Consider the following 60948-nt stretch of genomic DNA (forward strand, 5'->3'; position numbering starts at 1 on the left):
CCCAGGCTTGTGAGAAGTCCTCTCGTAGTAGTAACCTGGAAGACATGGCCGCATCTGCACCATCACTCCACCACTGCAGCTTCTGGAGCAAGCTGACCAAGGTCCCCAGCTGCCCCAAGCCCCGGGGATTCCTCCGCTCTCTTCTTCTGGGGCAACATTCCCGTCTTTTATCCTTTGGGGTACCTGCAAGGGAAATCAGAGGAGATGAGTTAGTGGGGCAACGTCATATTTTCAAAGTAGGCTAGGTCAAGATAATAGAATTTATTTTACACCATGTGTAATTCAAATTTGGAATTCTCTACCACAATGGTTCTCAACCTATTTTCCAAAGCACCTGAAGGCAGGACAAGAAGCAACGGATGGTAACTTATCCAAGAGAGAAGCAACCTAGAACTAAGGAGGAATTTCCTGACAGTCAGAACAATCAACCAGTAGAACTTCTGCCTTGCCTCCAGAAGTTGTAGATGCTCCAACACTGGAGGTTTTTAAGAAGAGACCGGACAGCCATTTGTTTGAAATGGTAGAGGGTCTCCTACTTGAGCAGGGGGTTGCACTAGAAGACCTCCAAGGTCCCTCCCAGCTGTATTCTGCTTGAATTGAATGGATCTTCCACAGGGAGGTTGGATTGGCTGAAACACTAGAAGGTCTAGCCAACCACATCTATAGAGAAGAACCTGGGGGTGGGATTTCCTGGTCTCACAGATGCTGCTAATTTTATGGAGTCACTTTGTGACCCAATTAATCAACTGCATCAGTTAAAGGAATTTTCTGAGCTTTAGTTTCAAAGCTGGGAGAGATTCAGAAATTAGGAGAATGAATCACTTTAAAATCCAGAGGGAAAAGCTTGAACTCTGCTTGCCAGCAACGAGCAACAGGTCCACAGCAGCAGTACACAATGCAAACACACAAAAACACACAGAGCCCTCGCTCTGGCATCACAGATTCCCACAAACCACACCTCCCAAGTTGTTCTCAAGGGGAACTACTGAGCATGTTTAAATGACTCTTGACAAGAGGGGAGGATTTGTCAAAAACGTATTAACAACATAACCTAATTCAGTGTCATCTTTATTTGTTACATGCATACCCAGATTCTTCTGTCAATGCAATCCAGATGTTTCTCCATTTTGAAATGCGCCTGCACATTTATTAGTCATGACATCAAGTGAGGGGGGGACAAAGAGCCTGGGTGACTTTAGCACGTGTCCTGTTTGAAATCTGCCTTGTTCTCCTTCCCCATCAGTTAAAATTTTGGCACAAAAATAAAGCAACTTTGGCCAGAAACGCTAGCAAGGACAAAATAGAAGTATTCACAATGGACGAAGGCGGTGTACTGCTTCTAACTGGTTCACAAAAAGGTGCTTCAGACCATCATCACTCCACATACTTCATTCCAATCTGCATCTCTTTAAACCAGGATGCCCAGCACTGGCAATGTTGAGACATGTGGACTTCACCTCCCAGAATTCCCCAGCTGGCAGAATATTTGGAATTGGCCAACCCAGATGGCCAATAACTCTTCCCCTGCTCACCCAACATCGTTTCCCCAACACAGAAGGAGGCTCTAAGCGTCACATACTGTATCTAGGGAGGTAAATGTCTATGGAGATTCTCAATCATCCAGTCCTGGTTGTCCTGAAGATGCTTTTCCAAAAGGCAACTGGAGTTCTTTAGGTTTTTTCCCCTTGAAAATGCTTCACTTCTCATCCCAGAAGCTTCTTTAGAATGGAAGAAGCTTCTTGGATGAGAAGTGAAATGTTTTCAAGGAAAACCCCAAGAAAGTCCAGTTGCCTTTTGGAAAAGCATCTTTGGGACATCTAGGCAGGTAGTACCAGATATTTTGGGTTTTCAAGCTGAAAGCACGGTCTGAGAAGCATCAGCTCCAAAGGTAGACTTTGGTGATCACCAAAGGGCTTTGTACAGACCTGAGGGACTCTTCTTTTGGGGACAGGGAAGAGGCAGCTGGGCCTTTTTTGTGCTAAAAGATCATCGGTGGTACTTAGAGGAGCAAAAGGCCACACATACACAGCAACCTGCTGATGCCTACAGGCCAATTTGGATGGGGGCCAGTCAGAATAACTAATCTGTATGACGTTGCGCCCTTCAGCAGCTATTTTCCGTGACTGCTTCTGGACTACCCAGCCTCTGAATTATGAGATTCACAATTAAAGGGTGATGAAAGGAACCAGGAAAGGGAGGTTAAATGTTAAGCAGACCTACAAAACTAGAATCCATTTTTCACATTTTGAATCAACGCCTATTAATTCAGCTTGGGCTATTTATCTGCCAGCGCTGGAGATTTCCCATTAAAAACAAAATAAGAGCCACCCCAAAATGTAATAGTTAAAAGTGATATTAACTGCCACCCAATAGACTCTCCCTTAACTATTTGTGTCTACATTTCTGAATTATGCCTTCACCGAGTCAACTTCACGTATATGCTAAGAAGGAAATAATGCTGAGATAATTGCTCAAGACATTCATCCATTTTCCTAAACGTGTGTTCTAGCTCTGGCTTTTATTCAAATATTCTATTCGAAGACAGCCATCAACAAGCATTTTACTTTCCAAAGCCATTTCCGTTAGACTTTGAAGAAACAAGATTGAGATCTCAAAACATGACCCAGAGTTGTTGAAACTGTGTGTGAGCCCTTGAAGAGAGAATATTTATGGGATTAGAAGCCACAATAATTCCAAGAATCCAAATAGGAAATGAGACCCCAACAGTGGTGGTTATCTAACTAAAAGTTATTCTTGACCAAGCTAGACTCAAAGATTCTAATATATTTTACTCAAAAGATAGAGCTAACCATATGTATGTTTGTCTTTGGATGATGATCCAGAGAATGGTTGGAGAGATACGAGTCCTTCTTACATCTGAAAACAAGGGTGTCCTTTTTATCAACTGCTGAGGTTGTTTTGTCCAAACTATATGACAACTATCAACAAGACATAATCACACATGGGCAAATGAGGCAGAAGAGACCATGAAACTGAGCAATGTCTGGAAAAAATCACCAGCCCTACCACATCTGAAGGGTCTTAAAGGACGTTGAGAGGACAAACAGCTCTGGACTAATGTCACCCAGATTTGCATGCGTGTGTAACCTTGAATCACCTCCCAAACTCATTCTTTTGGAGCACGCAGAGAAGGCTGGAGTCAAACCAGATGTAGAAAGTGGACAAAGATTTCTTTCCCCCCCCCCAAACATGAACCCCTCTGAACCTTAAGAATTTCCATGAGTGGGTTTATGAGAAAGCACACGGGTCGGGAGCAGGAGAAGAACTTGGTTTATCACAATCCATTTTTGGCTGAAGACACGTTGATATCTCTGCGGATCAAGTTCAGTCCTGGCCAAAACCCAGCCTGGCATGTGTTCTTCCAGAGTGGCTGACTGATTTTAAAACTGTTTCATTGCTGTGAATGTAAGAAATCTCATTGTAAAACATACTTGTCCTGTCACTTCTCTTTTGTAGATGATGCCACTCTTGGATAGAATTACCAGCAAGGGTTGCCAATATTAAGCAATTTGAGCAGGCAGGAAGATAATCTTGATCCAATTCCAAAACATGGGGTGGAGTTAATGGCTTCATCTTTTTGAGAAGAACTTGGGAAACTCTCTGTCTGAAGGAATTCAAAGCAGAGGTAGAACTTTAGTCGAAGCTACTAAAGAAGTGAGAACCTTCTCAAAATGTTACATTTTGCAAAGCTTGAGACAGGACCACGTTTTCTTTCTTTGCTGTTGGTTGTTTAATGGCAGAGATAGGAGCTTCAAAACTAGGTTCTCTCATCATGGTTGGTGGCACACGGAGAAGACCGGATAAATAACCACCCCAGTTGGTCATCAAAAGAAAAACACTTTCCACCAAAGAATGACTCGATTTAAACCATGATCTGCTGTGGGGAACTGAGATCAGCCTGGTTGAGCAACAGGAAGCAAGTCAGAACTCTACACATTTTGAAAATCAAAGTTGCTCCAGTGCTGGTGACCTTGCTTAACCCGTGCAAAAAACCGCCAAACAGTGGAAACAAAGGCTAAAGCCTTGGCGTGGCGCTCCAATTCTTCCAGAACAATGGAGCTGACAAGGCTCGGCAACCTCTGAAGGAAAGGCTACGTTTCCCAGAGCCTGGCCGTGGCTTCCTCTCCTTTCCTCTCCTCCCCATCCCACCCCACCCAAGATGAAAGCCAACATGGGTGTTGATGTGCCTTCAGGAGATAAATGCCTTTTGCTCACCCACAAAAGGTGGATTCTGAAGGATGAGGGAGAGAGAAAAAGTTACATTCAAATGAGGATTAAGCAGCCAGATCAGCCAATTGTAGAAAAGCTGAGCTTCTTGCTCCAACTGAAATGGAATTTCAAGTCAGGATCAGATTTTGCACTTAAGAGGCTGCCTGGAGACAGGACAAAAAAAAAAAAGATGCTGGCTTTGCTTCTCCCAAAGATGCCACCAGCTCGATTGACACACCATCTGAAGCCTGGGCTCGGTTTAATCTGGGCACTATATCCTAAACACACTCAATCCAGTTCACAACAGTGTGGTTTGCTTAATGACTGTAGTAAAATGGTCACAAAATCATACATGGCTCAGTTAAGGACCACATCACTAGGTGATGGGAGTTCCGGTTGCGGTCATACGTCAAGGACTGTTTGTCAGGACAATGGATGAAAATCCATCAAGGACAAGGTTTGAAGCAATGCACACCCAAAAGTGAAGCTATAGAGCATGGGTCTTCAAACTTGACCAATTTAAGACCTGTGGACTTCAACTCCCAGAATTCCTCAGCCAGCCAAGTTTGAAGACCCCTGCTGTAAAGCAAACTTTACTGACATTTCAGCATTTTAAATGCTACTGAATGGACCATTGCTAGCTGCTCAAACTGTCTTAGGAAGACCTTAAAGCACACAGAGCTGCAAAACTCTCCCATACAGTACATGCCGGGTCCTTGCGTGACACGCAGCACTCACCTTTCTGTGTTCAATGGAAGGCTGTGGAATGACCAGCTGAAATCCCAACACGACTAGGGAACTCAGAATCCTGCAGGGCAAAAGAGTTCATCATTGACTTTCCTGCTTCACGAGGGAGAAAACCCAACAGCAACTTTCTGGTTAAATGTGTAGATGGCCCATCCTTGAGGTTTGCCGACCACCACCACCCAAAGGCCACAGGGTGCGCACTCATAGCATGGAGGGTGTTACCTAGTTGGGTCATGAAAACAGCTAAGTACAGGCAGCATCAAGGAGACCCCAGATTAAATGTTTTCATTCCAAAGCTAAAAGTTCTTCAAATATCTAACAATCTGATTGATGGTTGTCCCAAAGATGCTTTTTTCCCCCAAAAAAGGCAACTGGACTTTCTTGGGGTTTTTTTCTTTGAAAACATTTCAGTTCTCATCCATGAAATTTCTTCAGAAGTCTCTTGGATGAGAAGCGAAACATTTTCAAGGAAAAAATCAAGACTGTGCAGTTGCCTTTTGGGGGGGAGCGGTGGGGGTGGGTGGGAAAGAAAGCAAGCACCTCTGGGACAACCATGACCTGGATGATTGAGGAACTCCATAGACCAATCTGATTGACTCTGACAATTTTTCAAAGAAAACACAATCATCCTGGCTTGGGTGTGTGATGCAAATGTTTATATGCAAAGCCCAGATGGAAAACTATGCTTATGTTTTGCATGTCAAACAGACTCAACTTACAAAACTGCTATCGGTTTTCTGTTTTGAGCAAAGAGACAGGCACTTTGTATTCTATCTCCTTTAAATCTTCCCTTTGCCATACCGAGCAATTATTTCTCTTATTTGCTGTTTGGGGGGAAAAAAGCATTATTATTATTTTCCGCCAGGTCAAATTATGTTTTGCATCCTTTGCGTTTATGGCTCCTTGCTTGGTTTGCTGTGTCTGAATTTTTACCTTCTTCCTATGTTTTTTTTCCTTTCTTTTTCTGTTCCCCATCTTTGCAAAAAATAGATTCTATCTATTCTACAGGGGGTTTGCTGCAAGCTGGCAATGTTAGAATACAGGAAGCCCAAACAGCCAAATGAAACTGGGGGAAAAATAAATAAATAAAACCGGCAGGATATTTTGGAACAGACTATGAATGGGTTTCACTGCCAAGATTTTTGTAGAAGTGACATCAAGGATGGCTTTCCATCTGGGAGGCGTCAATCCCTGCCAAATGTTTGTGAATAAAAGCTGGACGTAATCAAGAGCAATGCTATTAAAAAAATGCATTCATTTCTAGCCAGTGTAGTTTTGCAATCAGATTAAAGTTTTGGAGCATGTCCTTCTCGCCCTGCATCCAAAAGTAAATCTGATTTTGCTGTGTCCTTAAGAAATTGGGTGAGTAAGCAGTGAGGTCAAGGTCTCCTTCGATTTTGGCTGGTGGCTGCGTGGGCCTGGATGTACAGTATTGTTTTCTGGAAATAATACGGAAATGAATTGCCATGGGTTTCTTCCGGGTGTGGTTCTAACTTCCCACTCTTATCTTCCATCTAGAAATCTCCCTTTCAAGTGTTAATCACATCTGAACACATCAACCAGGTTGGAGAAAACTGGTGTCAAAACGTGGGTCAAAGCAAGAGCATTAGCCAATTTGTCCTACGCTGAAAGGTGTTGGCCAATTTAAGTTCACAGTTAAATAAGCGAGGACCGAATGCACCAACAGCCTCTATAAGGAGATCTCTGAAACAGTTATAATATTCAAAACCAGTCCGACCAGCCCATCAACATTGTCCTTACCCACCCAGACAGTGAAATGAATTTTTAGTGAGTCACACATTCCTTATAAAGGTTTGAAAACCCCTTGGCTATCTTTGCTCTACTTTAACAAGCCCAGGAAGAGAACCAGGTCTCAAGAAAAAAAGATTTATTCCTTGCGATCAATATCCCAGAAAATGGGGGCAAAACTCACTTAACAAATGTCTCACTTAACAGGAAGAAACTTTGGGCTCAATGGTGGTCGTGGGTCGAGGACCACCCGCACACACTAAGTTGTCTTGGGAAAGTTGGGGGACAGGGTGGGTGGGTGGGTGGGAGGAGGCCAATACTCACCTCAAAGACCCTTTAAAATTGTCTAGCATAGTTCTTGACTCCGAAAATGGCGTGCAGGAGAGCCAAAGGTCGTTTGCCAATTTGTTGAAATGGGGGTGGGGGGAGGAATTACAGAAAAATCCTGAGGAAAGTAAAACAAATAAAAAAGAGACAGGGAGAAACAAAGAATAGGTTTCATTACTCATCGGCATTTTTAACCAAAGCTTTTCAGAATTTTTGTGAGGATGAAAGAAGGTTGAAATACTACTCCGATATTCATTGGGGACTGTGATATGTAATTAACAGAAGAAGAAAAAAATGATATAAAATGCAATAATAATAATAAAGTTGGAAATATGTTCATACCCCCCCCAATCTTCAAATGCAGATTTCAAAAAGTCATAAAATTAGGAGACCCAAATTTCCCATTATCACCCACTTTTTTTTACTGTAAACTGTAGACCCACTGAACGGAAATTTGGTTTATACAATTAGTGGCCCATGGGCAGTTCTTAATAAGGTGAAGTTTTGCTCATTTTCCCAAAACAACAAACTATGTTTGTATGCTATTTTTTCCAAAATTACCTACTTTTTTATCCCAATTTCCCCAAATTGACCTAATCTTTATCCCAATTTCCCCAAATTAGCTAACTTTAAACTAAGTTCAGCTAATGCTATGCTACGGTAATTTCCCCAAATTTAGCTAATTTTATCCCATGTTTCCAAACAATTAGTTCACTTTAAGCTACTTTTAGTTAAAGTTTAGCTAATGCTATGCTACGTTTCCCAAAATTAATTAAAACTCTTCCCAAACCATGTAATAAAAGCTAAAGAATCCCAGCTCGGTTCCTCAGCGGTCATTTTCCAAACTTCATTCAGTCCTCTCCGATGGAGAAAAGCAATTTTTAAAAGGCAGTCCCAGTTGCAAAAACCAGCCTTCCCATCCTAGCAATAGATTGGAGAAAAGCATTTCAAAATTCCCAAAGAGCAACGCCGCAGACAAATGTGGGGAAAAAAAATCTGTCTCATTTCATGCCAGGACACAACCCAATCTTTTACAGATTATCCGCCTTGGTTGCCTTACGCTTTACAACCAGCAATTTGTTCTAACTGGGAGGCATTTTGCTGGAGCAGCATCCCTTTGAGATAAACCTTGATCCCTGTCTGTCAACCAATCAGATAACTTGAAAGATGCCGGGCAAAACGAGAGCCTTATCTCTTAAGCCACCCTGCCCACTGCTCCACAGAGCCTCCAGCCTGTTTATTGTACAGACTTGACATTATCGGCTACAGAAGTTGGATTTTGTGACCTGGCCAAGACTAACATGGTTTGTAAGGGACTAAAAACAACCAAGCAGTGTTTGAAGCCCCTCCGAACTCAAGAGGGGGGGGTGGGGGTGGCGTCAGAACGATGCCAGGAATACAGAGTCCAAATCTGGATCCGGATTTCTCCATAGGCCTGGGACCCCTTTCTCATTGAAGTCTTCTGAATGTTTACTTGGACGTTGGGCAGCGTCCCAATGGCCGAGGATCAAAGATGCAGACAGGCTGACCTGGGGGAGGAAGGAACCGTGGTATTTTTCAGCCCATTCTGCTAAATTGTAACTTGGAAGCCAAATAAGCTTGAAATTGCAAAAAGAGAGAACATGGAAAGGCTGGGTGCATCGAACTGGAACCTGGTTTAACTGCAATGTATTGAATAAGCCACGATTGTATATTTAGCCTACCCACCTCCTGCAGGAGTCTAAAACTCCCCCCCTTTTATCAATTCCAAAGACCTATCAAGATCGTTGCATTAAGATATTCATCTACTACAGGATGTGATTTTTTTTTACTATTTCATATGTTTAGCAATGATTTGAAATTTCAACCGCACTGGAAAACGTTACTTAGAACCAGTCCTCACACTTATGACCATTGCAGTCAGCCTCACAGTCATGCAACCAACATTCAAGTGCTTGGGAACTGGTGTGTGCATTTACAACAGTTGCAACGTCCCAGAGTCGTGACAAAAAAGGTGATAAAATCGGACACAATTCATTTAACCATCACTTTGCTTAGCAATGGAAATGTTGATTGTGGTCGTATGTTGAGGAGTACCTGCAAATATCAAGGAAAAGGGCCTCAGTTACAAATTTTTAACCTGAAGCCATTGCACTTCATTGAGATTTATATCCGAAACTCATTCAAGTGCAGATCGGTCTGTGCTGTGTAATTTATTTTATTTTGCCTTGTTGACTTAAATCTATGGCAAGCCAAGACTAAATTTTCTTGGTATTTATCTTTCTGCTTAGTGTGTGCGCTTTGCCAGCTGCTACTGACAATTCTAGTAGAGGCAGCTAAGAAATGTCAGGTTTGTTTTGTTTTTTGAAACTGACTAATTTTCCCCCAATGATTTACGACCCAAATTCTTTTGTGTAGCCAAAAAGGCCCACCCAGTACCTTTCTGGGAAAAATAAGTTGCATCTCTTTCAAGATGAGGGCCTGTGTGGCAATGCCTGGATGTTCTGCCATGAAGGTTCAAAAAAGGTAGACAGCTACGTAGATAGCGATAGCTAGATAGCTAGATAGCTAGGTAGCTAGGTAGATAGATAGATAGATGATAGATAGATAGATAGATAGATAGATAGATAGATAGATAGATAGATAGATAGATAGATAGATAGATAGATAGATAGATAGATAGATAGATAGATAGATAGATAGATAGATAGATAGATAGATAGATAGATAGATAGATAGATAGACAGACAGACAGACAGACAGATAGACAGATAGACAGATAGACAGACAGACGGGTGGGTGGGTGGGTGGGTGGATGGATGGATTGGTGGGTGGGTGGGTGGACCGATAAGTGGATAGGAAGATAGGAAGGCAGGCAGGCAGGCAGAGAGAGAAGCAGACAGACAGACAGGACAGTGGACCTGTCTATGAAAGAGATGGGATATTTTTTGACACACACACCCACCCAGCCAACGCTGCTGCCCCAAATCTAGAATTATGTCTGCAAGTTTGAAAAATTGATCCCTACATTCCGGTGGGGGCGGGGAGGGGAGAATTGAGGAAAGAAATGCTATGCTCCTGCCAGGGATTAAAGCAATCTCTGAGATGCAAGAAGATGACATCTCAATGAGAATTCAAACTAAAACTCAATGCTGCCTCGAGGCTGCACGAAAGAAAGGCAGGATATACATCTAATAAATAAATAACAACCCTCCATTCTCTTTCCCTCGCTGGATAATTGCTTCCTTCCTCCTTCCTGAAAGTTGGAACTCAACTTTCCCTAACCTTCCACTCGGGCCAATTCGGAGCTCCAGACTCATAAAAGATAGGCACACGGTGGCATCGCGCAACCGTTCATGCAAAACCAGTTTCCTCCTGTCCCTCCAACATCCTTCCACCCTCTGGATCAAAACTTAGCTCCATGAAGACTGGGGGGCAGGGTTCACCCAGCTGATTAACTCCCATGGAGCCAGACTCACAACAGAGAACGCAACTACACCCAGCAATCAAAATTCTGTTTCTTTTCAAAGAGTTCCGATGAGGGTTTTTGGTTGTTGTTTTTTTTAAAAAAAGGTCCGATCACCCATATAACAGGAGCCAGGTTTTTAATGGCTTGTGTGATGGTTGGGTGGGGTACAAAGGCTGGGTGTGTCGTTTTGAAGCAGAATGGATGGTGTGCTTCACAACGATATTTGCTAGGGTGTTTCACACACACAAACGCATCCTTTTATGTTGTTGTTCTTCCATGGAGACGGGGTAAGTGGATATCTACATATAGCCAAGATGATGGCTCAATCACTGCTCTAGGAAGGTTGAGTTAAAGCCAACTATGGTAACTTGACCACCCATGGACTTCAACTCCCAGAATTCCTGAGCATGTGGACTTCAACTCCCAGAATTCCTGAGCATGTCCTTGGCTGCATTAACAGGGGGATAGAATCAAAATCACATGAAGTGTTAATACCACTTTATAGTGCCTTGGTAAGACCACACTTGGAATACTGCACCCAGTTTTGGTCACCACGATATAAATATATATATATTGAGACTCTAGAAAGAGGGCAGAGAAGAGCAACAAAGGTGATTTAGGGCAGACATGTCAAACTCGCAACGTCACATGACATTGCGCAACATATCGGGACGGTTTTGCCATTGCCAGCAATGGGATGGGTGCGGCTTCCGGATGACACATCCAGCCTGCGGGCCAGCAGTTTGACACCCCTGATTTAGGGAGGTGGAGGCGAAAACATACAAAGAGTGGTTGCAGAAATTGGGCATGTCTAGTTTAATGAAGAGAAGGGTGAGGGGTGACATGATAGCAGCCTTCCAATATCTGAGGGGCTGCCCCAAAGAAGAGGGGGTCAAGCTATTCTCCAAAGCACCTGAAGGCAGGGCAAGAAACAACGGATGGAAACTAATCAAGGAGAGAACCAACCTGGAACTATTTCCTGACAGTGAGGACCATTAATCAGTGGAAGGACTTGCCTCCAGAAGTTGTGAGTGCTCCATCCCCGGTGGCCTTTAAGAAGAGATAGTCTAACCAAGATCTCTTCCAACTCTGTCATTTTGTTATTCTGTTATGTAGACTTCAACTCCCAGAATTCCTGAGCCAGCCAGGTGGCGAATGGCTCATCCTTCCCTAGAGTTGCCCCAGCCCTGAGGTGGTGAGCCAAAGGGACTTCCTCCCAGTTTCAAAAAACTTGCCATGGACCTCTGAAAGCTCAAGCCCATGTGGAGATGAGGCCGTTCCTTCCTTCATCTTCGTTGCAACTCTTTGCTCTCTCCTGCCTCCTCGGGAAGAGTAAGAATCTGCTGCGTTTGGGTTGTGGAGAACATTGAGGACAAGAGTCCCAATCTCCATCTCTGCTCTCCTCCGTCTCCAGCTCTACCTGAAGAGATCAGAGCAAGCAAGATGTGGACAGGTGTGGGTTGCCTGCTCGATCTGGGAGGCCCCTGCTGAGAGGAAAGAGGTCACAGGATCCCCTCAGTCCTTCCAACGGTTGTGCAGCTAAAGGAAAAGGACCACACACACAGGGAGTGGTTATCACACTTACCCAGAAGTCACACTTGTGATGCAAAGGAGATTATAAACATTAGCGATAGTTATAAACATTGGTTTATAATCTGGTTCCTCTCAGGTTTTGGAGCACAGTGGAGCCCCTGACTTTACCAGCCATTCGTTTAGCAACTGTGTGAACTTCCAACGACACTGAGAAAAGTTGCCTCACAACCAATCCTCACCCTTACGACGGTCACAGCAAGAAAATGGGGCAAAGCTCACTTCTCGCTTAGCCACAAATTTTGGGCTCAGCTGTGTGTCAGAGAGAATATCGGGGGGGGGATTCAGTTATTGAGCCAATCAGGAAAAAATAATAGCGTTAAATGGGTTCTCCTCACAATTTCACACACACACACACACACACACACACACACACACACACACACACACACACACAAACTGTCCAGTTCAGAACCCTGTGAGCTTTCTCCAGACTCCTTAAAACCCTCCGGATCATCGGCCTCATGTGACAGGTGAGGCTCCAGGTGTGGCACAGGTGAGGTGAACCTCAGGTGCCGGCAGGTGAAGGAAACAATGGAAAGTACAGGTGGCAGAAGGAGAATGGAAAAGGGAGGTTGAGAAACAAAGCAGAGGGGAAGGAGAGAGTCCGTGAGGAGAACCCATTTAAGGCTATTATTGTTCCTGATCGGCTCAGTAGCCAAATTTCTTTCCCCCCCCCCCCCCCGGTATTCTCTCTGACACACAAAGCCAGATAGGCAGGCACTCCTCGCCTTACGGCCACAACTGAGCCCAGCATTCCTGTGGCTAAGCGAGAAGTGAATTTTGCCCCAGTTTATGACCTTTCTTACCTCAGTGGCTAAGTGAACCCCACAGTTGTTAAGCAAATCCGGCTTCCCTGTTGGCTTTGCCTGTCAGAAGGTCGCAAAAAGGGAGTCAGGTGACCCATCGGGATGCTGTGACCGTCGTAAATATGAGTCGGTTGCCAAGAGTCTGAATTTTGATCACGTGACCACAGGGATGCTGCAACGGTCGTAAGTGTGAAGCATGGTCATAAGTCATTGTTTTCAGTGCCTTTGTAACTTTCGACGGTCGCTAAATGAACTGCTGTGAGACGAGGACTTTCTGTCCCTGGTTTAATGCATTGTTTTAAGCTGTTCGGGGCTCAACAAAGGATTTAGCAGAAACCACTTTTTCTTTCTTTCTTTCTTTCTTTCTTTCTTTCTTTCTTTCTTTCTTTCTTTCTTTCTTTCTTTCTTTCTTTCTTCTTTCTCTCTCTTTCTCTTTCTTTCTTTCTTTCTTTCTTTTTCTTTCTTTCTTTCTTTCTTTCTTTCTTTCGAAACATATCTAACTAACCAGGCCACTATTTCAAAGGAATTTTGCAAGATAGGTGTGGTTGCGTTTAGAGATTCTTAGCAAGGATTAAAATGCCCATTTTCAGCTGTTGCTTGGAGTTCCAGAAACAAGAGCATTTTTGTGTCGGCCTCCATTTCAACCCCCAACAATCTGCAGCGATCAGATTATCATCTTTTGTTTTGTTACCCCTGTAGGCAAATGGGTTTCTTCCTCTTGCTGCGTGACCAAAACACAGTTTTAGGCTGTGTTATTTCCACAACAGAACACACAATCTGGAAGAGAGCACGGAGGGCAGATTTTTTTTTTCTCTCTCTCTCTCCTTTTCCTAAAAATGCCGCGGTTGTCCCTAAACCACAGCAGTCGAGATTCAACCCTCAAAGCTTTTTGAAACCCACCCGAAAACCAGGCTAGATTCTCATCTGAGCTCCACAGTTCAAGAGGAAGCCGGTCTAAGCTGCTCTTTCTTATCTAACCTATCTCAGAATGGTCTTGTACCACATATCCTGAGCACCTTTTCTGACCAGGGTGGGAGAAAATGCCATAAAATAGAAAATAAAAAACTTGCAAAAAAAAGTCTTCGTGAAACTTCAACTCCAGCTGACTCCATGGAGAAGACTCCAAACCTTGGGATCCCTAACCCATCGCCAACACTTGCTGGAAACTCATCCTGTGACTTTAGCCCAGCAAGAGCAAACCCCAATGGTTTTGTCCCATGTTGTTAAAATGCAGAAGAAATTTTGGTTGTCTCCTGTCTGGAACTGGCTTCCCCCACCATCCCCGTCTCTAAGACAGATTCTCCAGAGCTAAGGGTGGAACCGTGCCAAAGAGAAGAGTGATTTCTCTTCTTTGCTCCCTCCCTACCTGACACACGTATTTTTCTGACTTGCTCTGGCTGCAAAGCTTCTAACTGCTGGGGGCAAAGGGAACTTTTGCAGAAAGAGAGAAAAACCCCTGCAAGAGGAGGAGGAGGAGGAGGAGGAGGAGAAGGAGGAGGAGGAGGAGGAGGAGAAAGAAGGAACGTGCACAGACCTGGGAGCTCCAGAAGACAAAACAGAGAAAGGAGAGAGGAGAGAGAGAGAGAGAGAGGAGAGGGAAGAGAGAAATGGGAAGGGAAGGGAAGGAAGATGAGGGGAGGGGAGGGGAGGGGAGGGGAGGGGAGGGGAGGGGAAGAGAAGAGAAGAGAAGAGAAGAGAAGAGAAGAGAAGAGAAGAGAAGAGAAGAGAAGAGAAGAGAAGAGAAGAGAAGAGAAGAGAAGAGAAGAGAAGAGAAGAGAAGAGAAGAGGTCTTGATTTAGGATCCTAGAACTGCCCAACAGGTGTCCTAAACTGGCACGAGTGTCCTGGCACACAGACACCCAGGGTGTGCAATTGGACCACAATCCCATACATTGGGAAGTAACGTCCCTTGCATGCCATGGAAACACACTCAGGGTTTCGCAGCAGGTCACCTTGGCACCCACAAAAGAACGAAGCCCAGGCTTTGAAATCAGCAACAACAATCACACGTCCCTCACTCTGTTGTTGGCTGGACACCCGCACAAACGCTGCATCGCAAAGCACATGTCTTCCCAGCGGTTCCAACTTGCCCTTCAAAAGGCTTTTAACCCTTGCTGGCACAGTGGAAAAGTCTCGTTCTCCTCCCATTTCGGTCTAAGCAAGTCGAAGGCCCCCACCCTCCCCAAAATCCAGATGTGAGAAGGGATGCCTCTAGGCTAAATACCTGGTGGAAGGCCAGCCGAAAGGGTCCTCAGTCCTACCGGGCCATCTCTGGAAAAGCTCCTTCCTCCCTTCCTTTTTTTTTTTTACCTTGCCACTTTCTGAAGCTTCTTCGGTGTCCCAGAGACTCACATCTGGACGATGGGAGACCAAGGTGGGCTGCCCTCTAGCCAAGATCGGGGCAGGTCCTGCAGGATCATGCGGGCTTCCTTCCTTCCTTCCTCGGCACTTCTGGGTCCGGCTAGTCGGTTGCCGCTGAGTGGAGGAAAATGAGGCGAAGCTGTCAGAAGGCAGGGAAAATTTAAGAGCTTCTTCCACGATGCTCTCAGTGCCACCTGGCGGTCCTGGCGGGCAAGAACGTCCCGGAAATCTTCTGGGGAACCCCAAACAGGTCCATGCAGGTGTGAGGAGATTTGCTTGGGCTGACTAGGTTGTTCGGAATATAGAATAACAGAGTTGGCAGGGACCTGGAAGGTCTTCTGGTCCAAACCCTTCTCTAGCTAGACTGTTTCCTACCCCAAAAGTTGCTTCCTAGGCTTAGCGATTCTTATGGCCAACGTGCTTGTGTTGAACGGGTGTCTTTGCTTTATCGTCATTCACTCAAATTCACTTATTACAGCCCTGAGACCCAGATACAAAGAAAGTATTCTGAGATGGGCCTAGTGATAAAGGCTCCAGACGAGAAACTGGGAGACGGCGAGTTCTAGTCTCTTCTTTGGCATGAAAGCTGGCTCTCAGCCCAACCTACCTCACAGGGTTGTTGAGGGGAAAGTAACAGAAGGAAAGAGGATTAGGTAAGGGAAGGAAGGAGGGAGGGAGGGAGGGAGGGAGGGAGGGAGGGAGGGAGGAAGGAAGGAAGGAAGGAAGGAAGGAAGGAAGGAAGGAAGGAAGGAAGGAAGGAAGGAAGGAATTCTACCTCTGCAAATGTTGAGAATCTCCCAGCCCTGTGTGTGAGACCCACAAGGATATTATTTTCCAGTACTCTCCCTCCCTCCCTCCCTCTCTCTCTCTCCCCCCCCCCCATAGAGAAGGAAAATAACATCTGCCACAGGCATTTCTCCACCCAACGTATCTGGAAAGGTTACAGGCATACCTCGGAAATATTGCGGACACAGTTCCAGACCACCACAATAAAATGAATATTGCAATAAAATGAGTCATGTGATCTTTTTTCTTGGTTTCCCAGAGCATATAGAAGTTATGTTTACACTATACTTTAGTCTGTGAAGTAAGTAATAGCATTAGGTCCCTCCAAAATGTACATCGCTTAATGGGGGGGGAAACCCTTTCTTTTTAGCAAACATTGCTAACATTACTTGTGACAAATTCACTTGGGAAATAAGTTACTTCTGGTTTAAGCTGGGCCCAGAGAACCTAAAATGAAAGGTCTGCATTTGGTCCACCTTCTTAATTCATCTAACTTACTACTGTCCGCTCTGACTAGAATCCAATCTTTCCTCTGGATACCTAAAGGTGGAAAGAATTAAATCCTATTCTGTCTCTAAAGCAGATGTCCCCAATCAGGGAGCAATTGCCTGCAACTCTACAGCAAGGGTCTCCAACCTTGGCCACTTTAAGACTTGTGGACTTCAACTCCCAGAATTCCCCAACCAGCCACGCTTAAAGTCCACAAGTCTTAAAGTGGCCAAGGTTGGAGACCTCTACTCTACAGCTTCGCAGAGGAGTTAGCAATTATAATCTTTTCTCCAACAGGAAGGATGTTTTTCTCTCTCTGATTTTAAGCAAGCTACGTGGCAGCATCCATAGGACCTTGGTTGAATTTGGTTAGACCAGTGGTCTTCAAACTTGGCCCTTTTATGACTTGTAGACCTGAACTCCCAGAATTCCTGAGCCAGCCGCTGAGTTGTCTGCATGCTGCAGGTCTCTTGTGCTGCTACACAATAAGATGGGGCAGCAAAAGAAGTTGTTTGGGAAAAATAGCTCTTAATTTTTTTCTGGTTAAGACACCATCTAAGTTGTGCAAAGCCATGTTAACTGAGGGACAGGCAAAGCCAGCTTTTGAGTATGTTCCTCAAAGTCCATTGCTAGCGATGGATGGATGGATGGATGGATGGATGGATGGATGGATGGATGGATGGATCAATCAGTGGAAGGACTTGCCTTCAGACGTTGCGGATGCTCCATCACTGAAAGTTTTTAAGAAGAGACTGGACAGCCACTTGTCTTAAATGGATAGGGTCTCCTGCTTGAGCAGGGCGTTGGAATAGATGACCTCCAATGTCCCTTCCAACTCTGTTATTTGGATGGATGGATGATGGATGATGAATGATGGATGGGTGGGTGGATAGATGATGGATGATGGATGATGGATAGTGACAACCTAGATTTTCTCTAGGAAATTCTGGTCTTAACCTGGTCTTTCAGGTTTCCCAACAGTGCCCCGATTGTCATTGTAACTGAGTCCATCAGTTGGTGGTCACCCTCATCTCCTAGTTCCCATCTTTAGGCCTTCTCCAAAGAGCTGGGCCTTAGCATGTGTTTCGAAGTAGAATAATTTAATCCATGGGTCATTCGGCTGGAGAAAAAGGGACAAAAGTTTCAGGGCTGGTGAAAATGTAGCTTATTAGTTCAACATGATTTCTTGAATGTGGGAGGAGTGAAGTTTGGCCTGCAGCTGCACAGCAAAAGGAGGAACTGACTGACAACTCTGATCAAAGAAGTTTGCCGGCCTCCAGCAGTCTAAGGCAACTGCTCGGAGTAGGGAAAATCTCTGGTCCAAGTTTCCTACTGCTGCAGCTTACCGTTCGTGCGGGCTGGTTAATTAAAGCCCAGTTAGAAGAATCAAGCAGGCGTAAGAGGACAAAGGTGGATGTGAGCAAGGACGGCTGAGAACTCACGTCCGCACCTCTCCAGGAGTACCTCACAATAGACAGAAGCTACCTGGTAAAGTTCAAAGAAACTTTCAAAGAAATGGTTGGTTGCAGAATTCTATGGGCAGTTTTCAGCACGGCAAGGCTTCCTTTTTTAAACACGATCTGGTCTTCTACAAAGAGAACTAAAACACTGCCTTTCTTGCCAAATTTAGTAGCCTGAAGATGGTCAAGGGTCCTACCTCCCAGTTTAGGAGGCACAGTGGAAATCTGTGCATTGGGGCAACTTAGATTTCTTGCATCTTGAAAGCTGTGGAAACGTTCCCTGTTTGAAAACAAAAGTCCTGTGGCATCTTAAAGAATATTTTCTACTAGGCAACCTTGGCTCTTTTATGACTCGTGGACTTCAACTCCCAGAATTCCTGACAGTTAGAACAATTAACCAGTGGAACAAGCTGCCTCCAGAAGCGGCGAAAGCTTCAACACTGGAAGTTTTAAAGAAGAGACTGGACAGCCATTTGTCTGAAATGGTGTAGAGTTTCCTGCCTGAGCAGGGGGTTGGACTAGATGACCTCCAAGGTCCCCTCCAACTATTATTATTGTTATTGTTATTATTATTGTTGTTGTTGTTGCTGCTGCTGTTGTTGTATTTAGGGATTCTTGTATCTTGGAACAGTCAAGCAGCAAGTCAGATGCAGAACAGGCTTGTTAAGACTTATGATAACTTGTGGAAAAACAAAAAGGTTATTAAACAAGTAGAAAGGATGCAAGAGTCTTGAAACCTTCTTGGAGATTTGCTGTGGAGAGAAGGTCGGAAAAATGATTCTGCTCGCGCAGTGGAGTTTTCTGATGCAAGGTTCTTTGTCAGACAGATCTTGGCCAAAGTCCTAGCAAGACTTGCCTCTTGATTTGGCCACAGCCAACTTGGTATCTCTGCAAAGATTACCCAAGGGAGACCTTGCCTTCCAATCCAATTTTCCTACCTCTCAACTTTAAGACAGCAAGCGCAATGACAACTAGGAAGATTTGTAGGGGTTTTTTTTCCCCTGCCTTGGCGTCTCAGAGCCCATGGGTTTTCAGTCAAAGTAATTATGGCTGCTTTTATGAAAATGGTTTTTCAAGTTGTTAAATCACATTTCATTGTATTCATGTATGCCGTACACTGTCTGGAGACAAACTGCAGGCAGCTGGTATATAAATATTTCAAATAAATAAAGATCTCAAAGCACAGTTCTGTGACGAGCTGTGACAAAAAGCCCCTAAGTTCATTCTACATGGTGTGAAGACGTCCATTCTTATACTGCTCATTTAATATCTTCCTCAATCTGGTTTTTGTACAAAGTATTGTCTTAGAATCACAGTATGTAATAAGAAGATTCTCCAAAGGCAATGGATATTTCTTCAAGCTGGGTTTCGGATTCACACCTCTTAGGAAGGTCATTCCTGAATTTTTCAAGCGTAAGCTTCTGGTCCTTCTCAAGCCTTTTGGTATTTGGATCAGAACCAGGCAGAGACATCAGGGCTGTTGGCTATTTTAGATGTCAAAAACATCCAGGAAGATTTGGTTGCCCATTCCATAAAGCCACCAGGAGGTCAACTTTACTGCAAAGAAGCATATTGGATCAGGAAAACCCATTTAATTGTCTGAGAGGAGAAAACAGAGGCCTATTTTCACCGCTGTTACATTACTTAGTCTACGCCTAGGGGTTTATGAGTTTGCCAGTTCAAACTTCTGAGGATCGTTGAGTTTCTTAGCTCCTTCAAAGCAAGGTGGCTCAAGAACTTTGAAGAGCTGAGTCCAGTCCCATCCTGAACCTTCAGATCTTCTCATCAACCTTGAAATGTTCCTCCACTAGAAACCCTCAGCGGAGAATTATTTCTCAGGCCCTGAATGCGTTCCAAAGATTGATTAAAGAGTACAAGCAATCCCTTCTCCTTCGTTTTGGAAAAGCACCTTGTAAAAAATTTTAATTAAAGGAAAGCTTGACTGAACGCTGGAACAAACCCACTGAACAGTATAAATCAGGCCTCCATTGTTGTGTGCTTGATAAATGCTCTATGACTGGTATACCCAGGAGAGCGCTTTGCTAATGTTGGCAGAGGACATGCAACCAAAACAAGCCTGAAATTCCTGACAGAACAGCTGCCAACCTTGGCATATTTTAACTTTCCCTTTTCCATCCCCCTGGTGATATTCTTGGAGATGACCTTTGTGGCTGGCCAGGGAGACAACGGCTTGAGGAAGGTGGCCACTGACCAGCGATGAAAAACACTGGATGGTGTCTTCGCTATTCTTTTGAGAAGGTCAAGCCATTGAATGTAGTAACCAAGGTGGCTTGAGAACAAATAGAAAGATGCAGCCAGTAGCTTGATGGCCCACACATTCCTTGTTGTATGGATACACCTGAACGAATGACTGGGACCTGTTTAGGGAAGGCTGTCATCACGTTGGATATTGGTTAAGCAACTGGTCATAAGTTGAGGACCACCTGTAAAACCATCACCACGGAGAAGCCAGCGTGGAACCATGCCTGCAGTTGCGAGCTTTTTTAAGAGGAAAAAAAATGGAATAGAAGTGCCAATGGATAGAAGTGCGAATCTCCTGCAGATTGAACCAAGAATAGTCGGCCTTCCCTCTTTCTCAGCATTGTGTCCAACAAACACCCCAGGGAGTTGACTAGGTTTATACATCAAAGTGTGATAGCGGCGAAGGTCTTCAAGAAGGAGGGTGGAGGACAAAGAAAGCCCTTGCTCTGGAGTTGTGGCTGCTCCATCACTGATGGTTTTCAGGAAAAGATTAGGCAACCATTTGTCTGGCAATGAAGTCTCCTGCTGGAGCAGGAGGTTGGTCTAGAAGACCTCTAAGGTCCCTTCCAGCCCTAGGATTCTGTCACACTAAGTCTGCTTAACCCCGATTTAACCAAACACAGAAAAAGACACAAAGGGCCTGAGAGGAAGTGTGTGATCATCAATCAGCTCCCCCGCCCCCAGACACTTTCAGCCAGATGTGGACGTCCCTGAGTCTCTTATTGATGTCAGTCCTTTGGCTTCTTTTGGAAAGATGAAACACGTAAAAATACAGGCTTCTGAATTACTGACGCCCCCACATACACCCATCTGCCTAGAGGGAAGCTAAATTTAGAAAAGCGATTCCAAAAGAGAGTTGGCAAATCACAAGTCAGTTACTGCACCAAAGAAGACAGGAATGCTTCTTTCTTTTGGAGTACAAACAGAACAGTAGCAAGGTATATTTCTAAATAATATAATATTTATGTAAAGATAATATTTATACTTGCTTTTCTTCTACCTGGAGGGCTGAAGGAAGGACCAGACTGGGAATAGCAGGTCACTGGCTGGGGAATTCTGGGAGTTGACGTTCACCTATCTTAAAGTCGCTAAGGTTAAGAAACGCTGCTTTGTGGAATTGAGATGAACCAAACATTTCGTTAAGTCCCTGCAGATGACCTCCTGTGATTGAATTTGAAGGCCAAAACCAAGTTTTAAAAATTGAAGAAGGGAGACGAGGAGGAGGAAAGAGGGACAGGAAAATGGAAAATCTTCACTCGGGAAATGGTGATGCTCCAGACCAAGGGTAGGCAACCTCGGCTCTTTTATGACTCATGGACTTCTACTCCCAGAATTCCTGAGTCAGCTATGCTGACTCAGGAATTCTGGGAGTTGAAGTCCATGAGTCATAAAAGAGCCGAGGTTGCCTACCCCTGCTCCAGATGCTTAGTGAGTGTGGGATGGTTGAATAAGTGATGCAATTTGCAGCTGGGACGCCAGAGCCTAGTCGAACACGGCATGGGATCAATAGAAGTTGAAGTAGCTCGACACCAAAATGCACAACTCCCTGCAGCTCGACAAGTTCCATATTTGGGCAGCTGTGCTAAAATCCAGCATCTTGTCCCCATCCTTGTTCCTCATTCCCGTTCCATGTCCTCATCCATGTTCCTTGTGGCTTTTTCCATCGTATTCAAAGGGCACTGCGCCAAAAAAAGAAAATATTTCAAGTCGCCCTTCGTTTTGGAGAAGAGGAAAAGGGAACGGAGGCTGGAGCAGAAAAATAAACTTTCAGGAGGTAAATGTGTGCTTAGGGATCAGCTACCCTTTCTGCACAGACACACCACCACCAAAAAATATACAATAGAAGGAAGATGGATTTTTTTCTTCCCCCCCCCCCTACCATTTCAAGACCAACCTTCTCTTTGGACGGAAATATAGACGAAAAATTCTTAAGTCTTCTTGTTAATGAGTGCTAAAATATTTTGGACACGGCTTCAGGTCAGACCATGAGTGATCCATGAGAATCCCTTTTTGAGAATCGCCCCAAAAGCTGCTTTATCGGTTTCCATCCCTCCAGTTTCATTTCCTATATTCGTGTTTAAACGTGGGGGGAAAAATACTCTTAACGGGATGGCTGGTAAAGCATCATTGCTACATTTGCTAGACACAAGCATCTGGGCCATGTTTAAATGAACTATTTATTTAGATGTCTATCATTCTCCAGCTGCCGACATCCCCAGCCAACACTGGAGGATGCTGGGAGCTGTAGTTTAGCCCCTTTTGGAAAGGCCGCAGTGCCCCCATCCTGACATGTTGAAGTATTTGCAAGTAACCTTGTAATACCAGATGTTTTGGACTAAAAAGCTCTTCCTTTTACAGACGTCTCAACCCATAGCTCCCTCTGGATTTTCCACAATTTCATTCTTTTTCCATGGAATAGCTCTTCCTTCAGATCTTCCTGAAACTCCTTGTCCCCTTTTATTTCATCAGATGGCTGTTATGATAAGAAATGGATACCCACACGCTGAATTCTACTAGACAGAGAGGAGGGAGAAAAATATGCAAAGGGCTGTTTTCCATGGCAGCTTCCTTTCCTTGTAATGTTTATTTCTGCCCTTGGGCCATCGTTCAACCACTGGGTGGTCAGGGGGCTTCACACAATAGTAACACAAAACAGGAGACCAAGGGTAGGTCTGAATGTTGCCAGGCCCAACTGGGTGTCCAGGTTTCCACAACAGAAGTTCAACCGGTGAAAGTCTCTTGATGCTTGAAGGCACCAGAGTCAAGCTTGGGCTGACCACTCTGTCAGCCATGCTTATCCTTCAGAGCATCTGAAAGTATGGGGCTACATAGTCTGCTAATATAATTGGTTGGGGATGGTGGAACCATAGTTCAGTACACTGAGAGGAAACTAAATATGGGAAGATGGGATCCAAGGGTTTCCTAGAACAGGACTCTGGAACTTTGGAAACTTTTAAGATTTGTGGACTTCAACTCCCAGAATTCTCCCCATGTCGGTTGATGCATCTTCTAACTGTTCCATGCACTGAGGAATCTATTGGTTCCAGCACCTCTGCCAAACAGCTCATTTTGGCAAGTGAGCCGGTCCAGATGTTGGAAAACGTACCTCTGTTTCTCACCCGAGATAGCAGCAGCAGCAGCTCACCAAACTATGGACTCTTATCCTAGTCCTAACAGCGCCTGACCCCAGAGAGTAATTTTTTCCCCTATGTTGGACATATTTATATTCTCCTGTTCAGCTGGCAAACTTCCTAGAGCAGTGTACAATGGGACATAAAATCAAGAAACAGCAGGAAATAAAACAATCCTTTCTCCTCTGCTCAAATGAAATGAAAAGCAAAGGTCAACGTGGAGTGCTGGCCCAAAGATCCTAGGAGGCCAAAAGGGACACGTTGGCCAAGGTTTACATCTGACCCAGAAATGAACAGCTGGACTCTGCAACGGGGAAACTTATCCAGGCAGCCTTCTCGAGAGTTAGGACCAATTGATCATCCCTCTGACCCAGAAATGAACAGCTGGACTCTGCAACGGGGAAACTTATCCAGGCAGCCTTCTCGAGAGTTAGGACCAATTGATCATCCCTGGATGTCTTCTTCTACTGTTTGGTGGAAGGGCTTGCCTTCAGAAGTTGTGGGTGCTCCATCCCTGGAAGGTTTCAAGAAGAGACCGGACAGTCATTTGTCTGGAATGGTGTAGGATCTCTTGCCATAAGCAGTGGGCTGGAGTAGAAGACCCCCAAGGTTCCTTCCAGCCTTATGATTCTATGTTCTATGATCATCCTTGTAGGCCTTCTTCAGGGTCTCCCTGACCACGACACATCTCAACCTCATCAGAGGTCAGGGAGTCCCTGAAGAAGTCGTCCAAGGATGATCGTAACACCTGGGTGATTTCTGGTGGAAACAAGCCATTTCTTTTCCGCATTGCGTCTTAAACTTTGCTTGTCCTTTTTGAGCATGCACATGTAATCGACAGCCAAGGATTTTCTTCTGGCAGAGGAAAGGTTCTTTCCTGGCCAAGGTGAGCCAGATGTTCCGGCATTCTCAACTCAGCCTGGCGTTGATTTATGCCACATTCAATCCTCGAAAGAGAAAGGTAAAAGAAACAGGTTCCCATCTGAGGTCCATTTGGGCTGGGAAGAGAAGATCGAGGCTCATGCTTCAGGTCAACTCAGCCATGGAGAATCTAAGCAGATCTGAGGGAGGAGAGATTTCAGAAACAAGGGAGTAAGTAGCTTTGTGCTCTCCCTCCAGTTGAAAAAGAAATGATTTCTAACTCTGCTGAAGTTGATTTTCCCTTCGACCGCTTGACAATTTTAAAAAAGCTGAACAATATCTTAAAAGCAGCAGTAAAAACTATCAGGGGGAAAAAAGGGGAGCAAATTCTTAATATTTGGCAGCCTCTCTTTAAACTTCCAAATGGCTCTGAAGAGGAACCATCCGATTGATTGTCCCTTTGACGTGGCCAGATGTCGACTTCAGCAAGGGATGGAAAGGAATCAAGATATTTCCCTGCTAGTTGGGTTAATAATTCCGAGGAATTTAAAGATCGAGGAGCTCGGAGCAATGACGCAAGTCAGAAAATAGAAGGCAGTATTTGCAATTTGCAGGTAGTCCTTGATTTACAGCTGTAATTAAGCCCGGAATTCTGGCAGTAAATTGTTGTGCTCATAAATCTAGTAACCGATTTGAATTTGTTGTTTTTTTAATGACAATTGTTCAGCAAATGTCATGGTCATTAAGCAAATCCATTTTCCAAGGAATCCAGAACAGGGGAAACTGGCAAAAGGCATCACAAATCATAGTCACATGGCTGTAAAGGTGAGCCAAGCGCCCCTGGCACTGTGATATGTGCATGTGTGTAGCCGTCATAACTCTGAAAATGGGTCCTAAGTACTTCTGGGGAGACTCGTGGTAACTGAGCGGCCATTAAGCAACCAGTCATTTTTTTGTGCAGGCAAAAAAAATAACCTGATATATAGCAAACATACAGTATGTGCTATGGGAATATGGGCTAAGGATTGCACCGTGCCTAAACAATCATGCTGCTTAACGCCCTCCAGATCTACAAACTAAAGTTTTGCACAAGTTCCACTGTCTTCACAGAGGTGACCACGATTGGTAAGGAGAAGGTTTCCACAGCAGAAAACAATGAGAAATGACCATTAAAAAATGCCAGATGATTTATTTGTCCTCGTGATGATTTACTAGATAGCCAAATGGACAGATCTCTCTCCTAAAGAGGCAACGAGGTAATAAAAGATTCACACAGAAAGCCCCCAATGAGCTGAAGTTTCCTCTCCTCACTTCCAAAAATTCCAGTCCCTCTTTCTCTGGCCTTCCCAGAAAACTCGGTCAAGTTGAAGGAATGCAATTTCTCCTTGCTCAGATGAAGGCAGCCCCGCTCTTTGGAAGGGCTCTGGGGGAGGGGGATCTCCCCTTCTCTAGCCCCAATGGATGCATTAAACATCCTTCAAAACAAGCCAAAAAGTTGTCCCGACTCATCGCTTCAAGATGACTTTACGAACCATCTCTCAAAGCGTTCCTCCATTGGAACAGCCCCCTTGGCTGACACCAGCCTTTCAGAAGGCCAATGAAAGTCATAGCCGAGATGATTTTGTCTGTCCCAAAGGTGCTTTCTTTCAAAAAACACCTGGACTTTCTTGCTTTGCTTGAAGAGGCTCCTTCAGTTCTGACTGAATGGTAGAGAAGGGTTTATATTCCTTGCAGTCATCTGGTCGTTAGCGCGCCCTCTTGAAAGTCGTTGAGGCCACTTGGAAATTTATCCGTGCCCTGGGGGTCACCTGAATCCTGTAGGTTGCCATTTTTCTGGGAAATCCGTTCATACTCCTGCACCATTCGAACGACTCTCAGAAAGGGGACCAATGACCAGCTGACTGCAAGGAATAGAAATCCTTCCGTTCTCCACCGTTCAGTCAGAATGGGAATCTTTCTATGGGCTGCTCAGGTGCAAGGCTAAATCTCCCGAGCCAAGAATGCACCACCAGGAATGTTTCAGCCCATGTAAATTATGCTAATGCCATTAAAATCTGCGATACTCAAAATAAGACGTCTAGACAAAGAGAGCAGATGTAGAGAAATGCAAACACCACCCGGTTTCTTCACCACTGTATTTTGAATTAACTTCACAATCATTTGTCTAACAGTATATTTTAAGTGGATGGAAACCAGATGTGATTCTGGGCTATCCTCCCTTGGTGTTTGAGTGTTAAAGGCACAACCTGCAGTCTACAGTCTATCCTGATCTCTACATGGGTAGAAAATATGAAAACATGGGGAGCTGGAGTCCCTTTTCCCAATGATTCCAGAACAGTACTTTACTCCATATCTATTCGGAATCCATGAGCTTGGGGGTCTCTGCCGAATATTTTGGACTGCGATACCCATCGCCCTGCCGACAGAGCTCAGGCTGATCTACAGGGAAAGCCTCAAGATGCACAAGCTGCAATATGAAACTGCGCAAGGATGGGTGTGGACGTCCGTCAAACTAGCAGAAAGGAGAACGGAGGGCTCAAACGTGACATACTATCACTTCTATGGGCAGAGCTGCTGAGCCAGCACTAATGGGAGAAATAAGATCAGGTTCGCACGGGAGTTTGGCAGCGCAGACTTTATGGTATAGAAAGGCCAGACAGAATTCATTTCAAAGGCAAAGAAATCCATCAAAATCACATCAAAATGCGGTATCGGTGAAATTGTGGATCGTCAGTAGCATCTTTGCCAAAGCACCCAGTGCTTCAGATCAAGTTCTAGTATTAATTCCCAACCACGGTTCAAAGTGTTATGGTCAAAGAGTTGTCTTGCTGAAGCAGAAGAGAATCATCCATGAAGTCACCAAGAAACCCTCTCTTTAAACTTTTTAAATTTTTGAAAAACAATAGAGGAGGCTTCTTCATGCTGTGGGTCTCTATGCATAGGGGGCTTTCATACATGCTAAAAAGGAGCAATATTGCAGATGGCATCTTAAACTTCTTTAATCTTCCTATGTCGCCTAACTCTGGTTCGTTGAATAAGCTGCAACCATCTTAAGAGTTGCTAAGCCTTAAACTGTGGTTTATAAACTACAAGGGGCTGCCTTCACAGAACACAGTAAAAGCCAGACCCAGGCAACCAGCATTACACCTTGTAAGAACAGCCCTGCTGGATCAAGCCAAGGTCTATCTTAGTCCAGGAATTTTCTCCACACCATGAACAACCGAGGTATCTCAAAGGTGTTTGCAATCAGGAGGTGGAGACTTTGCCCTTGAGGAGACCACCCACTTACAAATGTATTCAACTCTTTCTGAAAGCCATCCAAGTTAGTGGCCATCACATCCTATTTTTAATGAATCCCACAGGTTAATTCTGAAGAACTGTTTCTTTCTGTATGTTCTACATCTCCAATCAGTTTCACAAGGTGACCCTGGTCAAAAGAAACTCCCCCCAGCCCACTTTCTCCATTCCATCCTTGATTTAATACCCGTCAAGCACGTTGCCCTTCCGCCAAATTGATTCTGAGCTAATGAATCTCAAACATTTTAGCCTTGTTTCGTAAAGAATCATTCCTTTGGATTGTCTTCTTCTGCAGGGAACTCAGAAGGACTTTGAATTATGACCACTGTCCTCTGGCTTCTTTAGAATTGGACAGTAGATAGCATTTTAATTGGCTAGAACTTGGAATCAAGGTGATCCTGAAAGGAAACCAGAAGACCAAAAAAGGAGCTGCCAGTATCTCTACAATCATCTTTCCGCCTCCCCGATGGGTAGACCTTGATCTTCACGGTCAAGGAAAGCCAGGAGAAAAGGAAGCACTCCTTAGAAACCCAGCTTGAAAAATGCCATCTTACAGTTCAAGCGCAAAGTTCACCATTCTGGCAGTTTTGTTCTCAGAAGGGACCAAGAGCCAACGCAAACATCTCCTGTGTTTACCGTTCGAGGACCTGCATTAATTTCTTGGCAAACTGGGTGAGGAAACCTGCCAGGGATGACAAATTATCCAAGGAACTCGAACCTGATTAAGTCAGGAATTAATTGGGTCCTTCAATCTGCTTTGGTCAGAAGAATTCTGCTTTGCCCAAGGCATGCCAGCGGATTATCCTCCATAATGGAACACCAGCCCCATGACAGAGCTGAACGAACGTCCCTGCCATTAAAGGAAATACACATGTTTGAACAAAAGCAGAAGAAGGGAGGAGACCAACCAGGAAGACACACTGGAGAAAACGGACTAATATTTGCACCAATATTTTGGGGGGGGGGATCGCCATCCTTTACAGAAGACCGCCCAAACATTAAAGAGCATCCTGACGTCCATCACCCAATTTCAGAAGAAGGCAAGTTGCTAAACAGGGCAGAAGAATTTGGGGTAGAGCAATCCAACTTTGGAGCAACCTCATGACATCATCTCTGATGTCTTTTGGCATGAGTTGAAAACCTTTCTATTCTCTGAGGTTTCTTTTGTGCTTCACAATTAACCTCCGGATACCGTAGCCTTCAAAATATTTCATTTGAGCTTTGCATTTTATTCTTGCACTATTTACTACCGAAAGAACGGTTCCTTTGGGAGTTGTCAACAGAATAATTTATTAACTTCCAAGCCTCAAAGTTCCAGTGTTTTCATCTGCAACGTTTCTGCCGCTATCGCCGCCACCTGCAGCAGCAATAGCAACAGGGAAATAAAAAAATAAAAATAAGAATAAAAATAAGAAACAGGATTGAACGAGGGAGCTCCAGGTCTTATTTCATTCCAAGTAATGCTTGAAGAACATGCAAAGAGTTACAGCACCAGCAAAAAAAAAAAGGGGGGGGGGGAAAGTGCAAGAAAATGAGGATCCTTTGGCCTCAGGAAAAAAAATAAAATAAAATTGCGTGGTCTGCCTATCTCCGTATTGAGCCAATGCTCGTGTACATTAGAACGTGGGAAAACAAAACAAGAAAATAAATAAATAAAAGCCATCTCGTGTGAAAGTAGGAAGAGAGAGTACTTTGCTAGGAAAACGAGGCTTTTTCAAGAGAAGGCGCTCAAAAGTGTCTCAGGGGGATGGTCACGACAGAGACCGCTGGGGGCCTTGGTGGGAACAGGAAGAACCCGCCCGGGGAATACTGAGAGGTGAAGTCAGAGTTTTTGCTCAGCCAGGCCTTGCAAGCAGTGCCTCCGGTAGGAATCCTTGTGGTGCATCTCGATCACGGCGTCCCGGACCAGCTCGATGAACATCTGAGGCCAGAACTTCTGCAAGGACTCATATTTCATATGGATGTCGGCGGCGTCCTTCACCAACTCTTGGATGTAGCTGTGGCAGAAGTTCTTCTTCTCCTTCAGTTCCTGCATGGAAAAAGCCGGGGTGGAGGGCAACAAGTGGGAAAGACAACCTTGCTGGAAATGCAAATTGCAATTTAGAAAAAAAATAAAATCAGAGAGTGAACAGGGAATGGGCAGCTGGCGTGGTGGTCTCCAGAGAATCCGAATTACCAAAATGATAAGGTGGCCTCTCTTTCAGGAGGAAGCAGACGTGGAATGTCTCTGATCTCCATAGGAAGGAGAGGGAGGGAGGAGAGTGGGAAGGAAGGAAGGAAGGAAGGAAGGAAGGAAGGAAGGAAGGAAGGAAGGAAGGAAGGAAGGAAGGAAGGAAGGAAGGAAGGAAGGAGAGAGAAGAGGAATCAGCTAATGCTCAGACATCGTGAATTTTCCTGTTGGAGCTTAAAATGGATTGTTTCATTTTAGGTAAAGAGAACCCATATAAGAAGCTGAGAAACAATCGCAATTAAACAAAACAACCCCGATCGACCTCCCTCCGTCCAGACCGCTTATACCTCCTGCTTTTCTGTCTGTAAAGCCCCTGAAACATAAGTCAGCGTGGATCGGGTGCTGTTTTCTCCTTCAAGCTTCCGGCGGTTGTTGCCATTGTCGCCTGCGGTCCCGAATTTCTTTCCTTTGGCCTCCAAAAGAAAACACAACTGTTTCTTCCTGGGGACAGGCAAGAGAAAAAAAAACAGATTTACAAGTCTATCAAATCCCACCGAGTCTTATCACGCACTGAGACACTTTTCCTTTCGTTCACCCATTTGCTGGGGGGGGGGGAATCGGATTTAGTTGCTCCCTGTCTCTGTGAGCTTTCCTTGTTCTTTCTCTTTTCTGCCAGAATTTCAAGAAGTGCAAATATTTAGGGTACGGAGAGACAGTCACCTGTCACCTGTGTTTGACAAATGCGGCTTGTGAAGCCATCTCCACAACAGTGAGGAGGAAAGGAGGGGTGACATCTTAAAACCAAGGAAGGGGGGGAAAAGAAATAAAGCTCAAACGTGAGTGAAAAATGAAAAAAATAAGAACCAATCAACCTTTCGAAGCATCTTGTTCAGGTCTGACAGAGGAGAGGAGCTGCACCGCCTATCCAGAGACGCTGAATGCCTACGGATGGTCCTCGGCTTAGAACCATTCGTTTAGCGACCATTCCAAGTTGCAACAATGCTGAAAAAAGTGACTTACAACCGGGTCCTCCCACTTACGTTTGCAGCATCCCGAGGGTCACGTGACCACCTCTTGCGACCTTCCTGGCTGGCTTCTGATGAGCAAAGTCAGTGGGGGAAGCCGGATTCGCTTAACGGCCGTGTGAGTCGCTTAACGGCCGTGGCCAAAAAGGTCGTAAATCACTTAACCAGAGGACTACCTGTATTCATGCTTACAGCAGGAGGGGTCTCCGCCAAGGCCGTCGTAACCACAGAGCTCCCCTTCCCCCTTAAGGCCAGCGCATCCCTTCGCGTAGACGAAAGCCCCCCCCCACCCCCCTCCACTTAATCCCAGTCCTTTACCTGCAATCTCCCAGCAGAGAGATCAGCCGGTAGTGGGGCATGTCAGAAGTTGCCACGTAGGCCAAGATCCCAAACAGTCTTTCAGCCATGATCACGTCGTTCTGGGTAACCTGCAGAGGAGGAAGAGGGGGAAAAAAAGAGAGGGAGGGGGGGAAGTTCAGACGGACCAAAGTGAAGCGGCTTTGACCTGAGATTTAGGGATAGGGTCAAGCAGGGACTTTCAGAGGCGCAACAGCTCTTGTGTGAGAGCCCATTCACCAGTGGAATTAATAATTATTGTGTGGCAGGGAAGTTGCATCACTGGAGGCTTTTTGGAAGAGACTAAGCCATTTGTCTGGAATGGTATAGAGCAGGGGTCTGCAAGACTTGTGGACTTCAGTTCCCAGAATTCCTCCGCCAGCTCTGCTAGCTGAGGAATTCTGTGAGCTGAAGTCCACAAGTCTTACAGTGGTCAAGGCTGCAGACCCCTGGTGTAAGGTTTCCTACAGGAGCAGGAGGTTGAACTAGAAGACCTCAAGGGCCCTCCCGACTCTGTTATTCTGTTATATGCGGAGGCATGACATCCACACATACTGTATTCAAGGAGGCAGGCAGTGGATCCTCTCAGACTTCCAAACTTGCAAACTGTATCACAATCCCAGTGGTTCACAAATAATCAATTTCACACAGTGTGTGTGTGTGTGTGTGTGAGAGAGAGAGAGAGAGAGAGAGAGGTGGGGGGGAAGAGAGAGACAAAATAAATATATACATACACACACTGTCTCAGGGGTACAAGCACAATCCGACAAGGTCTCAAAAAGTAATTTATGTGGAACTAAGGAAAAACATCAAGAATGTTCTAGTATTTAGTCTTAGAAATATAATGGCCTATTTGTTTTATAGCATCCTGAAGCCCTTTAAATGGAACAGTTCCTGCTTGGTGAAGGGAAAAAAAAGAGAGAGTTCCTTCTTTGCTCCTTCTGGGAGGTTTAGGATTTTGGCCTCCTTCGCTCTCTGCTCCACGCTGAACCGCCAAGGAAGAACTGCAAAGGAAAGCTTTGCGAATTGCGCTGCTGAATATATTTCTTACGTTTAATGAGCGATTGCGATGCAAGGCCAAGTTTGTAATCGATTATAAACGTTTTCCAAGATCTGCTGCCTGTCCAGAATCGCCCTTTTTTGAAAAACGCCCCAGTTACAAAAGACAGAACGCCGGTTCCAAATAAATATTTAAAGAAATAACAGAGAGAAAGAGAGAGAGAGAGAGAGAGAGAGAGAGAGAGAGAGGGAGGAAGGGAGGGAGGAAGGGAGAAAGAAAGAAAGAAAGAAAGAAAGAAAGAAAGAAAGAAAGAAAGAAAGAAAGAAAGAAAGAAAGAAAGAAAGAAAGAAAGAAAGAAAGAAAGAAAGAAAGAAAAAGAAAGAGGTGTGTGTGATCTCTCCCTCCCCTCATTTCCCGATTGCACTTTGCTTTACTCCTGATTCCAATTTTCTCATGTTTTTTCCTGTTGGAATTTTTGCTCCGTTCACTCAACACATTTGTGGGCTTATTTGGCAAACAAACACACAGACACACATGCACGCACACCTTACAAAGAATTTGCACGTGTCAGCAGTGCAAGTAGAGTATGAAAACTCATACGAGTCGACCGTGATTCAAACCTCAGAAAAAGGCAGTGAAATTCTCAGAAGTGTTTCTTAGATTGCTGCATGCCGTGTATACATTTCCTTGCAGGAAAAACTTCTATTTTATTGACAGGAAAAAGTTCCAGACCCCTTAACCAGGGGTCTCCAACCTTGGCATCTTTAAGACTTGTGGACTTCAACTCCCAGAATTCCCCAGCCAGCAGATGTTTCATGACCCAACTAGGGATTTCTGGCTGGGGAATTCTGGAAGCTGAAGTCCACAAGTCTTAGAAGTTGCCAAGGTTGGAGACCCCTGATCTAAACCCACCTAACTTGTTCAGGAAATGCATTAGTTCCCAAGACTAAACCATCATGACGCTTGATTTGAAGTGAACCACCGTTAGCCTTAGCCACGGTTTATTGTGCCAGACAACATCCAAGAAACTGAATCTGAAATCTTCCTTAAGCCAGGAAAAAGAACCTGGCCTTGAGACAGAAACGCAGTGAGGAAATGTTGATTTTCTTACCTCTAATCCGTTGATCTTTTGCAGGTTGAAATGGTTCAGCCTGAACAGGACGTAAAACTTCCACAAGGTGAAGGTAACCACTGGGTTTCCCTGAGCCTCCACTGTTAACTGCTCGAGCCGACGCAGGTGAGCTAAGGCGTTGAACTGCTGCAACATCGTCAGGTTGGTCTCCTTGAACTTCAGGTGCTGAAAAAGGCAAGCAAAGGAAGACGTGAGAAGCCTGAGGATGTGACCCAGCTGGGCCATGGAACATCTGCAAGGAACTAACCAAGGTCAGAGCACCATGGTCCCCACAGTCCTCCTCCTCCTCCCCTCACTTCCCAACACTGTTGATGTTGCCTAGTTGGGTAATGAAACATCTGCAGGAAAACCACCAAGCTCAGAGAGCACCATGGTCCCCACAATCCTCCTCCTCCTTTGTGCAAATCCCCCCTCCCTTCTAGCTCTAATGATGCTCCCTGGTTGGGTCATGAAATGTCTGCAAGAAAATAACCAAGCTCAGAGAGCACCAAGGACCCCACAGTTCAGCCCTGACCTAAAGAGATTCACTTCTATTTATGATTACCATGGTCAAAGAGGTTTGAGATGAGCACAGCCAAAAATGGATAGTTTCATTGTCTTGGCCAGCTAATAAATTATACAAATTTTTCCTCCCAACATACTCACTGCAACAAGAAGTGGGGACAGTTAACAATTCAGACCTTAAAATGGCAGGGAGAACCTCCTAATCAATAGCCGTGAATCCTGAGGGCTATTTACAGCTCCTTAATCACAGGAAACAAGCTTGAAATAATAGTTGATGGGGAGAAAAAACTCTGAAAGAGGCCGATTATCTATTTTCATTTGAGTACATCTGGAAGCGATCTACTGACGTCCCCAGGGGGCACGAGAGGTTGCCTTAAAAGGGCCCTTTATCTGATCTAGCCTCACCTCTGTGATTTCAAAACAGGTAACCTGTGGCCCTTGCTTCCTGCAGGATGTCACACTGGCCACATTTTACTTGGTTTTTAAAAAGGACTCAGGCCAATGGATGGAGGGGAGCCAGAGGCCTACGAGCGGTCAAGAGGCTAAGTGGAGTTCCACGTTTGAAGTTCCGTCTGGTATGGAGCACCAGTTAAGGAAGGAAAAATGTATGCATGTATGTACGTATGTATGTATTTATTTTGGTGGTATCCTTGGGTTTCCTGGAGGGATTTTGTGGTTGGTCATTCTTCCTGGATTGCAGTTTTCTTACTCTGCTTCTACGTGAACCAATCGAGGCGCAAAGGCTTTCTAAGCCTTGCCCAGAGGGTTCAAAGAGGAGAGAGGCAACTTGCCAGAAAATTGGGGAACTTGATCTTCAGTTTCGAGAGCACTGGGATAATTTCATCGAAGTCTATGAAAATAAAAGAGATGGTAGCGATGTTTCCAGCCGTCTGAACGCTCCAATTCCGGTCCAGGGATTCCAGAGCTCCGGAACCGTACAGGCAGAGGGTGTCGCCATCTATTTCCACCAGGTGAGACTCCAGACCTGGCACCACTTTGCCTAAAAGGGTCTCCAGAGTCCTGGAGAGAAAGAGAGAGAAGAATTCTTATGCAGGAGCAGAGCGGAAGGGAAGAGAGCCCATTGTGTCATCAACATTCCCCGGCCAGGTGGAAAATTCCCATCCAAGGCTAGGAATACACAGGTAGTCCTCAAATTATAACAGCAAAGTTACAATGGCACCGAAAAAAAGCAACTTAGGACCGTGTTTCACACTTATGACCATTTGCAACAGCCCCCGTGGTCACGTGCTCAAAATTTGGCAAGTGACTCGTATTTATGACGGTCGCAGCGTCCTGGGTTCACGTGTTCCCCTTTGGTGACCTTCTGACAAGCAAAGTCAATGGGAAAACTAGATTCGCCAAACAAACGTGTTGCTAACTTCACAACTGCAGCAATTTGCTTAACAGCTGTGGCACGAAAGGGTGACAAAATGGGGCAAAACTCACTTAACAAATGTCTCACTTAGCAATAGAAATGTTGGGGCTCAATTACAGCCGTAAGTCAAGGACTACTTGTACTATAACAGGGGTCTTCAAACTGGGCCCTTTTATGACTTGTGGACTTCAACTCCCAGAATTCCTCAGCCGGCATTGCTGAGGTGCCTTGGAAATCTTCTGCTTTAAGAAGGCGGCTGGGCCCACTGCCTGGTTTTGAATTCCTTCCTTCTTCAGCACTAATTTTTATCGCAAAAATATGTATGCGAGGTGCCCAGCTTCCTTTTGATTTCTAAGCACCTTCCCCAAGTAATTTATGGAGGAATCCAACCTTTGTGCCAAAGCAATTTAAAAAAAGGGGGGGGGGAGAGAACCACTTCACTGATTGGAATCTATTCCTGGAAATATTACCTAGTCACCACCCCGAAAAGATTTAATGTGGGTTAAATTTGTTCCTTCTCTGAATCCCACAGTGCAGATTTCTCGAGCAGAAATGAAATCTTAAAAAGCCTTAGCAAAACCAGGAAGAATTGAAAATTAATTTCGTTGCACTGGTTGTCTTTACGGGCACGGGGTCTCTCCAGGGCGCTTCATGCCACAGCCGGCACAATACAGGAGCAAGATAATGATTGGGTGTATGAACCATCTGCTTCCTCGCAAAAATTAAAGAAATAAACAGGAAATCCATCCATCAAAGATCCATTCCTAATTGCCAGTAGACATGTTCTTAATCTGGGACTTTCTCCTTGCAAAATACCTGACCTATGTTGCACTCATGGACTCTCTGGGCCCCTAAATGATGGCAGCCAAGACTCTGGAACGGACAGACAGACGCAGTCCCACAAAGGATGAAGTTCCCCCGCATCAGGATACTGGTGTAAACTTGAAGAATTGTGCATCCTTTAGGAGATCAGACTAGAGAAGGCTCCAGGCTGGGTTCAAACCACCCGCCATCAGTGCAGGGAAAACTCTTTCCCCGCAAGGCCCCAAGAAGACTCTTGAGGCGTAGGGCACATCAGAGATGGGGAAGCAGAATCCCACCTCCCCCTGCCCCCCCCACAGACGTACAACACTGCTTCACCCTCAGATTCAACACTCTCTGGGGAAAAGGACAGTAGCTTATTGCAAAGGGTGAATAATCAATCACTCTTGTGCAGTGGCCCCCAATTTTTCAGGCACCAGGGACTGATTCTGTAGGAAACATTTTTCCCATGGTGTGTGTGTGTGTGTGTGTGTGTGTGTGTGTGTGTGTGTGTGTATGTGTGACTTCGCATGCTACCTAGATCCTGCCCACGCGCATGTCAAGCTTCGCTCGCTTGCGTGGCCCGGTTCCTAACGGGACACGGACCAGTAGTGGGTTTGTGGCTCAGGGCTTGGGGACCCCTGCTCTTGTGGAAGTTCAGAATATGATTCCAACCTCCTCACAATCAGGAATGTCAAAGCTTTATGGAGGGTTAGGGCAAAAGTGTCGGCTGCTGGCCTGCTTCCAATTCCCAGCCTTCGGGACTGGCTGGAGCCACCCCGTTCCTTCAGCCAGCCAACCAGGGAGGACAAAGGATCCCTTGGCTGGCCCACCGGGGGCTCATTTCCTAAAGGCAACAGCTACGGCTTGTGCTCTCCTGCCTCGTGTCAAGGCAAAGAAAAGGCTTTTTTCCCTTCTTCTTTTAAATGGCTTGATGGCTCCTGCGATTTTGATTTATAGAAATGTAACAGAAGCTCAAATATCTGCAGTCTGGAGAAACCGCTGGCAACGCCCTGCTTGAGCCGGGGAGAAGTGAAAGCTTTGTCGGCCATTCCAAATCCCCTCGTTCTAGGACGCTTTCTTGAATAGCACCCTTCCGAAACACAGGAGGAGCTGGAGGCCTAAGTTTTCCTGTCTGGAACAGAGTCTATCAAACTGGAGCAGAGGACGTTAGCTGGGGCAGTTTTATTTCAGCGCGTGCTTTCTGTGTGCGTGCACACCCGCTTTCCTTCGAGAGGAATGAAGACAGCTAATTCTTCCAACATTTTCCTCTGTGCGAAAGTGAATTACGGTTTCCAGAAGGAATGTGGAAATTTACTTTACACTTCATATTTTACGAGACAGGGCGGGAAAAAAGAGAGAGAGAGAGAGAGACCGAGTCAAAAAAAATGACATTCATGATGGAGAAACTACTAAGAATAAACTAGCTTGGGAGGCTTTCCCCAATTGGGTAAAAAAAATTAATAATAATAATAACATTGCTCATAAAATGTTCCTTTGACTGGATGGAGGAGGAAATACCAGAAGCCTAAGCTGGCCTCCTTTTTCAGTTTTTGCCTGGTTCTGGTATAAAGCTGGAGGCAGCCTAGGGACAAGCCCGAATAAGTCCTGCTTTCTTGGCCTTTAAAGGAGGCAGATAAATTAATGGCACCTGGAAGGAACCAACATTCAGAGTCAAGCTCACCAGACATCTTCTGGATGCCATTCAAGATGTACTGGTCACCCTTGATGTCCTACATGATTCTATGCCAAGGGTGGGGACCCCCATGGCCCTTTTATGACTTGTGGACTTCAACTCCCAGAATTCCTCAGCCAGGCACGCTGGCTGAGGAATTCTGGGAGTTAAAGGCCACAAGTCATAAAAGGGCCAAGTCTGAAGACCCCTGTCTTAAGAAGTGTTAAGGTCACAAAGGCAGCCATGTTGGCCTTTCCTCCTCACACACACAAAACGCACAGCTTCCACTTTTAAATCCTGAAAGAAGTATTGATGCCTTTACTGCGGAGAAAGTTTTTTTTAAAAAAAACAACCCTCTGGGTTTGTTTTTTTTTTTAAATAAAGTTGAATAAATTATTATTATTGGCTTTGGCAAACTGATTCAAAGCAATGAGAGACATACACAAACACACCCCAATAATTCCAGAAATTATCCTATGAATCACTGACGAGTCAGAGTTAAGGAAGAGTTTCTCCTTAAAACAACACAGGTGCCAGAGAGAGAGAGATGGCCCAACAAGGGGGAAGCTGCTCCGAGGGGCCGTGTTGACGGGAGCCGTTCATGCGCAAAGAATTAGCAGCTTCACGCCGTCGGATCTGGCAGGAAACATGCTTGTTTGTTGGAAAGCGCACAACTGGTTGTATATTTTTGTACAATGTGGCCAGTTTGGGTAGGGAGGGGAGGGGGAGAGTAGCAAAGCAGGGGAGGAAAACCAGGATTTTAAAAAAATAAAAGAGTTTTGAAATGACACGCAGTCCTCGACTTACGAGCACAAGGGAGTCCAACATTTCTGTAGCTAAGCGAGACATTTGTTAAATGCGTTTTGCCCCATTTGACGACCTTTCTCGCCATGGTTGTTAAGTGAAACATTACAATTGGTAAGTTGGTAACACAGGCTGTTAAGTGAATCTGGCTCCTCGCTTGGCTTTGCTTGTCATAAAGTCACAAATATAGATCACATGACCCCGGGAGACTACGATCCTCCTAAGTATGAGCCAGTCGCCAGGTCTTCGAATTTAGATCACGTGGGAATGCTGCAGTGGCTCTTTAAGTATGAAAAACGTGGGCTCAATTGTGGTTGTAAGTACCTGGTATCTGCCAGAGAAGGGGTCCCCAACCCCCGGTCCGTGGACCGGTACCGGGCCACGGCATGCCAGCAAGCGGGCCGCACAAAGAAGCAAAGCCCCATCCGTGAGATGCAGGCAGCACACAAAACCACACACTCTACGGTCCACAGAGAAACCTCTCTCCTTGGTGAGAGAGGTCCCTGGTGCCCAACAGGTTGGGGACCTGTGTGCTAGAGGTTAGGTGAGTGAGCATGGCTGGCTAAGGAATTCTGGGAGTTGAAGTCCAGGCCTCTGAATAGGTGCCGCTGGAAGAGAGAGACCTTGGATTGCTGGTCCTGGAGCAACCTTGGCAATTCCCTACCTGCCCTCCTCAGGAAATTCACAAGCCGCATTCCTGTTGTTCTGACAGGTCTCCTCGCCTTGGACCGGCTCCTGATTCGAAACCTTCAAGAGGAGACGGTTCTGCTGGATTTCCCAGTGATGGGCGATGTTGCAGATGGTTAACCGTTTCTTCTCCTGAAAAGTGATGGAGAGATAACTTGAGTCTAGACCGACACTGTGGAGCAGGTAAAGTTACCCAGTTTGGGGGAAGGAAAAAAAAACCCGATTTAGTCTTCGTGATGATCTTGGCAGCTGAGCAGCTTTTCAAGGGGAAAAGCTCCTCGTCCCAGGAATCCCTGAGCAATTTCGACCGAAGAGAGTATCTGCAGCTCAGGGTTGAGCTGTGGGGGGGGGGGGTCCTTGCTGCTCTCTGAGCCCGGTGGTTTTCTTGCAGATGTTTCATTAGGTAACTAGTATCATAACCCTAGCACTGACGATGTTACCTAGTACGGTGATGAAATGTCTGCAGGAACATCACCAAGGTAGGGCAGCACCAAGGACCCCAGAGTTTTGAGTCTGGTGGAAACCTGGCCATTGTAGGACTGTTATGGGAGTAGGAAGCAGGCGGTGAAGCCATCGTGTCAGGAGGAGACAGTGGTGGACAACACTAACCTGTCTCTGTCACCGTAAGAAAGAAAGGGTTGTTGGGATGGGAGGTAACCAGGAATCGAGGTTTGTTAGCTTGCATCCTCGTAAAGATACCTTTAACAAAGTCTGCCTGTGATTCTCACGCCTCTTCTCTTCCTCTTTGCGTAGGGCAACGGATGCCAGGCGCCGTTCTTCTTCCTGGATTCAAACACAAACCAAAGACAAGCACCCACTTTTCCCCAAGGCTCAGAAAAGAAGTCAGGGGTCCGTTAAAATCACCCATTAATGTCTTTTTTTTCCTTATCAAGAGTAGGACTCCCTAGTATGATTCCCCCCACCAAGGAAAGGACACATCTGCCTCCATTAGTCTATGCTAGCAAGATGGACGATCCTTTCGTTTTCCTGGGGGGGGGGGGAAACAAATATTATAGTCCTTTAATATACATGCTGCAAAACGCTGCAAAATACAAGCAAGCTTTTGGCTTTTTTCCCCCCAGCTGGCTCTTAAACCAAACAAAAAGAAAGAACAGCAGTTGCTAAAAGGGCAAAGTTTTGAGAATAACAGTTACCGGACGACGATCATTTTTATACCGTTACATGTCAATCCCTCTCAGCATCCAAAATGATTTTTTCTGTGTCTCCCAGTAAGAAATCCTCAAAATGCACTTGTTTTGAATTTTCCACTGCAATTTTTATAACACTTGGGGGAATGCTTCTCAAACAAAATATTAATTAGGGTTTTTCTAATTTTTCAGTCCTATACGGGTTATCTCCTAAACAGACGGTCTTTTTAAATAACTGCAATCCCTCTGAACAGCTCTGATCCCAGATTTACTTCTAAATAAGGGGTCTGTGGCCTCAACTGGCTGGAAGGCTGGAATATTGGAAGATATTGAAATGAAATGAAATGAAATGAACCTTTATTGTCAAAGTACAACTATGTGTACACTGAGATTAGCTGAGCCTCCCTTTGTGCTCCCACCCCCCAACACACAGTGACAACAAACCCTCCATCTTACTACACCATGTGAACCAACACCACACCACACATCGGCCTCCCAAGTCAATTCTGCATAAAATTCACAAAAGTTATTTCTCATTCAAAAGCCTAACAGCCCACGGATAAAAGCTGTTTTTCAGCCTGTTGGTGCGGCTGGCTATACTCCTATATCTCCTACCCGATGGTATTGGAAGATTCTAAGCAGGAATAATTGGAAAATAACTCCAAATATGTATTTGCTAATTTCTTTTCACTTGCTGTCTCTCTTCCTCATCTCCCGTTTCATCTGCAAGATTCTCGGGGCATGGATCATCATTTATACACTGAAGATCAAGGGAAGACTAGGACATCTTCAAGCCTTGTGCAAATCCTTATAAGCTTAAAACAGGAATCCACTCTTCTCTTGGGTTAGGGGCGCCCCCTAATGGGCACTATGCACCAAATCTTAGTTTGACTCAAAAGAAGTTTCAAGTCAAAAGCATCAAAGATCAGGACCTTGGGTTATATATATATATATATATATATATATCTTGGCAAGCTGGCTGGGGAATTCTGGGAGTTGAAGTCCACAAAGTTGCTGAGGTCGAGGAACGCTGTATGCTCTTTGCTCTGAAAAATGCTGTGCAAATTAATAGCCAGAATACAATGGCTAATTAAACCGTGAAAAGATCTTATTTTAAAAAAATCTTATTTAAAAGCTCAACCAGTGGCAGTCCACTCAAGGACTCTTGCTGAAGGCTCACCCTGACTTTACATGGCCTAAGAGCAATCCTTGCCTGCCCTAAATTTAAGCAACGGCTTGTCTCCCCAGATTCAAAGGCCGGTTGGCATTTTCCCCCAAACTTTGCAGCTGTCCAAGTGTTTCATTTCGTTTAAAATTCAACATAATTGTGGGTTCCTTCATGCTCTCTGAGCTTGGTGGTTTTCTTGCAGACATTTCATGACCAAACTCGGTAATATCATCAGTGCTTGTTGAGAATTGCATTGAAATTTTGAAAAAGAGAGAGAGAGAGAGAAGAGAGAATTTTTATCCTGGTCTTCTTTTAAGAATAAGGATTGTGCTGCCACCATGTGGCTGTTTGGGAAATTATACATTATGTTAATGGGCCAGTCAATCCCTCCCTCTTTGTGATGTATTTCCCTCTTTCTGAGCTAACTTCCTCCTTCTTCTTGGCTCCGGGCCTGATCTCTTCCATAACCGGCAGATTCACATGCTCCTTCATTTCACGTACAGACACTGTGAGTCATTACTGTCTTTTGACCTTGGGAGTACCGTCCAAATATCATCTTAACGCACCTCATCTGCTGTAATCTACTCTACATGCAAATAAAGGTATTTCTAGATGATAAAAGGTGTTTCCACGAGTTCTGCTATCTGGAAAAGGGCTGTTGACAGTGATAGCATCTGTTTATAGAGACCAAGCGCAGAGGTCTTAACAAGGGGACTAATCACAATACATCAGCTTGATCCAGAATAAGGATATTCTAGTGCTGAATGGAGACCGGAAAAAGTGCTCAACTGCCGGAAACCCTTCTCAAATGTCCTTGCTTACCGTAATTTTTTTCATATCCAGCTGTCGGAGCTGCATCATATGGTGGAGGATGGTCGGCTTGTAACATGCCTCCTGCGCTATGGGGTTGCCATCTAGGGTGAGTTCTGAAATAGAGGCCGAGTCTGCCAGGCACAGGATGTCTTCCACGCTGAACATAAAGGGGGGGGAAAGGAAGAAATGAAGCCCACAAAAACTCAGACAGCTGCAGCTGCTCGGCCCTGACTTGTCTTAAAAGAACCCCACAGCAACTGGACCCATGGTCCATAAATGTGCATTTTAGTAACAGGTTGTCAATGTTACTTGGTGCTTACCTGTGTTCTTTATTTACCTATTTCTCTACCCAGCTAAACTATCCATAATGTACTATTTGAGACAGTGGGATCTCTGAACGGTGTATTCTGCTAAAAGAAGGCGGCTAAGGAGATGGACGTTGAAGCAAGGAAGTGATCAGGAAAAAAAGGTAGGGAGGCTTTTAAGGAACTTTCGGGAAACTTTTAAAATGTGTGGACTTCAACTTTCGTGCTGGCTAGGGAATCCTGAGAGCCGAAATCCACAGCCTGCTAGCTGGGGAATTTTGAGAATTGATGTCTACCACACCTGCTGGCAGGGGAACTCTAGGAGTTGAAGCTTTCTGGGGGGTGCTTCTTGTCTGGATTAAGTCGCAAGGCTGACATCCATCAACCATTCACTCAAGGAAATATACCTCTCCCTTAGTGAGAAGCAAGTAATTCAAATAAGGCTGACCTAAGCATGATTTCCAGGCTAAAGTAGGATAAGATGAAAAGTCCAAACTGTTCCTTTGGGAGGTGACCTTCAAGCCACGTTCTGCCCTGGGCCATCCTCAAGACCACCTAACAGAGCCTGGAATCGGGTTGGCAAGGAAGGGATTGCTCGTTTCCCGTCAGCACCACAGCCAACCTCTGGGAAATCTGCATGATGGCCGACTGCCAGAATGCAGCTAGGAGGCAACCTATGCAAAGGAGTTTTCCGGGTCCATAAGAGTGCCTCCTCCAGCGATGCATCCCCCCAAATTCCTTGGGGCAGGTCCTACTCAGGAGTAGGAGCCCCAGTCTCAGAGAGTAGCCTCAGGGTGGGGTTGCAGGATCTTGGAAAGCTCTCTAAGATACAACACATGAGAGCAGAGATGAGCAAAAAAAAATCAAGGGCAATTTCATTTAATTTTCCTTTTTCTCGACTTTCCATTTCCAATGCAGCTGGCCTTTTTTCAAGTCTGGACCATTTTGCTCCTATGTTTCAGCACCCAGGGAATTTTTCCACTATAAGCTTTTCCAAATACATATATTTTTGCCATTTAAAAAAAGAAATACCCATGAAAGGCAAGATTAACCTTGCTTTGAGTGAATGGAATGAAATCTTTACATCTCTGCTCCCAGATTACTCTGCTTCAGCGTTTTTTAAGTAAACGGTACTTTTTTAAGAAAACAAAAGACTCACATGGCTATTACAGCTTCTTTCAGCTTCCTGCCCTCCAGGTATTTCAGGGGCTTAGAGAAACATTCCTCTCCCTTAGCCATTTGAGGGTTCCCCCTCCCTCCCAGAGAAACTAGGGTCCCGCCCCAACTCTTTTCTGACAGCAGCTTTGCTTGGCTAGACAAAAGCGAAGCCCAGCATGGCTAGAGGAATCCTCACCAAAGTGCCCAGATGCAACTTTGCAAGTGCGAGGCGGGAAGGATGATGTCAGCCACGCTAAAAGAGAAAATGATCTTCTGCAGAGCTTGCCTCCCACTGCAAGCAAACCAGGGAAAGGCTGCAGTCCTTCAACCATCGCAAGGCTGTGTGGGTCTCTTACGACTGAAGCATCCTAGCCCTCAAAACCACGTAAGCCGTGTAAGGGTGGTAGCATCAGACGCAGCTTCTTTGGATTCGGCACTGGAGGCTGCTGTACTCATGTCTAAGTGAAACGGCCAGGTTTCAAGCAGGGAGTACGTTAAATCCTGAACATTAAGTTTTCTTTCCCATTTTTCTGCAGTGTGATAATAGAACAGATCACCCGAGGAGGTGGTGGCTTCTCTGCTGGAAGAATTGGAAACAGTGCTCCTCAACCATAAGAACTTTAAGAGGAGTGGACTTCAACTCCCAGAATTCTGGGCTGGCTGAGGAATTCTGGGAGTTGAAGTCCACCCCTCTTAAAGAAGTTCCTGTGGTTGAGAATGCTTTAAGCAGAGGCTGGATGTGTCTCTGTTTGGGGATGCTGTGATAATGAATTCCTGCACTGGAACAGGGGGTTGGACTAGATGATCTTCAACATCCCTTCCGTTCTAGGGTATGTCTCTTAGTACTACTAAATCTTAAGAAAATTAAAGTCACAAAATAGTCCCAGAGGGACTCAATTTGAAGCGTAACTGGCATGGATCATTGTTAGAAGTCAGTCAGCTCCGCGTCTAAAGAATGGCAGGAAACCCGCCCACCCCCAAGTGCCCAACTAGTTTTGAGAGGGTGAGAATCAACGCTTCCCCAACGTCTCTTGAGGATTATAAAAAGAGACCGGAAGATTCAATGAAGACTGAGCAAAACATATTAAGTCTGCAACGCCAAGGAGGGGAAACTTGCAGTCATCAAGAGGTGTTGCAGTACAGAATTACATTTACACGCCCACACAAATAAGGCACTGCAGAAAGAGAGAGAAGAACTGACACCCCTTTCACTTGAAGGGACAGCAGCATTCTTGACAAGGGCGCAAAGCAAAGCATTAGCCCTGAAGTCTACAATAGCTCAGCAAGGAGCAGCACGCCTGATAGTTAACAAAGACTGTGCCTGGAAACCGCACAGTGGGAACCCAGGAACTTCAATTATTTTCAACCTGTAGGAAGGAGAATGGGCTGCGTATCCTAAATCCCTTCTTGGCACTGTTTCACACAAGGAGCATCACACTGACTCACAGCAGATCTTCCTGAATCTGAAGAATCAGGGAGCGGGCTTTTTTCTCTTTGGATCCCGTGGGGTCCTATATTTTTCCATCTCCCCTTTAAGGAGCCAGAACTCCGAACAAACTTGAGCCGGTGAAAGAGAAGCAGAGAAGTTCCCGTCTGTCGCTTTAAAAAGCCTAAAACAGGTTTGTTCGGAAACACGTTTGTTTCATGATCTTTATCAAGTTCCACATTTTCAATGGAGATTCTCACTCATCCTGGTCAGGGTTGTCCCAAAGCTGCTTTTTTTTCCCCAAAATGCAACTGGACTTTCTTTAACAAGAAGAAGAAGAAAAAAGTCCACTTGCCTTTGGGGGGAAAAAGCAGCTTTGGGACAAGTTCCACACACTCTGACTGTTTTTTCCTACCAATTAGACCAAAAGCCCCTTTGCAAAAGATCTGGGGTCGATCCCCAAGGGAGGAGAGCAGCTCGAGCGAGTGCAGAGAGAGAGAGAGAGAGAGAGAGAGAGAGAGAGAGAGAGAGAGGAGAAAACGGAGCTCCAGCTTACCAAGAGACGTTGTTGAAGCTGAGGAAGAGACGCTGCAGGCTGGGCAGGGTGTCCACATCTTTCTAAAAGGAGACGGCAGGGAGAGTCAGAGGCCAAGGCGAAGCCGGCTGCAAAGGCAGAACTGCCGGGCAGGAAACCATGCCTGCTTGCCTGCCACCCTTCCCGCAGCCCTGACGGGAGGGAGGCGACTTCCGTGGCGCAGGTCAGAATGAAGGCAGAGCCCTCTTCAGGGGGGGGGAGGGGGGGGGAGAAACCACGCGGTGCGGCTTGCGATGGGAAGAGGGGGAAGGCGGAGAAGAGAGAGGCGGGGAGGCAGAGCGGGGTGCCAGACGTACCAGCTGCTCCCGGTCTGTCTGAAAGCCGGCCAGCCGGTCTCTCTCTCTCTCTCTCTCTTCTTTCTTTCTCTTTCTCTGTCACTCTCTCTCTCCCTCTCTCTTCTCTTTCCTTCTCTCTCTCTCTCTCTCTCTTGTGCTGTCTCAGCATTTGGGGGGGCGGAGATGGCACGGTGCGCAAGGAGGAGGGGTGGGAGGGGAAATGTGCCGCAATGAACAGCAGGCAAAATAAAACAGGGTTGCTGGAGAGCCATGTGGCTCTTCCTGCATCAAACTGCTAAGTCATGCAGGGGCTGTTTCAGCGGCAGGCAGGCAGGCAGGCGGGGCCTTTGAGAAGTGGGTCTCCCCACCTGCGGCTGTTTGCCAGAATAAAGTCGGGTGGGCGGGGGGGGAGGGGGGAGAGAAGAAGAAGGGAGAAATGGGATAATTTCCCACTTTTGCAAAGGAACAGCTTGTCTGTCGTCTTGGGAATGCTTGAAGAAGTGTGTGTTGGGGGGGGGGAGGGGGGAGAGGGAAGAAGAATACAAGTGGTCCTCAATTTACAACAATTCGTTTAGTGACCATTCGAACTTACAACGGCCCTGAAAAAAGGGGCTTAGGATCATTTTTCACACTTAACGACCGTCGCAGCGTAACCCACAGTCACATGATCAAAATTCGGATGCTTGGCAACTGACGCGCATTTATGACGGTCGCAGTGGCCCGGGGTCAGGTGATCCCCTTTGGCGGCCTGCTGACAAGCCAACAGTGAAGCCAGATTCACTTAACCGCCCGTGTTACTAACAACTGCAGTGATTCACTTAACAACCGAGGCAGGAAAAGTCGTACAAGGGGGGAAAACTCAAAATGTAACAAATGTCTCGCTGAACAACAGATGTTGTGGGCTCAGCTGTAGACCTCGTAACTCGAGGTCCACCTGTAAGGGAGTTGGGAGGGACCTCAGAGGTCTTCTAGTCCAACCCCCCTGCCCAAGCGGCAGACCCTCCACCGTTTCAGACCAAGGGCTGCCCAGTCTCCGGGGACGGGGCAGAAGCATCCTGCCAGCTGCAGATCAGCCCTCCCCCGAGCAAAGGGCATCTTTTTCCCTGCCGAGGAAAGCCCCTTCAAGGGGCAAGCAGGGTTGGGTTCAAGGGGGGGCTCACCACCGATCGGATCTTATTGTAGCGGAGGTTGAGCTCCAGCAAGGAATCCAGGCCGCTGAGGTTTCCGACGTGGGCCAAGCAATTTCGGGCCAGGTTCAACATCCGGAGATCTCGTAAGTGACTGAGGTTTTCTATGAGGGAAATCTGGGAGGGGCGAGGGAGAGTGACACTTACTATCGGACCCGCCCGTTTCCCACCCAACACCTACCATCCGAGAAGGATTCTGCGAAATTTATCTCCGGAGATTGAAATTACATGCCAGGATGCTGTAGCAATGAAACTGTGCAATGTGCATTGTTTCATTAGAACGTCTGTGTGCTTATTCCCTCCATGTCTCTAAATGGCCCATAAAGAACAGTAATATCTAACCTGGCTTCCCAGCTCTCCAGTTCAACCCAGTTTAAATCACCCACCAGTTCAGCACCTGACCTTGGCAACTTTAAGACTTGGGGACTTCAAGCCCCAGAATTCCCCTGATAGCCAGAGTAGGCAAAGCAAGGAATAGCTCAGGCCAGGATTCTCTCCGATGTATCCTCTCCCCCCGCCCCTAATCCTTGGATACTCTTCTCTTTAGTCAGGGTGCAGGGAAGGAGTAGTCCCTACTAACTGCCAGCTGATAGTTATTTCCCACCCCAACTGCAAATGCTGAGTCCTACCTGATTGCCATGAAGATCCAAGACATCAAGGTTTACAAGATTATCCAGGTTTGAAATCCTCCTTATTCTGCAACGGTGAAGAGGCATTTGAAGGGGATGGAAGGAGGGGGGGAAAGAAAAATACATTAGGGTATCAGTCAAGAAGAGCAAACGGATCTTTGCCTTAGGACAGGAATCCCAGGCTGTCTGGACACAGTATTTGAAAGCTGGAACAGCAGAAGTGTAAGAGCTCATTTACCTCTGGGTGAAATGGGAATGTCCGTACGTCAGAGGCAGAAAAATAGAAAAAGGGGGAAAAACAGGCTAATTCTGATTTCAATAGAAGAGATTCTTTGTGGCTCAGGGTTGAACTGTGGGGTCCTTGGTGCTCTCTGAGCTGGGTGGTTAATTCTGGTCTGGAAGCTTTGGGGAAGGGGGGAGAGGCAGAGGAAGTGAATCCCGATGACCCGGAAGCACAGACTGGTGGCAGATGGTGGCTTCCAAGTCCCCTTCCCATCCTGTTTGCTCCAATGGAGAAATATGAGCATGGAAAGCTATCACAGAGGAAATCCACCATTCTACTCCAATCTTGACATTTTTAGGCTGAAGGAACACAGGTGATCTTTATTTGTTTGCAGGTGGCTTGTCCCATTGTTGTATCTGGACTTCTGGGCTGAGTTTGAAGAGGGCTTTCAGAAGCAGCGGTAATATGGTGGGGGCCCCTGATATTCCCCCCATGGAAACACGGCTCCATATGAAAGATGGAGAGATGTCCAGAGATGGCGGCGGGGGTGCAGAGAGGAGCAGGGCCTCAGCTCGGCAAGAAGCAAGGACTTTTCACACCAAACAACTTTCCACACTCTCACCAGCCGTGTGTCTGTGGAGATTCTCAGTCCTCCAGGTCATGGCTGCCCCAAAGGGGTTTTTTCAGGGGGCAACTGGCCTTTCTGTTTTTCCTTGAAGACGCCCCACTTCTCATCCAGAACTGAAGAAGCTTCTTGGAGGAGAAGCGAAATGTCTTCAAGGAAAAGCAAAGAAAGTCCAGTTGTCTCTTGAAAAAGCATCTTTGGGACTCTCACCAGACCGAAGTAGATATAACCATCCGGCCTGGGCTCAGAAAGTAAGCCAGTTCTGGTTAAATCTCGATTGGAGGCCTGCCGCAAAAGCAGAATTCTACCCAAAGCAGCAGAATTCAGCCCCGGCCAGCCACGAAATAAAACCTGCCCTGCTTTTCCAAATGCAACGTTTGCTTCTTTACCTGTTATTTCCCAGCGACAGGACCCGGAGACACCTCAGGGTAGAAAGGCCGCCGATTTCTTCGATCTGGTTATCGTACAAGTCTAAGAAAATCAGGTGCTGCAAGTTGGAGATGTTCTGGATTCGAGTGATGAAGTTGTGCTGCAAGCTCAGGAGGCGAAGGTGCTCTTCCCCGTCAATGATGGGGCAAACGGTCAGCTTCTGCCTGGGAAGGAAGTTCCAGCTACAGCGCTAAGAAGTAAAGGGGCAGCTAGCAGCCCGGGGATCGCTCTAATCGCGGCCCTAGCGCAGTGCTTCTCAACCTTAGCAGCTTTCAGCTGCGTGGACTTCGGAGCTGGCTGGGGAATTCTGGGAGCTGAAATCCGCGCCGGTTAAAGCTTGCCAAGGTTGAGAAACACGGCCTTGGAGAGCAACCTAAGACTAAAGTGAGCCTCCAACCAAACGAAGCATATCCGCATACATTTTCAAGATTTTGAAACAGTACCCTATCTTTTAAAAAACTGTAAAAGCTAAGGAAGAAGAAGAAGAGGAGAGGAAGAAGGGAAGGTGGCAGACAAGAGCAAGCCTCCTAAAATGAAAATCTTCCTAGCTCCCTAAATCCATCTGTTAAAGCAGAATATAAATGGCAACTGTTTGTTAGTTCCCAACCTGGCCAACAGGGATTCTCCCTCCAAATGCTCCAGAGGTTTGCAGCCAATGTCCAGCTGCAAACATCTGCAGCAAAGACAATTGCCCTCCCCTCCCTCATTTTTACCTTTCGAGGGTCATCCGGTCCGAAAGCTGGATTTTCTCTTCTGCCGAGCGGTACACCAAAGGAAATCCTGTGTCCCTATAAATATCTAACGGGGGGGGGGGGGGAAATGAAAACATGTCTTCAACTACTAACATTCAGGCCATTTTTTAAGCCACGGCAGCCTTTCCGGTCTCCAATGGAGCATCCTGGTTTTCTCACAAAGGAAGGGACCATTGTGGTTAAAGGCACCAGGCTAGAATCACAGAGCTGGAAGGGACCTTGGAGGTCTTCTAGTCCATCCCCCTGCCCAAGGCCCTGCTCTCTCAGAAACCGGGGGACCACGAGCTCTAGTCTCTCCTTAAGCACAAAGCCGGCTGGGTGACCTTGGGCCAGTCACTTTCTCTCAGCCCTAGGAAGCGGGCAAGGGCAAAGATCTAGTAACTGTTTAGAGCAGAGCTTCTCCAACTTGGACACTTTCAAATGTGTGGGCTTCAATTCCCCTGGCCGGCTTGGACCATAGCTGCATTAAGCCCTGTCGATCTGCAGAATTACCTGGGCTATTTGCACTGACATTGTGGCAATCCTGTTGAATTCGGTACTTCAAAGGGTTCGGAAAAGAGCCGTCTCCACAGACTGTGAGAGAACCCGGGCCGTATTTCACTTCCAAACTAGGGATATCAGCAAAATTGCAGACTTTTTTACTGCGTGACAAAGGACTTAATCTTCCATCTGCTCAAAGGAGAGGAGAAAAAGGAGGATTATTTGTCATCAGGCCCGAAAAGACTAATTAAATTCTACGGCCTTTCAGACTCCTGGGCATATATGAGCCTCTGAAAATAGCAGGGCTGACTATGTCGCTATTCAATTACTATTCTGCAGTCCTCTATGCCAGAGGTCTCCAAACTTGGCAGCTTGAAGACATGTGGACTTCAACTCCCAGAATTCCCCAGCCAGCCATGCTGGCTGGGGAATTCTGGAAGATGGTCCACAAGTCTTCAAGTTGCCAAGGTTGGAGACTCCTGCTCTATGCTGTTGAATTGTCTGTGGTTCACAACAGCTTACGGGTAGCTCTCAACTTATAACAATTCATTTCACAACCATTTGAAGTTACAATGGTATTGAAAAAGAGACTTGCAATCAGTCCTCACACTTATGACCGTCCCAGCATCCCCAGTCATGTGATCAAAATTTGACAGCATGGCAACCGGGATGCCTTTACGTCCCAGGGCCACATGATCACCAGTTGAGACTTTTCACACTTATAATCATTGCAGCATCCATCCCCCCCCATGGTCATGTGATCAAAATTCAGAAACTTGGCAACTGACTCCTATTTATGACCTCTGCATTGTCCTGGGATCGTGTGATTACCTTTCGCGACCTTCTGACAAGCAAAGTCAATGGGGAAGCCAGATTCACTTAACAACTGTGGCAAGAAAGGTCGTAAAAATGGGACAAAACTCACTTAACAAATATCTCACTTAGCAACATCAATTTTGGGCCCAATTGTGGTCGTAAGCTGAAGTATAAAAATCAAGCAAAATATATAAAGTGAAAATAATTTAAAAGTGATCCCCTTTCTCAGTATCAGAATATGATCTTTGCTATGCCACCGAAAGGGCCACAAAAGCTTTCTGCTGTGTTTTTAAAAAAACCCTGAGATTCCATCTCACACCAAAATGCAAGAATTACAGACACGTTTCTCATGTCCCTTGTTAGCAATCTTGATTTTTGACAGCGAACTTCCCAAGAATACCTAGTTTTCCGGGGTGGTTTTTTTCAAGGTCATGCTGCAAGGACCGGTTGTGGAGATAGGGCTGTTCTTTGTGCAACCTCAGCTCCAGCTGCAATACAAAATGTGAGAAGGAAAAGGCATTATGCGCCTTATGGAAACCAAAAGAAAACAGATTCGCCCAAGAAACACTGAGATTATGAAACACAGAAGGTTTTAAGAGGAGTGGTCGGCTGCAGTGACGTGTCCCAAATTATGTCGTGTGAAGGCTAAAATAGGACAAGGGGTTTTTTTGCAAACCCCTTCCCATTCAATAGGACTGAATCTTGTTACCGCTTCTTTATTTAGGATAGCTTTATTAATTCCAGCACAGGGGTGAACGTGCCTGGGAGTTGTAAAACGTGCTCTCCACAACATCAAGCATGCAAGAAGCCTAACCATAAAAAGAGCAAAAAGGCAGCACATCTACGCACCCACATCAGAAGACATCACAAAACACCAAATTCACTACACAACTTCAAGTCGGGACCTCGGAGTTCTCTAAAATGTTTAGAATAAAAATTCAAGTCTCACAGTTCTGGTTCTTTCTGCCGCCGACGTACTTTGGAGAACCAGCTGAACTCCGTAATTGTTGGCCTGTGAACAAAAAAAGGAGAATTAACCACCTCCAAGAATCTCACATTTAAAAGAGGAACAGGGAGAAGAGCATTTCAACTGAGAGTTGCTTTGGGTAAATGGGGCAAAAAGGGTCGCTAAAATCAGGCATGCATAAAATAGGGAATATTTCATTCTGGCGGCGTTTCGGGGGGGAAACCAATTTTTCAAATACATTTATTTGGTAAATTTATATCGCTGTCCATCTCACATGGGTGACACTGAAGGGGCTGAAAACACAAAGCAATACCATGAAACGAACAAAAGATAGCAGAAATCTACTACAAAGCACTAAATTTTTAACAAAAAAACCCAAATTAAAAAAATCAAATAAGTACCAAAACTGAAAACATTAAAAACAGAAAAATAATTAATAAAAGTGTCAAAACGATTAAAGTAAAAAAAAAATAAAAAAATAAAAACTAATTAAACATTAAATGATTTTAAAAAATCATTTTAAAGTAAAAAAAAAGGATTAAAACAAAAAATAATTTAATATGACAATACAAAATAATTAAAATAAAAATTAATTAACATTTGACACGTGGAAAGCAAAATTATTCTTTGATTATTTATTTTTAAAGACCAGGAGGAGGAGGAAGTGGGGGAGGGTGAGCTGCTCACAATGGTCTTCCCCAACTGGGGAAGGACTACAGCCCCCATGCTCCACATCCCCGGCTGCGCCCCATGGGACCTGTAGTCCCCGGTCCTCAAGGGGGGCCCTGGCTTACCGAAACGGTGTGGCCCGGCCTCCCTACCCCGGCGGGCCGGCATTTGCTGGGCACCATGGCAACCACTCCCGCCGCCGCCGCCGCCGCAACAAAGCGCGGAAGTGGCCGCTGCCGCCGCCTTCTCCTCTCTCGCGCTCCGCCCGGAAGCCGCCCGGCAGTTGCCGTGGCAACACCCGCTTCCGGGTACGCTTTCGAGAGCCGCCACGCCAGGGAGCGCAAAGGGGATGTGGGCTCGAGGCATCAATAAGCACTTCGGGTTTCCAGTAAGGGGGGGAAAACGAACACGCCGTCCTAAATGAACCGGACGTTACCGTTGCAATTGGGGCGGGGAGCGAGCGAGAGAGAGAGGAGGCCTTGGGTGGAGCCGCTGCGTGGGCACAGGCTGCCCCTCGAGTGGGAGGGCGGCGGGGGCAGCGAATGCGCCCACGCACGGCCCCGCCAGCCTGGTCTGAGAGGAGGCCCTCCTAGGCCAGGGAGAATAGCCTGATCCTGCTTTGGGTGCTCCTAAGGGTCGGGTTGCCTGCAGAAGCCACGATGGGCAGACCGTGGTTAGCTTAGCATCCTCGTCTAATGAAACACCCATTTCTTTATGGGGTCCGGTGACACCCAAAGGTCTGAATCCATGGGTTTGCCTTGTGCAAAGCCGAGTTCGCAAGAAAGGCTAAGCGCCTTGGATTGAGCGTTTGCTCTAATGAAGCCATGCCAGTTAAATCTCAGTCTCCTGTGGCTTTGCCTTCCGCAAGGCTGGAGTTCCCACGACCTGCTAAGCAAGGCTGGCCTCTGCTTGCTGCAGAAAGCCAGTTTCCCTTGTGCACAGCTGAGTTCTCAAGAAAGGCTAAGCACAGGTTGAGAGTTAGCTCACAGAAAGCCATGCCAGCTCACATCTGAATTTGCCATGGGTTTGCCTTATAAAACCTAGTGAGGCCACACCTGGAATACCGCAACCAATTTTGGTCGCCATACCAGAAAAAAAAGATGTTGAGAGTTTGGAAAAAAAAATCAGAGAAAAGCAACTAAGATGATCAAAGGCTTGGAGACTAAAACATATGAAGAACGGCTGCAGGATTTGGGGATGGCCAGTCTAAAGAAAAGAAGAAATAGGGGAGACATATTGGCAGTGTTTCAGTATCTTAGGGGCTGCCGCAAGGAAGAGGGGGTCACATTATTCTCCAGAGCACCTGAGGACAAGAAACAATGGATGGAGGAAACTGACCAAAGAGAGAAGCAGCCTGGAATTAAGGAGAAAATTCCTAACAATGAGGACAATTAACCAGTGGGACGACTTGCCACCAGAAATCGTGGGCGCTCCATCACTGGAGGTTTTCAAGAAGAGACTGGTCAGCCACCTGTCTGAAATGGTATAGCTTCTCCTGCTTGAGCAGGGGGCTGGACTAGAAGACCTCCAAGGTCCCTTCCAGCTCCATTCTATTCTATTCTGCAAGGCCGGGTTCCCGCGACCTGCGAGGCGAGGCTGGCCTCCGCTTGCTGCCCAAGACGCAAACCGGAGCCGACCTTCCGCCTTGCACTGGCAGGCTGGGCTGGTGCGTTCCCACGTGCAGGGAGGGGAGGGGGGTCCCCGCCGGCCCAGCCTCGGAGGCGGAGCGTGGAGGCGGAGGCGGAGGCGGGCTGGCTGGCCGGAGAGCCGCAGCGCCAGGGACGGGCTGGAGGATGGCGGAGCTGGAGCGAGCGGCGGGACCGGTGCAAATCCGGGTGGCCGAAGCGGAGGAGGACGAGCCGCGGTGTCCGAGCCCACCGGGCGGCAGCTGCAGCGAAGACGATTTCGGGCGGGGCGGCAGCAGTTTTGGAGGGGGCAAATCCAGGTAGGGCGCGACCCCCGGGACTAGCGCCTTGGCCTCGTTTTGGCCCGGGGATGCCCGGCAGGGAGGGACGGAAGGGGAGGCGGGGGAGGGGTTGTCCCGGGAGGCGGGTATCCCCTCTTGCTCCGCCAGGGCAGGCTTGGAAGGGGAGACCCCGGAAAGCCCACCCCCCACCCCGACTGCAGTGGAGGATGGGGGGGATGGGAGGGGAAGGTGCTGAAAAGTGGAGAGAAGATGCTGCCCCGAAAGCGAGGGTCGAGCGTGGGCTGCGTGGCTTTCAGGAGGGAAAGGGGGCTCCTGCATCCGTGGGGAGGGGTCTGCTTTGATGCCCACTTGCCACACACACCCCCGAGGGCTACAGGAGGAGGGTCGTCCTGAGTTTGCCAGGGTGGGCGCGCCCCTGCTCTCTCCTGCTGGGGTTTGCTGGAGAAAGTCCAGAGGGACTGCCTGCCAGTAAAAAGGTCGGGGAGGGGGGATTGCTCACCTTGTGGCCCCCTCTCCACCCGCTTTGAGGCCCCTCCTGGCACTGGGTCTGGGGTTTTTTCCAGGGAGGTCCCTTCTGGGGCTTTGCCTAGCAAGAGGGAGAAGACCTCCATCACAGGGAATTGTCTTAGCCGGGGGTCCCTGCCTGTCCTGGAGTTAACCGAGTTGGGTTAACCCAGTTTGTTATCAAACTACCTTTTCCTTATACTGTGAAGGAGCTTGCTGAAGGCTTCCCAGCTGGTGGTCCCTCCAGCTTCATCCTGGCTGATTTTGAAAAGCTTGACTGTGTCAAGACCGGATTAGTGTTTGAAAAGAGACCACCCAGAGATTAGATGGAGGGTACTTTTTAAAAAAAAAGGCACTCCCAACCTGTGACCCAAAGAGATTCAGCAGACGACCCGGAGAAGCTCTGTGTAAGCTCTCTATGTGAACCTGGCCGTGATGTAGTGGTAGTCCTCTAATTACAAGCATTCATTTAGTTAGAAAGGCTTTGGAAGGAAAGACTGACACAGACATCACGGCGTCCCCATCGCAGGATCAAAATTTGGGTGTTTGGCAACCAGCATGTATTTATGACGCTTGCCCTCTCCCGGGATCGCGTGATCCTCTTTTGCCGCCTTTCCAGCCAGACTCCCACAAGCAAAGGCAACGAGGGAAGCCAGATTGGCTGATCAACTGCAGTGATTTCATTTGCTTAACAGCCGTGGCCAAAAACACTGTAACATCGAGCGTAACTCGCTTAACAACTGCCTTGCTGAGCAGTGGGGATTCTGGTCCAAATTGTGGTGGTGAGTCAAGGACTACATGTATGTATGTATGTATGTATCTTATTGGCACCAAAATGGCACTTGCCATGGGCGAGAAAGGCGGGACCAGGTGGGGCGCTTTCCGTGCTGCTAGGAAATCAAAGCCCCTCCAGGCAGGAAGGATGTCTGCCTGCTTCTTTTCTTCCAGCTACACCCATTTCTAGGATTTTGGGGCGGGGGTATTTTCTTCCGGGCGGGGAGGCCGAGGAGGATGGGGCACTGAGCGTCTCCCTGTCGTTGGCAGAAAAACAAAGACCAGCCGGCTGATTCTTCACCCCCTCTTTGCAAGGATGGGAAAAGATTTGCATTACAGCCAGCCGACCTGTCTGCCTGCCGTCCTGGGAAATCCTCATTTTTGCCATTTTCATCTCTCTTTTTGTTTAAAAGATGTCCTTGGTGGACGGGGGGGGGGAGCATCTTTTCAGCCTGAGCTCTGGGGCGGAGGAAGAAGGGGCCAGGGTGGGTGGCCTTCCCCCGCCCCCGGCCAGGCTCCCCCCTCTCATATCCCCAAGCGAAGCCCACGTGGGCAGCCTCTGCCAAGGCCGGGCCCGCGTTGCTCGGCTGCTGCAAAGAAGGCCGGATGTTGCAACAACCATTTTGGCAACCCTCCTTCCCCACCTGGGCCAGGCTGGGCAGGCAGCTGGGAGGGAGGGTCCCATTCCCACCCACCCCCTGGTCCGAGAGAGTGGCGTTAGCCGTGCCAGGAAAGGGCTCGTCTGCTGACTTGGCGCTGGTGGGTGGGAGGCGCTTCAGCTGCAGAGGAACATCTGTAATCTGATGCTGGAGAGCAGCACAGCTGCCCTGCCCCACATCTGGTTCCCGGCAAAGCTTCCCTGGGTCAACAACTGTCTGTCTGTCTGTCAGTTGCTGCTCTGGAATTTTATTCTGGGGAGGGGGGAAACAGAGTCCTCCAAAGATGAACACGGCCCTCCTTTAAGCAAAACCTTTTAATGCAGGCTGATTAGTTTACATATAAAGTGACAATAAAGACCCTATATTTCTATTATTTTTATTTCTATTCGGTTTCCCCCAGAATTCCCTAGCCAGCATTTCTCACTCTTGGACACTTTAAGGGCTGGGGAATTCTGGGAGTTGAAGTCCACCCTTCTTAAAAGGGGCCAAGTGTGAGAAATACCAACTTCTCTGACTTTGGAGAAGGTAGCAATGTGCTGAGCCATTAGCCTCCAGGGATGTTGCTGGACTACAACAGCTATAACCCCCAGCCAGCATGGGGGCGGGTTATAACCACCGTACAGGTAGTTCACGACTTATGAGGACAACGGATCCCAAAGTTTCCATTGCCAAGCAAGACGGTTGTTAAGTGAAATTTGCCCCACGTTACGACCTTTGTTGCAGCAGTTGTTAAGTGGATCGTTGAAGCTGGTAACACGGTTGTTAAGTGAATCTGGCTTACCCGTTGACTTTGAAGGTCACAAAAGGGGAATCCCATGACCCTGGGGCACTGCGACCGTCATAAATACAAGTCAGTTGCCAAGCGTCTGAATTTTGATCATGTGACCCTGGGGATGTGGCAACAGTCATAAGTGAGACAACTGGTCATAAGTCTCTTTTTTTCCAGTGCTGTTCAAAGTTTGACTAAACCAAAGGTAAGCAACCTTGGCTCTTTTATAACTCGTGGACTTCAACTCCCAGAATTCCTGAGCCAGCATAGCTGGGAGTTGAAGTCCACGAGTCATAAAAGAGCCAAGGTTGCCTACCCCTGGACTAAACCAATGGCTGTAAGTTGAGAACTATCCCCATAGGGAGAGTCCCTTCAGTTGTTTATTTTCCTTAATTTCTTTTCCTTCCCAGGTCAAGATGTTCCTTTGCAAACTTCCCACACATTTTTTTGTTTAGATGAATTGCGAAATACTGTGACTTTTCCAAAATATAGGGAGCTCAGGATGCCAAGAGACTAGAGCAAAGATATTTGGATTTTATACATACATACATACACACACACACACACACACACACACACACACACACGTTTTCCAGCTCACTGCTGGAAGCCCAACGGAATTGTGCAGACTGTTTTCACGCCTGTGAGCGCAGCCCCCAAACCCTGAGCACAGTGAGCAACGTTCGAGGAATGCACAAAGGAGCAGATTCTTGGAAATGAAAGTCACACATGTGCTTTTATTTATTTATTTATTTTTCAGCCAGCTTTATGTAATCTTCTCTACAGTTGTTCCTTTTCCTGGGCAAACCTCATCCTCTGTTTCTCTTTGTCTCTTTTCGCAGTGAGAATGACGGGGATGACTCGTCCCCCGCTTGGAAGCCCCCCGAGCACGATCTGATCCTGAAGCTGGTGGCTCAGGTAGAATATTATTTCTCCGATGACAATCTTGAGAAAGACGCTTTCCTCCTGAAGCACATCCGGCGGAACAAGATGGGGTACGTCAGTGTGAAGCTGCTGACCTCGTTCAAAAAGGCAAGCACTGGAGGGGGGGGGAGACGTGGGCTGATCATCCAAGACAGCTCTGCGGCCCCTGGTTTGGAGAGAAAGGGACTGTAGGAGATGAGCAGGCTGAGCTTTTGGGAAGGGAGGGGTCAAAGGTGTCATCAGTCCTGAGCCCCTGCGTGTTCACAAGACATGCCTTTCTTATCTCCCGCTCATTTCCCTTGACCGTTAGTAGTTAGATTCTTATAGAGAGCTTAAACTTGTTGTAAATCTTTATACTCATTTGAACTGCCTGATTCTCCTAATTTCCAGGGAGGCTGACGGGGACCCCAAAATATATTTAGTCAATTTAGGTCCAGGAGACCCAAGGTGACCCACCGAACATTCCTGTTATCATGCCAACTTTATGAAATCAGTGGAACGACTTGCCACCAGAGGTTGTGGGTGCTCCAACACTGGGAGTTTTTTTTTTAAGAAGAGACTGAAATGGTACAGGGTTTCCTGTCTTAGCAGAGGGTTGGACTAGAAGACCTCCAAGGTCCCTTCCAAATCCCTTGTTCTGTTAAATAAACTCAGGTAGACCCACCCCTGGATTTTATGGGTTAATGTAAGCCATATAGATAGTCCTTGACTTATAACCGTGCATTTAGCAACTGAAGTTGTGACAGCACAGACGGAAGTGACTTCTGACAAGCCAAGTCAATGGGGACAACCATATTTCTTTTAACGGCTGTGTGATTCATTTAACCACCATGGGGGGGGGAAGGTCGTAAAATTGGGCAAAACTCACTTAATGACTGCCTTGCTTAGCAATGGAAGTTCTGGTCCCAATTGTGATCATAAATCAAGAGTACGTGTCCTCAGCTTGATTGATTAAAAGTTTTACTGAGTTACATTTTTTAAAGCATTGTTGAGTAAGGCACAGTTGCCTTACAAGCTGGAAGCCACGATTCCCAGATTACAGTGGCTAGGATCCTGCATTGCCCAGAACCAAACATTCTTTTCTCTCTGGGAATTCTGGAATTCATGGTCCCCTGTATATATGGGTGGTGCCACAGAGGGAAGGCTGAAATATCATAAATGTAAATAAGTAACTGGTTGATGTAAATAAGTAACTGCTCTTTTCTGATGCAAATCCATGGCATCCTTGAATGATTCCGGCCTTTGCTCAGATATTCTCCTCTTTCTTACCAGATCAAACAGCTGACTCGGGACTGGAGGGCCACAGCTTATGCTTTGAAATATTCCAACCTTCTGGAGATGAACGAAGATGGCCGAAAAGTTCGCCGAAGCACCGCCGTTCCGGTGTTCCCAGGTGAAAACCTCCCTAGCCGGATGCTTCTTGTCTACGACATCTCCCCAACTCAAGACCCGCATCCTGTAGATGAAGGACAGGAGAACGGGCAAGTCCGAGAGAAGGTCATGGAGCATCTCCTCAAGGCCTTCATCCACTTTGGTGTCATCATGTCTGTCCGGATTCTCAAGCCCGGAAGGGACCTTCCACCGGATATCAAGAAGCTCAGTGGCCGTTACAGCCCGGTGGGAACTCAAGAATGTGCCATCATTGAGTTCGAAGAGGTGGAGGCTGCCGTCAAAGCTCATGAGTCGTTCTGCATTACAGACGAAGCCGCCATGAAGGTCATACTCATTGGCACGAAGCCTCCAAAGAAGAAGGTCCTCAAGGAGAAAAACCAGGACAAAAACTCTGCCAAGGATCCAGCCAAGAGCCGTTCGATGAATAGGAGAGTTGAGCAGCTTCAAGACGTGGGTGAAGACTTGTCAGCCAACAGCTCCTCAGATCAAGAGAGCGACCCTACGTCTCCCATGCCGAGGAGAAGCAGCTCCTCCAACCGGTTAAGCCCTTCGGCCTATCCAAACCACCACCTGAGCCCAAACGTGTCCCCCAGGTCGAGTCCCTGGAACAGTCCTTCCTCCCTACGGAAAACATCCAGGATGTCTCCGCTGGCAGAGGACGGAAGAGGCTTCCTGAGCACCAGTCCTGAGATGGCCAAACGATCTGATTACTCTTCAGACAGTAGCATCACTCCCTCAAGTAGCCCCTGGGTTCAACGCCGGCGGCAAGCTCGGACTCTGGCCCGGGAGAAGACTCCTGTGGTTAGCCCAGAGCTCAGCGTCAAAATGGCCACCATGGCTGGACTGCCTGTTGGGGTCTTGCGTTTGCCCAGGGGGCCGGACGGAACGAAGGGCTTTCATAACGAAAGGAACAAAGTCGCCAAGGATGAATAAACTCTGTTTTGGAGCCATCCTTGGTGCTCTCTGAGTCTGGTTGTGCTGGTAGCACTGATGATGTTACCTAGCTTGGTCATGAAACGTCTGCAAGAAAACCACCAAGCTCAGAGAGCACCAAGGACCCCACAGTTCAACCCTGAGCTACAAATGTTCTCCTTTATTGGTAATTCACAGTACACCCCACTTCTCTTATCTGTATCGTTTGAGCTTTTATTTTATCAATGTCTGTTTTGAAGGGGGGGAAAAACATCTATGTGCAAATATATTTAGCAAGGACAAGTTACCTGAGTTGTCTTCGTTCCACCAACGGTGGTTGACGCCCTTTGCTCTTGTTCTCTTGTT

At 46.5% G+C, this 60948-nt stretch overlaps 3 protein-coding genes across 6 annotated transcripts in view; 1 reads left to right on the forward strand and 2 right to left on the reverse strand.

Moving 5' to 3' along the window:
* THSD4 (thrombospondin type 1 domain containing 4) overlaps positions 1-7079 on the reverse strand; it is a gene marked incomplete at its 5' end in the record, with an annotated part of 116786 nt that extends 109707 nt beyond the window's left edge. Inside the window, 3 exons of the mRNA XM_081337271.1 lie at positions 1-183; positions 4969-5038; positions 7051-7079. The exon at positions 1-183 is cut by the window's left edge and continues 248 nt beyond it. Of these exons, the coding sequence (XP_081193397.1) occupies positions 1-183; positions 4969-5038; positions 7051-7079 (282 nt within the window). The remainder of the gene's footprint in view (positions 184-4968; positions 5039-7050) is intronic.
* Positions 7080-28794: 21715 nt separating this feature from the next.
* On the reverse strand, positions 28795-53261 carry LRRC49 (leucine rich repeat containing 49). Of its 3 annotated transcripts, none has more exons than XM_081337600.1 (17): positions 52847-53261; positions 52035-52097; positions 51486-51573; positions 50282-50458; positions 49751-49835; positions 48998-49201; positions 47761-47827; positions 47105-47248; positions 45631-45692; positions 42195-42342; positions 39756-39839; positions 39034-39188; positions 34506-34734; positions 33190-33375; positions 31061-31170; positions 30065-30218; positions 28795-29576 (listed from the first exon to the last, which is right to left on the reverse strand). In XM_081337600.1, exons 1-17 carry the CDS (start codon positions 52901-52903, stop codon positions 29370-29372), a joined length of 2220 nt encoding a protein of 739 aa, XP_081193726.1. In that variant the 5' UTR covers positions 52904-53261; the 3' UTR covers positions 28795-29369. The 3 variants fall into 3 exon arrangements, with proteins under 3 accessions (XP_081193726.1, XP_081193728.1, XP_081193727.1); XM_081337602.1 differs by having other exon boundaries at positions 51935-52097; XM_081337601.1 differs by having other exon boundaries at positions 51935-53261.
* On the forward strand, positions 45641-60603 carry LARP6 (La ribonucleoprotein 6, translational regulator; the record flags this gene model as incomplete). Of its 2 annotated transcripts, none has more annotated exons than XM_081337604.1 (3): positions 45641-45832; positions 58197-58386; positions 59551-60603. In XM_081337604.1, 2 exons carry the CDS (start codon positions 58345-58347, stop codon positions 60601-60603), a joined length of 1095 nt encoding a protein of 364 aa, XP_081193730.1. The 2 variants fall into 2 exon arrangements, with proteins under 2 accessions (XP_081193730.1, XP_081193729.1); XM_081337603.1 differs by lacking the exon at positions 45641-45832 and adding an exon at positions 54515-54666.
* Positions 60604-60948: the final 345 nt, after the last annotated feature.

The sequence above is a fragment of the Vipera berus genome (assembly GCF_964194415.1).
Source record: "Vipera berus genome assembly, chromosome: 12".
NCBI classification, from domain to species: Eukaryota; Metazoa; Chordata; class Lepidosauria; order Squamata; family Viperidae; genus Vipera; species Vipera berus.

Excerpts from the sequence above, each read along its gene's own strand:
- LRRC49 (XM_081337600.1), bottom strand. The coding sequence starts at position 52,903 with ATGGTGCCCAGCAAATGCCGGCCCGCCGGGGTAGGGAGGCCGGGCCAC. Across the intron at positions 34,735-39,033 it reads GAATTTCCTGAGGAGGGCAG|GACTCTGGAGACCCTTTTAG; the intron begins GTAGGGAATTGC and ends CTTTCTCTCCAG. Across the intron at positions 33,376-34,505 it reads TCAAGTTCCCCAATTTTCTG|CACCTGAAGTTCAAGGAGAC; the intron begins GCAAGTTGCCTC and ends TGCCTTTTTCAG.